This window comes from Styela clava, chromosome 8, assembly GCF_964204865.1.
Source record: "Styela clava chromosome 8, kaStyClav1.hap1.2, whole genome shotgun sequence".
In the NCBI taxonomy this organism is placed as follows: domain Eukaryota; kingdom Metazoa; phylum Chordata; class Ascidiacea; order Stolidobranchia; family Styelidae; genus Styela; species Styela clava.
Genome location: NC_135257.1, coordinates 6,083,105 through 6,155,193, shown reverse-complemented (window position 1 = coordinate 6,155,193; position 72,089 = coordinate 6,083,105). Strand labels below are relative to the sequence as shown.

The window sequence follows — 72,089 nt, the reverse complement described above, 5'->3', positions numbered from 1 at the left end:
AAGTAAAACTGACTATGCTCACTCATGCATAAAGTTACAAATTAAACTGACTACGCTCACTCATGCATGAAGTTACAAAGTAAAACTGACTACGCTCGCCCATGCAAGAAGTTACAAAGTAAAACTCCATGCATGAAGTTACAAAGTAAAACTGACTTGCTCACTTATGCATGAAGTTACAAAGTAAAACTGATTGAACCTAATACGCTTACTTACTCATGCATGACGTTACAAAGTAAAACTGACTACGCTGACTCGCGCATGACGCTATAAAGCAAAACTGACTACGCTCACTCATGCATGAAGTTACAAAGAAGAACCGGCTACGCTCACCCATGAATGACATAACATTGTAAAACTGACTACGCTCAGCTATTCATGACGTTACAAAGTAAAAATGACTATGCTCACCCATGCACTCATGCATGACGTTACAAAGTAAAACTGACTACGCTCACTATATGCTACAAAGTAAAATTGACGGAATCTGACTACATTCATCTATGCATGAAGTGATGTCCACTCATGCATGAAGTTACATAGTAAAACTCTCACCCATTCATGAAGTTGCAAAACTGCTATGCATGAAGTTGCAAAGTAAAACTAACTATGCTCACCCACGTTTCAAAGTAACACTGACTATGCTCACCACCCATGCATGAAGTTGCAAAGTAAAATTCACCCATTTTCTTGGAGACCTTTCAATGCATTTCTTTTTGTAGTCTTTCGGGAACCCTCATCAATTGCGAACTTATAATATTTGTCTAATACAGACAATTGCTGGTTAGATTTATATAATTCAATAGCCCGACTAGATCTGCCATTTCGATACGGAATAGAACAAAACAGTCAAAATCGTTATTTTATTAAACAGATCTATTTTTTCATTTATTATATATATGCAAAATACAACTAAAACATATTGCAAAGTAAGTGCAGTAGTCACATATTTAATGAAATAATAAGTAATATATATTCATTGCAAATAGAAACATTGTATTTTTTAATAATTAAAATAAAAAAGTATTTTCTAAATTGTCAAAATAAAATACCGATCTTCCATGTGGACCCAAGAGGTGTCGGTTTTTCCACTCGTTAGGACTTGTTGATGGGGTCCTATCGCGCTCCAGAAAAATCTGAAACGCCCTATGCCCATATTTAAATTCCAAACGAATTAACTAATTTGGGAAACAAGACTTTACCAATATTATAAAAACCCAGTCATTAATGCATTATATTATACCTTATCGTGATTGTCTTCACGGATATTGTTCGGCTTCTTCTATTTCTTGGTAAGTAATCTTCTGAAATGAAAAAAACATTATTTAATAAAATATTCAATAAAATCGAACTTATTAATAAAATTCACCTGATTGAACTTCTTATCATAAAAAATATCTAAGCCTAATAAATTTGGTTAAAATATTTACATGTAATTTGTAGATTTTCCTTGTATCCGTCTTTTCTTAATTTTTCCAGTCCCTTCATAGTTCTGTGCCTGAGAAGCTAGAATAACATTAAAAATATCTAAGCCTAATAAAAACCCTATTTTTCCTAATGGCGGGAATGGGTCTAAATCTATCTATAACAAATAAAATGTTAATAGTGAAAAAGCCATGGCGATCCCTGTTAATACTTTTCTTCTTTTGTCGGTGTCACAATATCTTGTTTCCTGTTGAAAATATCTCTAAAATAGAAGAGAAAATAATGATTATGACAAATAAGATAGGCAAATATGGATACAGCATATTATCAAAAAAAGCTTTATTAATAAATATTCAATAATAATAATAACATATTTACCGGTATTTTAGATTTGTCTCTGGTTCCGTCTTTTTTCAATTTCTTCAGTGCCTTCAAAATTCTGTGCCTGAGAAGCTAAGATAATATTAACAATATCTAAGCCTAATGAAATTAGTAAAAATATTTACATGTAATTTGTAGATTTTCCTTGTATCCGTCTTCTCTTAGTTTTTCCAGTCCCTTTATAGTTCTGAGCCTGAGAAGCTAGAATAACATTAAAAATATCTAAGCCTAATAAAAACTCTATTATTCCTAATGGCGGGAATGGGTCTAAATCTATCTATACCGAATAAAATATTGAAAACAAAACAAAAAACATGGCAAGCCCTGTTAATACTTTTCTTCTTCTGTCGGTGTCACAATATCTTGTTTCCTGTTGAAAATATCTCTAAAATAGAAGAGAAAATAATGATTATGACAAATAAGATAGGCAAATATGGATACAGCATATTACTAAAAAAGCTTTAATAATAAATATTCAATAATAATAATAATAATAACATATTTACCGGTATTTTAGATTTGTCTCAGATTCCGTCTTTTTTCAATTTCTTCAGTGCCTTCAAAATTCTGTGCCTGAGAAGCTAAGATAATATTAACAATATCTAAGCCTAATAAAATTGGTAAAAAATATTTACATGTAATTTGTAGATTTTCCTTGTATCCGTCTTTTCTTAATTTTTCCAGTCCCTTCATAGTTCTGTGCCTGAGAAGCTAGAATAACATTAAAAATATCTAAGCCTAAAAAAACCCTATTTTTCCTAATGGCGGGAATGGGTCTAAATCTATCTATAACAAATAAAATGTTAATAGTGAAAAAGCCATGGCGATCCCTGTTAATACTTTTCTTCTTTTGTCGGTGTCACAATATCTTGTTTCCTGTTGAAAATATCTCTAAAATAGAAGAGAAAATAATGATTATGATAAATAAGATAGGCAAATATGGATACAGCATATTATCAAAAAAAGCTTTATTAATAAATATTCAATAATAATAATAACATATTTACCGGTATTTTAGATTTGTCTCTGGTTCCGTCTTTTTTCAATTTCTTCAGTGCCTTCAAAATTCTGTGCCTGAGAAGCTAAGATATTATTAACAATATCTAAGCCTAATAAAATTGGTAAAAAATATTTACATGTAATTTGTAGATTTTCCTTGTATCCGTCTTTTCTTAATTTTTCCATTTCTTTCATAGTTCTGTGCCTGAGAAGCTAGAATAACATTAAAAATATCTAAGCCTAATAAAAACCCTATTTTTCCTAATGGCGGGAATGGGTCTAAATCTATCTATAACAAATAAAAAATGTTAACAGTGAAAAAGCCATGGCGATCCCTGTTAATACTTTTCTTCTTTTGTCGGTGTCATAATATCTTGTTTCCTGTTGAAAATATCTCTAAAATAGAAGAGAAAATAATGATTATGACAAATAAGATAGGCAAATATGGATACAGCATATTATCAAAAAAAGCTTTATTAATAAATATTCAATAATAATAATAACATATTTACCGGTAATTTAGATTTGTATCAGGTTCCGTCTTTTTTCAATTTCTTCAGTGCCTTCAAAATTCTGTGCCTGAGAAGCTAAGATAATATTAACAATATCTAAGCCTAATAAAATTAGTAAAAATATTTACATGTAATTTGTAGATTTTCCTTGTATCCGTCTTTTCTTAATTTTTCCAGTCCCTTCATAGTTCTGTGCCTGAGAAGCTAGAATAACATTAAAAATATCTAAACCTAATAAAAACTCTATTATTTCTAATGGCGGGAATGGGTCTGTTAATACTTTTCTTCTTCTGTCGGTGTCACAATACCTTGTTTCCTGTTGAAAATATATCTAAAATAGAAGAGAAAATAATGATTATGACAAATAAGATAGGCAAATATGGATACAGCATATTATCAAAAAAAGCTTTATTAATAAATATTCAATAATAATAATAACATATTTACCGGTATTTTAGATTTGTCTCTGGTTCCGTCTTTTTTCAATTTCTTCAGTGCCTTCAAAATTCTGTGCCTGAGAAGCTAAGATAATATTAACAATATCTAAGCCTAATAAAATTAGTAAAAATAATTACATGTAATTTGTAGATTTTCCTTGTATCCGTCTTTTCTTAATTTTTCCAGTCCTTTCATAGTTCTGTGCCTGAGAAGCTTGAATAACATTAAAAATATCTAAGCCTAATAAAAAACCTATTTTTCCTAATGGCGGGAATGGGTCTAAATCTATCTATAACAAATAAAATGTTAATAGTGAAAAAGCCATGGCGATCCCTGTTAATACTTTTCTTCTTTTGTCGGTGTCACAATATCTTGTTTCCTGTTGAAAATATCTCTAAAATAGACGAGAAAATAATGATTATGACAAATAAGATAGGCAAATATGGATACAGCATATTATCAAAAAAAGCTTTATTAATAAATATTCAATAATAATAATAACATATTTACCGGTATTTTAGATTTGTCTCTGGTTCCGTCTTTTTTCAATTTTTTCAGTGCCTTCAAAATTCTGTGCCTGAGAAGCTAAGATAATAATAACAATATCTAAGCCTAATAAAATTGGTAAAAATATTTACATGTAATTTGTAGATTTTTCTTGTATCCGTCTTTTCTTGATTTTTCCAGTCCCTTCATAGTTCTGTGCCTGAGAAGCTAGAATAACATTAAAAATATCTAAGCCTAATAAAAACTCTATTATTCCTAATGGCGGGAATGGGTCTAAATCTATCTATACCAAATAAAATATTGAAAACAAAACAAAAAACATGGCAAGCCCTGTTAATACTTTTCTTCTTCTGTCGGTGTCACAATATCTTGTTTCCTGTTGAAAATATCTCTAAAATAGAAGAGAAAATAATGATTATAACAAATAAGATAGGCAAATATGGATACAGCATATTATCAAGGAAAGCTTTATTAATAAATATTCAATAATAATAATAACATATTTACCGGTATTTTAGATTTGTCTCAGGTTCCGTCTTTTTTCAATTTCTTCAGTGCCTTCAAAATTCTGTGCCTGAGAAGCTAAGATAATATTTACAATATCTAAGCCTAATAAAATTGGTAAAAATATTTACATGTGATTTGTAGATTTTCCTTGTATCAGTCTTTTCTTAATTTTTCCAGTCCCTTCATAGTTCTGTGCTTGAGAAGCTAGAATAACATTAAAAATATCTAAGCCGAATAAAAACCCTATTTTTCCTAATGGCGGGAATGGGTCTAAATCTATCTATAACAAATAAAATGTTAATAGTGAAAAAGCCATGGCGATCCCTGTTAATACTTTTCTTCTTTTGTTGGTGTCACAATATCTTGTTTCCTGTTGAAAATATCTCTAAAATAGAAGAGAAAATAATGAATATGACAAATAAGATAGGCAAATATGGATACAGCATATTATCAAAAAAAGCTTTATTTATAAATATTCAATAATAATAATAACATATTTACCGGTAATTTAGATTTGTCTCAGATTCCGTCTTTTTCAATTTTTTCAGTGCCTTCAAAATTCTGTGCCTGAGAAGCTAAGATAATATTAACAATATCTAAGCCTAATAAAATTAGTAAAAATATTTACATGTAATTTGTAGATTTTCCTTGTATCCGTCTTTTCCTAATTTTTCCAGTCCCTTCATAGTTCTGTGCCTGAGAAGCTAGAATAACATTAAAAATATCTAAACCTAATAAAAACCCTATTTTTCCTAATGGCGGGAATGGGTCTAAATCTATCTATAACAAATAAAATGTTTATAGTAAAAAAGCCATGGCGATCCCTGGTAATACTTTTCTTCTTTTGTCGGTGTCACAATATCTTGTTTCCTGTTGAAAATATCTCTAAAATAGAAGAGAAAATAATGATTATGACAAATTAGATAGGCAAATATGGATACAGCATATTACTAAAAAAGCTTTAATAATAAATATTCAATAATAATAATAACATATTTACCGGTATTTTAGATTTGTCTCAGGTTCCGTCTTTTTTCAATTTCTTCAGTGCCTTCAAAATTCTGTGCCTGAGAAGCTAAGATAATATTAACAATATCTAAGCCTACTAAAATTGGTAAAAAATATTTACATGTAATTTGTAGATTTTCCTTGTACCCGTCTTTTCTTAATTTTTCCAGTCCCTTCATAGTCTCTGCCTGAGAAGCAACAATAACATTAAAAATATCTAAGCCTAATAAAAACCCTATTTTTCCTAATGGCGGGAATGGGTCTAAATCTATCTATAACAAATAAAATGTTAATAGTGAAAAAGCCATGGCGATCCCTGTTAATACTTTTCTTCTTTTGTCGGTGTCACAATATCTTGTTTCCTGTTGAAAATATCTCTAAAATAGAAGAGAAAATAATGATTATGATAAATAAGATAGGCAAATATGGATACAGCATATTATCAAAATAAGCTTTATTAATAAATATTCAATAATAATAATAACATATTTACCGGTATTTTAGATTTGTCTCTGGTTCCGTCTTTTTTCAATTTCTTCAGTGCCTTCAAAATTCTGTGCCTGAGAAGCTAAGATAATATTAACAATATCTAAGCCTAATAAAATTGGTAAAAAATATTTACATGTAATTTGTAGATTTTCCTTGTATCCGTCTTTTCTTAATTTTTTCAGTCCCTTCATAGTTCTGTGCCTGAGAAGCTAGAATAACATTAAAAATATCTAAGCCTAATAAAAACCCTATTTTTCCTAATGGCGGGAATGGGTCTAAATCTATCTATAACAAATAAAATGTTAACAGTGAAAAAGCCATGGCGATCCCTGTTAATACTTTTCTTCTTTTGTCGGTGTCACAATATCTTGTTTCCTGTTGAAAATATTTTTAAAATAGAAGAGAAAATAATGATTATGACAAATAAGATAGGCAAATATGGATACAGCATATTATCAAAAAAAGCTTTATTAATAAATATTCAATAATAATAATAACATATTTACCGGTATTTTAGATTTGTCTCTGGTTCCGTCTTTTTTCAATTTCTTCAGTGCCTTCAAAATTCTGTGCCTGAGAAGCTAAGATAATATTAACAATATCTAAGCCTAATAAAATTAGTAAAAATAATTACATGTAATTTGTAGATTTTCCTTGTATCCGTCTTTTCTTAATTTTTCCAGTCCCTTCATAGTTCTGTGCCTGAGAAGCTAGAATAACATTAAAAATATCTAAGCCTAATAAAAACCCTATTTTTCCTAATGGCGGGAATGGGTCTAAATCTATCTATAACAAATAAAATGTTTATAGTAAAAAAGCCATGGCGATCCCTGTTAATGCTTTTCTTCTTTTGTCGGTGTCACAATATCTTGTTTCCTGTTGAAAATATCTCTAAAATAGAAGAGAAAATAATGATTATGACAAATAAGATAGGCAAATATGGATACAGCATATTACTAAAAAAGCTTTAATAATAAATATTCAATAATAATAATAATAATAACATATCTACCGGTATTTTAGATTTGTTTCAGGTTCCGTCTTTTTTCAATTTCTTCAAGGCCTTCAAAATTCTGTGCCTGAGAAGCTAAGATAATATTAACAATATCTAAGCCTAATAAAATTGGTAAAAATATTTACATGTAATTTGTAGATTTTCCTTGTATCCGTCTTTTCTTAATTTTTCCAGTCCCTTCATAGTTCTGTGCCTGAGAAGCTAGAATAACATTAACAATATCTAAGCCTAATAGAAACCCTATTTTCCCTAATGGCGGGAATGGGTCTAAATCTATCTATAACAAATAAAATGTTAATAGTGAAAAAGCCATGACGATCCCTGTTAATACTTTTCTTCTTTTGTCGGTGTCACAATATCTTGTTTCCTGTTGAAAATATCTCTAAAATAGGAGAGAAAATAATGATTATAACAAATAAGATAGGCAAATATGGATACAGCATATTATCGAAAAAAGCTTTATTAATAAATATTCAATAATAATAATAACATATTTACCGGTATGTTAGATTTGTCTCTGGTTCCGTCTTTTTTCAATTTCTTCAGTGCCCTCAAAATTCTGTGCCTGAGAAGCTAAGATAATATTAACAATATCTAAGCCTAATAAAATTAGTAAAAATATTTACATTTAATTTGTAGATTTTCCTTGGATCCGTCTTCTCTTAGTTTTTCCAGTCCCTTTATAGTTCTGAGCCTGAGCCTTTATAGCCTGAGAAGCTAGAATAACATTAAAAATATCTAAGCCTAAAAAAAACCTATTTTTCCTAATGGCGGGAATGGGTCTAAATCTATCTATAACGAAACAAATATTTAAAACAAAGCCCTGGCAATCCCTGTCAATACTTTTCCTTTGTCTTCACGATATCTTGTTTTCCTGTTAAAAAATATCTAAAAATACTATAGAAAATAATGATTATAACAAATAAGATAGCCAAACATGGAAGTAGCATATTTTCAAAAAAAGCTTAAAACAATAATATAAATAATAAATCAGTAATATACAATAACAGTAATAAAAATATAAGTATAACGTAAAACGAAAGAAATATTTTAATTTTTTCATACCAGGACGTCAAATAAACGATTGCATTACATGGTGTTAAAATACAAATAACAATTGTATTCAGTTTTCTGAGCTATAATTCAATTTATAAATGAATATATAATCAGGAATTTGTTTGCAATTATTCAAATTACATAAATAGTTCTTCACGGGTCGAGCCATGTTGAACTTCCGCTTATAATCCTTTTACAGTGTGTATGGCATTTTTGTATAGTTTTAAACAACAGTCTTATTTGATATAAATACATTCGTGTGTACAGCCCAGTGCATTTGTTTGCGACCACATATTGGTAATCAGTGCACATGCATACGATCTCAAAGTACGTATGACAATGGGATACAGTTTCAAACCAACATTCAATTTTTCTATATCAAAGTCTTGTGTGTGGACTCAACGCATTTGTTGGCTAGCACATCTTAGTTATCTTCAATAAAACTCTTCTTCCTATTTGAATAATTGAGTTTCATTTTCTTTTGAAAAACAGAAAGAGTCGTCAAGTTTCATAATTGAGTAATCCTGAAAAAATATATATACATTTAGTTATTATGCCTTTTTATAGTAGAGGAAGTAAATTATGAGAAACTTATTACGTATGATGAGGCTCTACAAGGCGCCTATAACGTGTTGGGCGGTGACGCTGCGCGTCATCAACTCCCTCAGACTTATAACCTTCTAGTTTCACAATATTAACAACTCCACAACTTTGAATATGATTGTAGTCCATTACTGGCAATGAAATATCCAATCTACATGAACAATGTACGAGAGACGAATAATATGTGATGAAATACGACAAATAGTGTGGTGATAAAAATGATTATTGTAGAGGTCGAAACGCATATTGTAGATATATAGGGTTGCTAAAGTTTACGTCCAACCTAAGTATGTCGACAACATACTTAATTTCAAAAGATGCAAACAATAGCAACATTAATAATTTATGTAATATGAATGAACCTATTTAACCAAAATATAAAACAAGGAAACAATCCGTTTATTACGGCAATTAAATTAACACTACTTAAACGACAAACTTCTAATGTGAGCATTAACTCTTAAATAGCCGACTTGCAATGATCCGAAATACCGAAATAATAATAAACAAACAAGAATATGAGAAGACAAGACGATACAAGATTTTGTTTACGTCAACATGCTTATTTTCGTCCCACGAACAGGAGATTAAATTGCCTTAAAGGGAGTAGTCTATGAACGGTCATTCACCAAAAGTACAATGGCCGATAACTTTCAAAATAACCTCGGATCAAACATATATATACGGAATAAAACAATTAAAAATTTGTCTGTAGCTGAGGAAATGAATCTTACTATTAGTATGTGTAACCAATTACATGCTATTGTGGCATAATAAGGGATGCTATTCGATATCATACGAGTTTTTAATGTTTGCAGTAAAAGAGTACATTGTTTTACAACATATCATTTGATACAATAACGCATGGGATGGATGTCTATTTTAAACATAACATTAACGTCCATTACATTATACTAGAGATTCCAACAAGAGAGATGTACCGATACCACTTGTCGCCGATACCGATCCGACAACAACGATAAAACGCCGATATCAATATTTTAAAGCAGAAATTGCCGACATTTACATGCTATGTAATTATTATTTCAAGTGTGCAGTCCAAACTAGTTGAAGTAACAGTTTACAAGCATTATTCATGCCACACAATTTTTCAGATTGAAAGAGACATATTTCAGATAATAAGAAATTAATATTTGAATCCTGATACGTTTTTTGGTTTAAATACATTGCACACTGACGCTAATAATATCGGTGTTCGGTTAGAAAACTCATCGGGTTTGGCTACTGTGGGGGGTAAAATAAATAAATGTTTACTCACTCTATCTAACTGATACATCGAGTTGCGTGCGCAGAATTTTATGCCATTATAACGTCGTATTTTGTATTTTACAAATCTAAAAATTCCCATTTGATATATTTCCTCATAATTTCCATGTAATGTTAAAAATGTCAATATAAAAAATGGGCTGCAAAAATAGCCAAATTAGTTGGGCTGATAAATGGCTAAAATCAGGTCATAATCCTATTCCCGTTTCTATTCGCGCGGTTGGGAAACAGCATTGCTCATACTTAACTAATAACTAGGCTAATACCGTGAAAAGCAAAAAATAATTTTCATATCAGTATTTCGAGCTACTTTTTAAAAACATTCTGGAATTGATCAAAAAGTTACTTATCGTGGAAATATCAGTCTACATTTAGCCGATATCAATACGAATACCGATACCAAATATTATCACCGATGCCCGATACCTTTTACCGAAAGCCTTTTAATTTAGTTTTGACCAGCACTGACTGTATAACGACATTGATGTTTGTTTTAAGCAGAAGGTAGAACACTCATTTAACCACTCCAACCCGAAATTGAAATTAATGAAAAGCCAATATACCTCAATTAATAATGAAATAAAACAAGTAAACAATACACGATAGTATTATGAACATTCGTTAAAAAATTAATATTCAAGCCAGACGATATTATTGCAAAATGAACCTAGCAATTTTTAGCTGCCCTCAGTTAATATTTGGACGTGTTTCAACTTAAAATTATTCTAATTTGAATCGAGCATTAAAATTGGAACCAAGTTGAAGTAATAAAAACGAGACTATCAGAAGACGACCCGTAAGTTACAATTACATTATATTTTCATGGCATCGTGATTCCAGGACAAGTTCATAGATGACCTCTTATTAGGGGGAAAAGGAGAACAAACGATAAGCAAGAGACTCAAGTAGAAAATGTGTGTAAACATTCACAATAAATGGTTTTTTAAAACCAAGAGAAAAAAAACTGTAAAATCAAAAACGATCTTGACAACAACAAAAAATGAATAAGTCTGAAACGTAAGGAGCTACAGAAAAAAATGTGGAATGGACAGACATTTTTCTTCTTTACATGTATTCCATATTTTCCTCTGCATGAAAGCAAGTAGAATCCGCATTTTTATTTTTTCAAATGCTCAAAGTAGTATAATTTTGTCACAATTACAACCAACAAGGCTCATTTACGCAACGAGCGTATTTTTATTTATTTTTTGGCGCTTCAAATTTCATTAATTTGATACGAAATGAATAAAAGCAAAGCATTTCCGTCGGCGAAATTTAAAACTATCCAACGCCAAAACTTTGTCTTTCCAAACACAGTTTAGCGCCCGAGCACATTCTGTTCATAATCATTATTTTATCTCGGCTTTAAATTATGAATTAGTTTCCTTTTGTGTATATTTTTCAGTGCACGCACAAGTTTAACCAGTGCTAGGCATTTGTAGCAGAGGCATTATCCAGCATATTGGGTGAATATAAGCGCCTTCAGTTAACAGTTAGTTGGACGTGTTTTAACCTAAAATTAATCTAACACTATCCAACATTGAAATTAGAAACAAGTTAAAGTAATGAAAACGCGGCTATTTGAAGAACTGTATGGTAATACGACATTATAGTGGCATGCCCTTGGTATACCCAAACAAGTTTTTAAATGTCCACTTATTAGCAGAGGATCAGCTAAAATAGAAGAACAAACGATTAAGCGAGGGCTTAATTAATATGACTCGGCATGTGTGCAGTCTAAATTGGATATTTTCTGGCCTGCCAGCCTGTTTGGAACTGTTTTCTATGCGCTCAAAAATATGAATATCCAGTGTAAGCGTCAAATATGCAACATTGCAGCCTTCAACAGATTTAGCAACCAATCACAAGAAATCACATTTCTTTGCTACATTAGATACCCGACAGACGGACTGCACCTTTTGAAAAGGAGTCAGAAACATCAACCGTTGGAATATCAAGCGCACAAACCCAGGATAAACAGATCGAGTAATAATCAAACAACAATTTGATAACAATCAAAAACTATATGAATGTATGTATTATTATTCCTGTATTATAATTTGTACACCCCAGCTGTTTGATTTATATTTTTTACCACCAAAACTATGTCGTGTCTGACATTAAAACTTAACGGTTCTAATGAATTTACTAATGGAGACAAAATCCGAAAAACTTTCGCTTTCAATTAATATGTTTTCAGTCAAATATTTGCACCAATAAATTGGTCTTTTTTATGAATCTGTTGTTGTGCATGGCTTTCAAACATCTGATCAAGCTTTTTGTTATGGCGGAGATATAGTGTGGGGAATCTTGTATAAATAAAACATGGTATTAGGAACAAGAATTATGCAGTTCATTTTCATCTCTTCACCACGTAGCTTAAGATTTTCGCAAAATACCATTGTGTAATAAAGCATTGTTCTGCAAAAGTACTCGCAAGCTCTAACGAAAAACAAACTGATCAGTATCAATACGACAAAATCAGAAAATTCTAGAAAAATAAAGAAAAGTCCTCATGTTGCGTGTTTTTAAATCTACCAATTTATTACGCTTTATCAGAGAATTAGAAGTGACCATTTCATTTCTTTCTTAAATTCGTGGAAACGTTCAGCGCTTTTTTGTTGATACGTTTGCTTGCATTTCTCCAATATTTAGCTTAACATTATTACTTTCCATCTTTACTGTTTTACTTAAGTAAGAACAATAAACATCATTAGGCATTTTCCAATGTATTTTTGTACGGCTAAGACATCCATGCGACAATGACTTAGAAATAAATTATTATTTATCAGAATTTTTTTTTATTTAAATAAAAATTCAAATTCACCAAACACAAATCTGAGTCGGGCATTTAAGTTACGACAGATTTAAATTCAATTCAATGGAAGAATTAATTTCAGAAAAAAAAAACACATCCCTGAATAAGATTTTAAATTTTTGAATCATTCCTAACCCGAACCCAAGCTGAACAACTACTAATTTGTCATGCCGGGAAAGCACTTAGGTGCTCATAAAAATGTGACCCTAATATGTTTGTTGAGTAAGAGTTAATATCCTTTACGTATACGTCTCATCGTGCACTAAGTCAAAAGAGTAAATCAAAACAAAAGCAATAAGAAACTTTTGCGTCGTTTTCAAGCATGATATATGCTTGTCCGATTGTTTGTGGCCACGGTAGCACGTAATTTCTCTTTATCATATTTTCAATTCTCCGAGTTTTATGTCTGTAAGTATTTCAAAGTTAGAAATATACAGAGGAATATGTTATTACTTGAAAGAAAGTAATTTGAGCTAGCGAGCAATCGTTTTTAGCGCGTATATAAGCTAGTAATCATTACCCGCACAATAATAAACAAACATTAAATGCGCTCGCTCGAAATTACTCGCGAAAACATGCGCCCTTTGGTAATTGAATATTCACTTTGCTTCAAAAGCAAGGTTTGGGCTTGCCAGAACGGTGACGTAATTTTTTCTTCCGTGAGAGACTTTGTTGTCGAGTCGATTTCGCTTGTATTTATCAGAGCGGTACCAAAACAAAACTTTCAAAAAAAAAATAAATAAAAAATTTCTCTCATTTTCAACGCGACACGACTGAGCGAAAGGCACACGCGTATCGGGAAGCGTCTGGCACAAAGCGCCCTAATCAAGTTTTCCGATGAGATTTGGCTCAAATGGAGGGCGGGTAGATTGAGTTAAGTTAATGACAGATTTAAAGTCAATCCAATGAAGCATCAACTTCAAAAAAAAACACCCGAATGCAGATTTCAAATTTTCAAATCATTCCTAACCCGAACCAAGCTGAACAACTATTAATTTGTTATTTTAAAGCGAGCGGGGGTGTTTTCCGAAATCTCATTTTCCCAAAGAAACATTTTCAACTGTGGTAATATACTTAAATATTTAATATACAGTGCAAACGAAATTGAGAATGAAACACAATAGCGGGGGGAAATTTGAATATTTCATTAAATCGAGATCTAATATAAAAAACTTGATTCAACAAAAAGTTGTGGTGGCTCAATGTGATTTAATTTTAAAAAAATATTTAATTAATTTGATCTAATTTCGGCTGGGGGGTAAAAATTTGAATGTACCAATAATTTTTCAAACTATGTCATTATGTGAACTATATGAACTATTTCAAGTTTTGGGTTTATGAATGACAGAAAATGTAATTTGATAAATTAGATATGAATTGGATATATTGGAATTGGATATATTAACAAAGCAGAAAAATTTATTGCATACCGGCTAAAACTGCACACCTGCCCGTGAACGCAGTGGCGTAGCCCGGGGTGGTTTTGCGGGTCGACCCCCTCCCCTCTTTTAAAAAGAAAAAAAAAGATTTTTCTGTATCATAGATGGCAATCTTCCGTACCTTGAAACGCTTTTTAGACTCCAAAGACTGCTGAAACACGCGTATTCTAGCGTTCGATCGGACTCGCTAGCTGTTTCGATATAACTTGGCGAAAAAAAATCAGCGCTATCCCTGCGCTATCCTGAAAGCTCTGACCAAACCCCATTGTATCGAACAGTTGATATTAGGAGCCCAATCCAAACTTCATAAAAGCCCAATTTCGCGCAAGGGTATAAAACATGAAAAGTTTCATCTTGAAAATCCTAGGTTTTCGATAACAACCCAAGATGTTTCAAAGTCATAGGCAGAAAGCATCTAAGGGCACTATCATATAAGCACAAACACCAAAGCGCGCGACATCCCTGGAGATGACGGGTTCACTAAAACTTACAACTGCGCAACGCTATACAAACAGCAACGCTAATTTATTACACACTAACACAAATATATTTCTGTAACGTTTCGTCTGACCAAAATCAGACTTCCTCAGACAAGCAGTTTACAACAATGACAAGAAAAGAGCAATCATGCAGTTTAAATATGCCGATAAATAAATTTGTTTGAAATTAATTGTGACCAAACAATGAAAAAACAGTTATTGATATTCAGAAACAGATTGCGAAATAAAAAATGCGATCGGTTCTCAGCATGGAATAATTGTTCCGCGGCGTGCTTGATTTCACAATAAGTTTTACTAGAACATTTATCAATGTGTTCTAGGCTCAGACCTTTCCTATCAAGATCTATCAAGATCAAGATCCTATCAAGATCGGAGCCTAGAACACATTGATAAATGTTCTAGTAAAACTTATTGTGAAATCAAGCACGCCGCGGAACAATTATTCCATGTCGCAATCTGTTTCTGTATCTTATCTTATCTTATCAGTATAAACCGTATGGTTACTTGGACTACCAAGGAATGCCAGCTTCGAACACCTATCAATATGAATCGTATGGTTACTTGGACTACCAAGGATTGTCAGCTTCGAACACTTATCAATATGAATTGTATGGTTACTGGTAGTACCGAGGATTGCCAGCTTCGAACACATATCAACATGAAACGTATGGGTATTGGCTACTAGGACTACCAAGGGAAGTATAAGTCGGGTGTGTAGGATTTACGGCTACATTTGTGCAATTGGCCTAATTTATATATTATCCTTATTGTAAATTTCAGTTTGGGACACAAATTACATGGTTAACCAGTAACAGTTAGTAATATTCACGGTTATATTAATGTACTTGATTAAACTCACTCCAATATTACCAGTATTGAAAATTTATTGCGATTCTGGATTGGAACATGAATGGCATGGTTATTAACTGTTTACTACCAGGTGGTATAAACCAGTGATTCCCAGAGTGGGCGGTTATAATTATATTATAACTTGATAATTTAGTGAACAGTTAATCGTTTAACGATCCTACAATTTAAATATAATTAGACGAATGGGAACACGCTGCACAGGGCAGGGTTCCAACAGCGCAGAAAATATTTAATTCAAATGGAGCTCCATGAAATGCAATGAAATGAGGAAATAAAATCCATATGTTATATTTGAGAAATGCATCGATACGTGATTTTTATAAAGATGTATCTTTTTAATGAAAATCTCTCATAATTTGACAAACCATGCAAAAAAGGCAGAAGTCAGAAACCTGGATACTTTCATTTACGAACTCGTTTGTAACAATGATACAAGTGCTATCAAAAAAAAATTGCCATTCAATTAGTAAACGGGTTGAGTTGAGATTGTGGCTGACGAAAATGTCACCAAAAATTAAAGAAAAAAATACTCTCTGGAACAGTGATTTTTCAACCTTTTTTTGTACCGCGGAACACTTTTTTCAATTTAAAATTGTGGCGGAACTCCAAACGAGATTTTTGAAAATAAACTATATTATGCACTTAACTGACGTCGATCATTTCGGCATGAAAATAAAATACCGAAATCAATAATATAGCTTGTCAACTTTAGCTGGGAAAGACGTGACACATTCCGATTCAGAGCTACAAATAAATGTTTTTGCAAGTTTGCTCATGAATACTATGATTACGGTAGCTAGAAACAGAAATGGTATTTTATTGTGATATTTAGGTCTGTTTCGATGATTTTCAAATATTTTATTCTGTAATTGTGGAGAGACAAACACGCAGCTCTTTCTCAACAGCTCTCAATGCGTTCACATCGGCGACAGATGTCAATGACATTAAGGAGCGCTTTTAAATTCCAATTTTATTCTAACTTTTATCTTTTGCGTTGGCTTGGATCTAACTCATCGCCGTTGGCAAATTAAACGTCCCAGTTTTAAGCGAATAATATTTTCGCACACATTTATTGAGACGGTAATTGAGTTTCTTATGGTACATACTGGTGTCAGTGTTATTTCCGGAATAAATCAATTAGATACTGTGATAAGATAAATCTGTGATTACGTGAATCCTGAATGTTGATTTAAAAGCTGAAATAAAGGCATTTCTACGTGGTCATTAGGCGAGATGACGATGAAGAGCACTTCTTTAACGATAACTTACATGCGCGACCTGATGCCAAAAAAATTGCTTGGTGCTGAATTGCCCAATTGCTTTTGTGCTGATTAGAATTAATCACCTCGAGTTTTAAAGTTTTCTTTTCCAACAAAACAATACCGCGACCATTATCATAGGTAAAATCGTTACCGAGAAATTCACAATTTTATTTACGGAATTTGCTAATTCAACACTTCACTTGACGATTTTGATGATGCCACGCCCTAATTATTACAGCAAGAAAAGCTTCAAAATGCAACGAATGTAATCTACTCCGATGATGACTCCATCCATAGTCGAGTATAATGGTCACATTTTTGAAACATTATTTGGTCAAGAATGGAATGGATCACTAAAAAAAGGGAAGAAGATAAAGTCCATTAAAAGGGAATATGGCCTGTCATTTCTTATCTGGTTACAAGTTTTTTATACCGACTTTCCAAAACTCTGACTCCCCGTTTTCAAATCGACGCTATTTATATTATTCAAATGACGTCATAATACCTCGAAAGAGCAATTTTTCGCGGAACACCTGGATGTCTCTCGCGGAACACCAGTTGAAAATCACTGCTCTGGAAGACCAATAAGCTAAAATATCTCGTTGAAAAAAACACTATAAACTATGTTTTACCTTGTTTATTTGTTATCTGACCTCAAATGTTTTTGTAAACTGGGTGGGTATATATTACTGCGAATAAAAAGTTTAGGAACCACTGATATAGACTATGATAATTTACAAATACATTTCTGCGCTTAGTCGGATTCTTTTTTTAGTATGATACTATTTTGTGGAAAAAAACAAGTGAATTCTACGCAGAATAATCAGAACCATGTTATCAATAACGTAATACCCGTATAAATAAAACGTAAGAAATATAGACAAACCCGTGTATTTATTCTATTGCATCATTTATATAGATGTATACACATAATAACCTAACATATTAGTACCTGCAATCAACGATATAGCAATAGGAAATATATTTCTAGATTCAGACAGTTATGAACATGAACGAAGTATTACCAATAGGATTTACGGCTATATTGATACGTTACAGCAGTGGTTTTCAAAGTGGGCGTCGTAATTTTTTTGTTTTTGCGGAATCTCATTTGCGGCGCGTAGAAAAAGTAATAATACAAGCGTGAAAATGATACTAAACAAGAAAAGGCTAAAAACGCAAGTATGACGTAGGCTACATTGACTTTGGATCGTTCAAGAAGTAAAGCTCGGTGATTTTTGTTGCAACTGGGAATGCGATGATACTAAATGCCGTTTGGGCTTATTAGATAACATGTTTCACTGGCCAAAATCTTGCTTCAACAATACATTGCTGCTTTTCTTCGCCGTTTTTGAACGGAATCGATGTAAAAATAAATTTGGATTTTCTTCAATAAGGATTATCCTTCATTGGTAAAAAAAAAGCGTTGCGCACTCTGATCCCTTTTGCGACTTCGTATTCATGCGAATCAGGTTTTGCGACCATGGTCGTAATACGCACAAAATATCGATCTCGAGTGAGAGAGAAATGCGTGCGGCTCTCACAAATCTTACCAAGTAACAGTTGTAAAAAGACGCAAGTATTCCCATCCCATTAAATGCAATTTCACTGACTTTGGTTTAGTTTTCTTTGATCGTTTAAAAAAAACTCATTGCAAAAAAGGTCCTTTATTGGAAGGTATTAATACGGTTTCCACGAAGAGTCGCAACTTGAGCATATTTTTTGGAGGGTGTCACAATACGAAGAAGTTTGAGAACCACTGCGTTACAGTATCGCCACTGGAAACGATATTTTAGTTCGGGGCTTGCATGGCGTGGTTACCCGGTGGCAAATGGTATAGAATTCACATTGATACACTCGGTTGGAATTACTTATATAACATCGTTATTGGAAAGCTAAAGTAATTCTAGCTTGGAACACGAATGGCACGGTTAACTAGTTACTACCATGGTCATAGACCATTATACTTTCAAATTACATATATAAGATTAGCCAGATTGACCCATAAAATTAAATCAATAATTCTATGCAAGATAATAATGACTATGCTATCAATAAAAGAAGGCAATATACATATAAATATGACACAGGATATATAGACATCCTTGTATCCGCAAAACTCAGTGTGTACTCAATTTAATTCATTATAAATAGAAATGAGTTTCAATGTTTTAGAATTAATGATTTCCTCTCTATATTATTATTGATACAATGCTGTTCTAGCAGTTAGGTAGACGTTTTCGAGGGAGGATTCAAGGAGAAATCGATAAAGAAGTACTGGTACTTATATCTTGAGTAGAATTTTTTTTTCATAAGTATAGTTTAGCTATGGAAATATTTTTACGAATTGTGGTAATTACAATGTAACTCTTGTTATGAAAATGCTCGCCACACCTCAAAAATACCTAGCTAGCAATAAGCTACATATAACAAATATTATGTTTCATTCAAAAATACCTTGAAAATACGGGGATGGAATGTAAATATCCAAAAATGCACGAATAAGTCCAACAAACAAAAAATAGATTTAATTAGCTACATGCCCCCTCAAAATTGTCTACGCCCCTTTTGCAAAACGCGCCCCACCCCTTGAGAACCGTTGCCCCAGTGAATAATTGCTGATACCATTAAATTTCATGCCAACGATACTAAGAAATGAACACCGGTCCGGTTCTAAAGACTTTGCCATATAAAATTATTAGCGCGCATTGGTGCCTAAACTAACAGTATTACTGCAAACACAAGGGAAAAAGTTCCTTCTCAACAATGACGAAAATTTGACAAAATTTGGAACAAAGTAATGCAAGTTTTATTCCGAATATTAGGCGGTAATATGACCAAAACACGGTTTTTTATTGCTAAAATTCATTCTTGTCTTATTCGCTTATTAGCCAAAAAAAAACGATAGTTGTCCGAATCATGATATTATAAAGTATTTGGGGGGTTTTCCAAAAAAAAATTCCATTTGACAGACAATTTCCATTTACGTATCCATATTAAGTTTTTGGCCATTCGGAAGCGTTGCCACAAAATCTTAATATGGTGAGCTGGAGTGAATATTTAATTATTAGATGCAAACAGCTAATTTTCAATATGAATTGTATGGTTACTGGTAGTACCGAGGATTGCCAGCTTCGAACACATATCAACATGAAACGTATGGGTATTGGCTACTAGGACTACCAAGGGAAGTATAAGTCGGGTGTGTAGGATTTACGGCTACATTTGTGCAATTGGCCTAATTTATATATTATCCTTATTGTAAATTTCAGTTTGGGACACAAATTACATGGTTAACCAGTAACAGTTAGTAATATTCACGGTTATATTAATGTACTTGATTAAACTCACTCCAATATTACCAGTATTGAAAATTTATTGCGATTCTGGATTGGAACATGAATGGCATGGTTATTAACTGTTTACTACCAGGTGGTATAAACCAGTGATTCCCAGAGTGGGCGGTTATAATTATATTATAACTTGATAATTTAGTGAACAGTTAATCGTTTAACGATCCTACAATTTAAATATAATTAGACGAATGGGAACACGCTGCACAGGGCAGGGTTCCAACAGCGCAGAAAATATTTAATTCAAATGGAGCTCCATGAAATGCAATGAAATGAGGAAATAAAATCCATATGTTATATTTGAGAAATGCATCGATACGTGATTTTTATAAAGATGTATCTTTTTAATGAAAATCTCTCATAATTTGACAAACCATGCAAAAAAGGCAGAAGTCAGAAACCTGGATACTTTCATTTACGAACTCGTTTGTAACAATGATACAAGTGCTATCAAAAAAAAATTGCCATTCAATTAGTAAACGGGTTGAGTTGAGATTGTGGCTGACGAAAATGTCACCAAAAATTAAAGAAAAAAATACTCTCTGGAACAGTGATTTTTCAACCTTTTTTTGTACCGCGGAACACTTTTTTCAATTTAAAATTGTGGCGGAACTCCAAACGAGATTTTTGAAAATAAACTATATTATGCACTTAACTGACGTCGATCATTTCGGCATGAAAATAAAATACCGAAATCAATAATATAGCTTGTCAACTTTAGCTGGGAAAGACGTGACACATTCCGATTCAGAGCTACAAATAAATGTTTTTGCAAGTTTGCTCATGAATACTATGATTACGGTAGCTAGAAACAGAAATGGTATTTTATTGTGATATTTAGGTCTGTTTCGATGATTTTCAAATATTTTATTCTGTAATTGTGGAGAGACAAACACGCAGCTCTTTCTCAACAGCTCTCAATCTCTCGCGTTTTTTTTTTTATACGCAACAGGAGTTCAGAAAGAAGGTCAGAGGTCGATTTGGAAATTATTAGAAACAATGAAAATTGGCAGCAAAGCGATTTTTACTGTTTAATTTCGTCATTATCGCTACTTTTTTTTGCCCCCTGAACGTTTTCATATTACCACCTTTGTTGTTCTTGTGCGCACGTATTAATTCTTGCCGATCGGCGGAGATCGAAGTTTCAAATTTTTGTAGAATTATATGCGTTCACATCGGCGACAGATGTCAATGACATTAAGGAGCGCTTTTAAATTCCAATTTTATTCTAACTTTTATCTTTTGCGTTGGCTTGGATCTAACTCATCGCCGTTGGCAAATTAAACGTCCCAGTTTTAAGCGAATAATATTATCGCACACATTTATTGAGACGGTAATTGAGTTTCTTATGGTACATACTGGTGTCAGTGTTATTTCCGGAATAAATCAATTAGATACTGTGATAAGATAAATCTGTGATTACGTGAATCCTGAATGTTGATTTAAAAGCTGAAATAAAGGCATTTCTACGTGGTCATTAGGCGAGATGACGATGAAGAGCACTTCTTTAACGATAACTTACATGCGCGACCTGATGCCAAAAAAATTGCTTGGTGCTGAATTGCCCAATTGCTTTTGTGCTGATTAGAATTAATCACCTCGAGTTTTAAAGTTTTCTTTTCCAACAAAACAATACCGCGACCATTATCATAGGTAAAATCGTTACCGAGAAATTCACAATTTTATTTACGGAATTTGCTAATTCAACACTTCACTTGACGATTTTGATGATGCCACGCCCTAATTATTACAGCAAGAAAAGCTTCAAAATGCAACGAATGTAATCTACTCCGATGATGACTCCATCCATAGTCGAGTATAATGGTCACATTTTTGAAACATTATTTGGTCAAGAATGGAATGGATCACTAAAAAAAGGGAAGAAGATAAAATCCATTAAAAGGGAATATGGCCTGTCATTTCTTATCTGGTTACAAGTTTTTTATACCGACTTTCCAAAACTCTGACTCCCCGTTTTCAAATCGACGCTATTTATATTATTCAAATGACGTCATACTACCTCGAAAGAGCAATTTTTCGCGGAACACCTGGATGTCTCTCGCGGAACACCAGTTGAAAATCACTGCTCTGGAAGACCAATAAGCTAAAATATCTCGTTGAAAAAAACACTATAAACTATGTTTTACCTTGTTTATTTGTTATCTGACCTCAAATGTTTTTGTAAACTGGGTGGGTATATATTACTGCGAATAAAAAGTTTAGGAACCACTGATATAGACTATGATAATTTACAAATACATTTCTGCGCTTAGTCGGATTCTTTTTTTAGTATGATACTATTTTGTGGAAAAAAACAAGTGAATTCTACGCAGAATAATCAGAACCATGTTATCAATAACGTAATACCCGTATAAATAAAACGTAAGAAATATAGACAAACCCGTGTATTTATTCTATTGCATCATTTATATAGATGTATACACATAATAACCTAACATATTAGTACCTGCAATCAACGATATAGCAATAGGAAATATATTTCTAGATTCAGACAGTTATGAACATGAACGAAGTATTACCAATAGGATTTACGGCTATATTGATACGTTACAGCAGTGGTTTTCAAAGTGGGCGTCGTAATTTTTTTGTTTTTGCGGAATCTCATTTGCGGCGCGTAGAAAAAGTAATAATACAAGCGTGAAAATGATACTAAACAAGAAAAGGCTAAAAACGCAAGTATGACGTAGGCTACATTGACTTTGGATCGTTCAAGAAGTAAAGCTCGGTGATTTTTGTTGCAACTGGGAATGCGATGATACTAAATGCCGTTTGGGCTTATTAGATAACATGTTTCACTGGCCAAAATCTTGCTTCAACAATACATTGCTGCTTTTCTTCGCCGTTTTTGAACGGAATCGATGTAAAAATAAATTTGGATTTTCTTCAATAAGGATTATCCTTCATTGGTAAAAAAAAAGCGTTGCGCACTCTGATCCCTTTTGCGACTTCGTATTCATGCGAATCAGGTTTTGCGACCATGGTCGTAATACGCACAAAATATCGATCTCGAGTGAGAGAGAAATGCGTGCGGCTCTCACAAATCTTACCAAGTAACAGTTGTAAAAAGACGCAAGTATTCCCATCCCATTAAATGCAATTTCACTGACTTTGGTTTAGTTTTCTTTGATCGTTTAAAAAAAACTCATTGCAAAAAAGGTCCTTTATTGGAAGGTATTAATACGGTTTCCACGAAGAGTCGCAACTTGAGCATATTTTTTGGAGGGTGTCACAATACGAAGAAGTTTGAGAACCACTGCGTTACAGTATCGCCACTGGAAACGATATTTTAGTTCGGGGCTTGCATGGCGTGGTTAACCAGTGGCAAATGGTATAGAATTCACATTGATACACTCGGTTGGAATTACTTATATAACATCGTTATTGGAAAGCTAAAGTAATTCTAGCTTGGAACACGAATGGCACGGTTAACTAGTTACTACCATGGTCATAGACCATTATACTTTCAAATTACATATATAAGATTAGCCAGATTGGCCCATAAAATTAAATCAATAATTCTATGCAAGATAATAATGACTATGCTATCAATAAAAGAAGGCAATATACATATAAATATGACACAGGATATATAGACATCCTTGTATCCGCAAAACTCAGTGTGTACTCAATTTAATTCATTATAAATAGAAATGAGTTTCAATGTTTTAGAATTAATGATTTCCTCTCTATATTATTATTGATACAATGCTGTTCTAGCAGTTAGGTAGACGTTTTCGAGGGAGGATTCAAGGAGAAATCGATAAAGAAGTACTGGTACTTATATCTTGAGTAGAATTTTTTTTTCATAAGTATAGTTTAGCTATGGAAATATTTTTACGAATTGTGGTAATTACAATGTAACTCTTGTTATGAAAATGCTCGCCACACCTCAAAAATACCTAGCTAGCAATAAGCTACATATAACAAATATTATGTTTCATTCAAAAATACCTTGAAAATACGGGGATGGAATGTAAATATCCAAAAAATGCACGAATAAGTCCAAAAACAAAAAATAGATTTAATTAGCTACATGCCCCCTCAAAATTGTCTACGCCCCTTTTGCAAAGCGCGCCCCACCCCTTGAGAACCATTGCCCCAGTGAATAATTGCTGATACCATTAAATTTCATGCCAACGATACTAAGAAATGAACACCGGTCCGGTTCTAAAGACTTTGCCATATAAAATTATTAGCGCGCATTGGTGCCTAAACTAACAGTATTACTGCAAACACAAGGGAAAAAGTTCCTTCTCAACAATGACGAAAATTTGACAAAATTTGGAACAAAGTAATGCAAGTTTTATTTCGAATATTAGGCGGTAATATGACAAAAACACGGTTTTTTATTGCTAAAATTCATTCTTGTCTTATTCGCTTATTAGCCAAAAAAAAAACGATAGTTGTCCGAATCATGATATTATAAAGTATTTGGGGGGTTTTCCAAAAAAAAATTCCATTTGACAGACAATTTCCATTTACGTATCCATATTAAGTTTTTGGCCTTTCGGAAGCGTTGCCACAAAATCTTAATATGGTGAGCTGGAGTGAATATTTAATTATTAGATGCAAACAGCTAATTTTCAAAGAGATGCTAAAATTGTACAATATTCCGCCTAAAACTCAGCTAATAAACATGTACAACGATACTTCAAACACTTTTACGAAAATTTCTTCCCTGGTCTATTAAGGCATAGGTTCTCAAAGTGCTCCGTGGGAGAAACTTAGGCGCTCCGATTACTTAATAAAATACTGACTTGTCCAATTTTGTGACTGTCCAAAGAAGTAATAACACTAATAAAATTTGACATCAGTAGTGTCGAAATATGACAACGAGCGCAAATTCAAATGTGACATTATATATAAGTAAGATCGCAGAGGATAAAAAGTTGTCTCTCGAGTAAAATATTCAATTCATAGCCGGTGCGAGCATTCAAAATATCTTGTCATAGTAATTTATTTGTGTTCTTCGTTACACGATTTTTAGTCGGGAAAACTTTTACGATTATTTAATAAATGAAAAATCACTATTTGAAAATTGCACGAAATACGTCCCAAACTGCCAACTATAAGTAGACCGGAATCGTATTTTGAAGTTAATCAAATTTGATTTGTTTTTTCGGCACTCAAAATTATTTTAAAGATATCGACAAAATACGAACGATTGTAATTTAAAATATTGCAAAAAAAAAATGTTCGATATATTTTGCATTAATTATCTTATATATCGGCACATACAGAGAAAAAGTCGTATTGGGCGCCATCGGTAGTTTCAAAATAGACAAAAGGTACATCGCGCGAACAATTTACTGTGTTTCCATTTCAGTTCCTATATGGTATACATTTTAAAGAAATCCTAACATAACACAAATTTACAATGTCTGAAAAGCGTTTTCAATCTGCTGTGAGACTGCTAGAACAAAACTTATGGTGATATCTTCCGTTTTAGATTTTAGTTTTAATATTTTATAATGCCGGTTTTCAATTAAGAAATTGGGTTGCAAATTCACCTGGTATTAAGCCCATTAAAATGTTTAGCATTTAAATTAAGTAAAGTAATTTTAACTTATTTAGGAATAGTAATAGATACCAATTTGAAAATTGATTGTGGGGATCCGTGAATAGTGGTGATGAATGTAAATTAGAAAGATTAAAAAGATTTTAATAACATACTTGCTCTTTAGACTCGAGGCAGCCACCTCTCTCAGTGATGCATAATCGGACGAATAACCCCGCATGTCTTTAGATATAATGATGAATTGTCTTTCCCTCTTTCAAGAAGTGTTTCAGAAAGCTGAAATTTATATGAGATAATGAAATGTAGGTAAATTTTGTATGATATTGATTTGAATTATATATAGATGTTCGAACTACGTCATTATTAAGTTTGAGGTTTATAAGTTACAGAAAATGTAATTTGACAGGAGCACAGAGAAACTATGCTTATACTTTAGAGTTTAGATACATAAAAATGAAAATATTAATTGTCAGTTCATTGACAAATTATTCACAGATTTCCCCCTAAATTACAAATATTACTTTGGAATGATTTGTCAGCGTATAATATTGCAACACATCATATAAAATATATTTATATTCATGAAGAGCACGTTTAAAATACGGCTACATATTCAAGAAAGGAAAATATCGAAAATAAGGCGGGAAAGATAAAATCTAACATATTTTTCCTTTACGCCCCTCAATAAATTGTCCACGCCCTTGTGATAAGCTATGCTTATTCTAAAGATACAAAGACGACAACTTGTAGCATACTGATATCCATTTACATTCATTCTATATTATTTGCAGATTTTCAACTTATTTTGAATGATCTGTCAGTGTGCTATGTTGTATCTCATTATCTAAATCTTAAATAGTTAATAGTTTATTAGTGTGTTATATTTTACCTTCAAGTTCTCTATAGTCTTTCCCTCCCAGCAACTTCCTGAAAATATACTCAATAAATAACTACAGCCACAGACATTGTAGACATATATTTATATATATATATAAATAAGAACAGGACAGATTATTACTACGGAATAAACGATAAGGAAATAAGAATTATATTTCCAGATTCGAAAACTTATGAACATGGGACGGTATGATTACTGAGACTACTAGCAACGGATATATAGGCTGACTATAGTAGATTTACAATTTGGTGGGATCTCATGTATATAGTGATCTTTAAACTGGTTATCGAGCAGCGACACCCAAGTTTCTAATATCTAATTAAAAAAGTAAGAATTCCAAAGATTTGAAACTACTATATCTTATATTGACGGTGTGTGCCGTATAAACGATTAAACTAACACCATTCAGTAGAGATTATAAACGAGAGTTTATATGAATTAAGCTCTTCACACGTGATTAGGCATAACACGACGTGACCTGCACCAACAATAGGGAAAATATGACATATATTTCCATGTCTCTAAATTTAAACAGTCATGAACATATGAATACTTAGCACTTTTACCAAGGGGATATGGACCAAAAAAAGTTTACACTTGGTTGAATATAATTTACACAGTATTGTTTTTGAAAATTTTAGTTGGGACACGAGTTCTTTAAGGTGTAAGATTAACGGCTATCTTAATACACTTAGTATGACTCACTCTTATAATATCATTATTGGAAATTTGGGGCGATTTCAGTTTGAAGTATAGCTGGGAACATCAATGACATGGTTATCAACTGTTTACTACCAGAGCGTTTACTACCACGATGAGCTTCAGTTAAATTTAAGACATTAGTCTGATTACCATTATCATTTGTGGCGAAAACGCTCATCAGATTAATAGAAAAGGCCAGGACTACGATTTCAGGGAAATTAGGCGTATTAGTGTGTATATAGGCACCCCATGGTAAACAACAAGGTAAACAATAAGTTTTAATATTTGCAAGGTTATTAAGTTGGGGTTGTGTTTTAACCGAATTGCACTTAACGAGGCATAGTCCAAATCCTTTCAGTATCTCTGCAGATATACACTGCTGGATTAACTTATAGTATCACTTTAAAAAAATTCACTGTTTGTAGTAATCACAACGTGACGCCCTATTGCGATGAAACGCCTTTTATTTATGCTGACCCAATGAACTTTACCTAAACTGACATTACAAGATAGTAATTGGTCTTTCGGTTTAGACGATTAAACGAAACAACAGCAGATAGGACAACACAGCAGTTAGCCCCTGAACGTGCAGCGCTATACTGACTACGCCATTATTCACCGGATATTGCTACAGTTAATTTGTAGTACAGAATAGTTAATTTCGCGATTATACTCAAAATATTAAATATAATAATTTGTCTGTCGATTTCCTGAAAAAAAATACAACATATTATTTATTTATAGACATGTAAATTGAAAGATTTCAAATGATATGATTACATACTTGCTCTTCAGACTTGATAGGCCTCCATCTCACTCAGTGATGAAAATCTGACACTTGACGAATTTCTTTTGGTGCAATGATAAATTGTTCTGTCGACTTTCAAGCAGTGTTTTAAAACGCTGAAAATCAATATATAGATCGTGATTTTGTGTAAGTCAATTCTAAATTTGAATTAAACTAAATTTCATGAAGCCAACTATGCCATTTTCAGGTAGTTAATTCACACAAATGTTATTTGACAGAGACACTACAAAGCTATGCTTATGCTAAAGATACAAAAAACCAACTATGTAATTCAATTGAGGTCATTTTCAACTATGTCGCTGATTTCACCAAATTTACATCCTTTAGTTAAAATGATATGTTAGTGTATCATATTGTACCTCATTTTGTATTGTTAAAGTGAGACTCTTTTCTGAATATTTTCTTCTAAAAATATACGTAAGTTTTAATAAAATACGTAACGGGTAAATTTCGATATTTAATTTCATAAAATTTAAAATTTAGAAAGTTTAGACGAATAGACGAATAAAATTGATTCAGCGATTGACATTAAATTTCAAATATAAACTCTATAACATATCAGGTGTAGTCTTCAAACTGCACAAATTGCAAATATTACAATAACAATAAAATACTCAATGAATTTATTTAACTCTTTCATGGAGTATATGACTAATTAATTACCTATGATCAGTAATTTGTAGCATTATCACATTGTACACGGTAGAGATCGCAAACTGGGGATCGCTATCCAGCAGGGGAAGCGCGCAACGAATTTTAGGGGTCGCAAAGAGTACACCAATTTGATACAAGATACTATATTTATAGTACTTTTTTGGACTTCTGCTTTGAAACACAATTATTAAAGCTTGTGCAAAATCTAAATCTTACAATTTCGATAGAATGCACAGGATCAAAGAAGCGGCATAACAATGTTCGGACCTCCTGAAGTATGCGCACCAAGATGGCGCACAACCTGAACTCGGGTTGTGTACCTGGTTAGGATTCAGGTTATGCGACATTTTGATTCGCATACATCAGGAGCACCCAATGTTGGCTTGCATCGAAACTAAACGTGGGTCTGACTTTTTTATATGAATCTTACAATTTCGAGAGAAAACACATGATCAGATAAGTGCTGATAAGTACAATGCTGACTCTAATCGCAAGACCAGAGACGCGGTGCGCTCGCATCGAATTTTTTAGAATTTTAAACAAAAACAGTGGTATACAGGAATCAATAGGCGTCAAATAAAATGTTCAAATAATATTTACTTGTAATATTCCTCGTTCGTTAGTTCGTGTCTTTGAATCTTTAACCTCCAATATTTCTTCATCTGAAAAAAGTTAAGATATTGGTAAATAAATTGTCGCAGAACTGTAGCTAGCATAATCAATGGACAGTGGGACTGAATTTATCGGATCTTTTGCACAAAGCTCCCGCCACGTTTTAAAATGACATATTAGTAATTATCCATTTGGGGTTAGGAATGATTTAAAAATTTGAATTTCCAGTGCAATCTGCATTCCTAACTTAAACTGGATAATTACTAATTCTCTTATTTTGAACGTTGGTAGGGTCTTTGTACAAAGATCCAATCCATACACAATAATATATTAAAGTAAAAAAGGTTTGGCGAATCTCTATTAAACCATGGATTTTGCGCTACATTTGCGAAAGTTTTGAAAGTAAGTGTATTACGTTTAAGTTTCTTCATGATAAGCTTATGTATTGTCATATAGGTTTTAAGTTTGGCTTATTTGTGAGAAAACGATAGAACCCGCTGTTAGTGAGTTGGGTGCAAAAGAGAATCATCCATCAATCTAGACTTCTGTATTAGTTAATAAGTCCAAGTCGTATAGGCCCGAAAACCTCTAATTTACCACTTATACAATAGTAGAATGAAAGCAATATAATAGCAATGAAAACAATGGGTATAAAGAACATTTAACTCACCTGAATATTGTTTCGAACTCGCTGTCCTAACCCAACAGGCAGCCTATCCATACATCCTACACAAAATCAAATCTTATCCTATCACGAACATTTGTGACTGACTGAAAGCGATGTCGCTTGTGGCTTCCCGCGCAAAAATATCTGACGAAAAAAGCTATCTGATTGTTGGTAATCAAATGTTTTTACCTGATTACTTTAATTACTCCAGGTTGTCGTTACGAGCCGATTCTGACGCGTGATCTCAAAGTTGCAGAATGCAAATGGCGGTTGGATTTGCTTTATTCATAGTATAATACCTAGTTCACAGTAATATTCTCAGGATCTTTTGTAACAAGCCCCGCCCCAAAACAACACCCCGCCAACGCTCGAATTAAATAAAAATAGTACTTATTCAGTTAGGGTGAGGGATGCAGATTCAGCCGAAATTCAAATTTTCGAATCGTTCTAACCCAAAAACCTAACTGCATAATTACTCATTTTTTATTTTAAAACTTGACAGGGGTGTTTAGCTCAGATCACACATTTTTGCATCAGTGACGGGAGCTTAGTACAAAGAATCCAGCAATTCCATTATATTTGTCTGTTTACATTTGTAGAGTAAACGCGCACGTGAATGCCATCAAAAATGTAACCGTCCTACAACTCAATGAAAGAATAACGGCGTGTACAGGTTCAGCGTTATATCAATGCATTCTCTGCATTGGCGTACAAATCTTAGCTCATTAACTGGCGCATAGCCAAGAATACTTTTAAGTTTTCTTACTATAACGTGCGGGCGATGTCGTTGAAAGAGAGGTCATATTGTGACGTTGTTTCGATGCCTACTATATAGTAATTTCTTCGCCCAAACCAAACGGCGGAGACATAACATCAGCAACGAGATTAATCACGGTTCTATGTGAAGTAAATAATTGACTGCTCAAGACAAGAGCATACCGACGACAACAACTGATGATATATAGATCAACTATTCGAGACCATTCAAATATTTGGTGTTATGGAGCTCGTGAAGAGGTGGACCGTTATTGACGTAGCCCCACAATAAGAACGTAACAAAAACAAATTGTTACTTAGCGATCAATATTGATGGGTGAATTGAAATTACCCTATTTAATACCTCAGATGTATTTGCTGCTGCTTAAATTTTATTAATGCCATTTTGAGTAGACGAATAGATCGCGGAGACCTTAGGTCCGTTTGAAGCACTTTGAGTCTGTCTCTAGATTATACCTCTTGGTAAAGAACGATCATGATACAGGTATGTAAAGCCGTAAAGAACATTCCTGAGATTTCAACACCCAGGGGAAGGGTTTACACGTATTTTAATGTATTTAGTATCTATGTCAGCCAGTGCACTGCAGCTGACTACGTTTGCGTTGAGTGGCGCATCGTGCTAAGCCCTAGGAATGCGCTTAATTTCTAACCTAAGACTACCCCGCTTAGATTCGCAGGTTCAAATCCCGTAGGGGATAATTTAGTACCAGAGGATTGCTGGCGGCTTCCTCCCGCCACCCCTACCCCAAGCCACAGAAAACTTGCACTTTTTAGGTCGGTTCGCGGAACACCAAAAATGGAATTGATAAAGAAAAATGATGCAATGCAGCGAGTTGCTGCTAAATGCGCCGCGAATACCTAAAATATGATTGGATATTTTTGTTTTGTTTTTTAATTTAAATGCTGGGTATATGGATTAATAAATTATTTTCACCTTTCTATGTCGATTACTTTAATTACGTAGTGTGTGCCTTTAATGTTACGTAACAATGAAGTACTTTTATTTATCTGCTCAATCTATTATTATTTATCCACTGAATCGAGTTTAGCAAACATAAGTAATTTTTTCCGCATTTTAAAGTGTAACCAGGCAGAGGTGGAGGAAGAAAAGTTGACCTTTTGCCATTATCCTTTAGGCATACATGTTTACCTACAGCAAAACCAAAAGCTGTAAATTTGATATTGAACTTGACAATCAAAAAGCTAGGCCGACGGTTAACGAAACTGCCACCACCCGCAAAAAGTTTGTCAGCTTTAGGCCGACGGTGACGCGTTATTCAACAGTCTTTAGTTGGGCGACAACTTTACGATGACGTGATTGGACATGGCGACCAATTTAGCCCTAAGCGAACGCCATATAAAAAAGATGTTTTCTTGTAGGCTTTCCCACTACCGGAGGAAAAAATCTCATTATGTATAATTTTTGCAGCCATAGATTAAACATTTACATAAAGTCATCAGCTCCACGAAACTAGGGCTCAACGTCTCAACTTCTTAACTTTGGCCGCGAGTAGGGCTAGCCTAAATTTTACTGGTTGGCAAAATTGGCCCGACTTCGCTCAGTTGGATGATTCGTGTCAACCATAACATCGACTGATGGATTTCATTAATCATCTTGCACAATTTCATTGATCATTTGAAGGCTCTCTCCTAACTTTCCAAGCTAAGGAAGAACGCAAGAGAATCGATTCCGGCCCATTACAAGTTGAAGCAGTGAGGAAAGCTTACTTGTGCCTGTATGGGTTTCGCTTTGGGTAGGATCTTCATATAAGCGCGACTGGACTGAGGTCTGAACTCTGGATCTCCAGTTGGATAATGTATATTTAATACACTGACTTGTAAAGATCCATTTGTACACTCAGTGTCCAATGAGAGGATGAGCTGAAAAAGCCTAACTTGGTAACATCACGCGCACTCACTCAGAAATACAGGAGACCGATATCTGAGCAAAGTTACAGGCCAACACACTAAACTGCCAAGAAAGACTATAAAAAGACATGATATACTCGACCACATGTTGGAAGTACAGTAAGTTGGTCTCGCGCAATCCAACTCGTAATCCATTTAGATTCGCCAATATTATAAAACTTACGACACTTGCATAAATATAATTTTGTGTCTCCAGTATTAGATTTTCTATATGTAGCCTACTATTCAAACAACTGAACTATCGCACTATTGGATTCCTCGGGCCCCTTAAATGTTCCACTGGAATTATGCTTCACCAAAAAAAAAAAAAAAATTCAAAACCACTGGGTTGCATCAATAAATGATTCCATGTTTGATAACTTGACTAACTGGACAGCATAACTTATTTTTAATCGCATAACCCACACGGACTGGTAACCTGGCAAAAGGGCGTGGTACTCAGGTTTGATTACGCAGTCATTTCGGCTTTCATCACCCCCACCGGATTGTGTGTGGAAATGCTTCTTATTAAATTTCATTTTTTTTTTTTTTGAAACTTCATCGCTTTTGGCAGAATCCAAAAATCGAAAATACCTTAGAAGAGTGAGTAATTTGTTACATAACATTATCACATTGCACCAAAACTTGTAGGGTCACATTTTTGCCAGAACAGCCATAGACCACTCACAACACTATCACCCTTGTGTGGTGCATACCATATATGTACACACCCTTTAAACTTGACCATTTCCCCGTTTTATAGTATATATGTGGTATCATCACTCAATGGTATTGTACTTACATCCAAATTCTTAATCTTATTACTATATTTACATGCAGTGTGTTTCATGTTGTGTTGTGTCTGTATTTATATATATAGATGTTGTTTTGTTATACAAACTCCTTTGTACACACAGTTTTGGATACTCCACTCTTACCTCTGTTACCAAACCCACCCACCCTCTTTGCACAACTGTCTGTATAAAGGACCATATTATAAGTATTTGATGTACCGTAATATAATTTATATTTGCTTATACAAACGCACACACTTTGCTCTGATTGAATATAGAAGGAATGCACAAACTTCATGTGCGGCGAGCACCCTAATCATCATACACGAGTAGCAGACGTAAATTAACTCTTCGCTATATTTATCTCGGGAACTGAATGCCAAGCCCTGTATTATCCCCAAGATTAACAACTGAATAAAAAAAAAACATGGCTATGTACTGATTTATATTCTTCGAGTAAAGTTGTAAATTGATGATGTTTTAGCCTTTTTTGATATAATTCGTACACTTTACCACAATTTTCACATTACTTGAATTTCGAATACAATTTATTGGAATGGTCGTGATCACAAATGTACTGATTGACTCGACATGGTTTGCAATACGCTAATCATTGTTATCAGATTTCCCATATCAAAAGGAATGTATGACGCATATTCGTGTTTTAGGTCAGTATGAACTTGTGCATACATACCGTATTCAGTATTTATAATTACTAATTCTTTTATATTGCTTTTACGAGACGAATAAACATACATACATACACCGGACCAATATGTAAATCCTATCCCTTTCTTACAAACTTTTAGTAATAATATACAATAAACATATATAACCGCACGAACAAACGCAGCATGTTAATTACCGAATTTGCCTCGAGGAAAATCTGCCTATAAGTAATATTTTGCGGCGGTGTCCTCGTCAGTCACCGTAGCGCAGGGGTAGCGACTAGGTGCCGCTGAGCGTAAGTCTTTGGAGGATGAACTGATAGTAAGCCCCAAAACGGCCAAATATCAGTGAATAGCTCTAGAATAGAGCAAAATAGTATTGAAAAAGACGTTCTTACCACTTTGTGTCTAACTTTAAATGCCATGAAATCGTTTGTTTCAAAATTTCGGATCTTAGGGCAAAAAATAAACACACTCGCTACCACTCAAAATTAAAAAAAAAAAAAAAAGATTGCGCAAGAAATTCCAATTTTCAAATCATTCCTAACACTAACTAGATAAATACCAATTTTTAAACGATGCGGACCGTTTGCGTGTAAAGCGAACGTGATGACCACTACACTACAGAAACGCATACGCCGGTGGGTCATATTAAAATGAACAATACTCTTGGGAGACTTCTATATAAGGAAACATATACACCCGTGGTTCGTGAAATCGGCTTGAAACCGACCCTGATGTCTTTCCGTAGTGTAGTGGTCATCGCGTTTGCAAACGGTCCTTCCAAAGTGAGAAACATGTTTTCCTGTTAACATTTCGCTCTAGCCTAAAATCTTTGACGAATCTCGTTCATCGCCGTAAGAAATGGTGCATATTATGAACTTAGGTATCCTTTTTAAGTATAAATTAACCCTTCGTGGTAGATTTTTACTTCCTCCTAATATCTCGAAATACTTTTAAGATGAAATGAATATTTGCTGGAACAATCGATTATAACCAAATGTATTTTTATCATAATTATCACACATTTAAGAAAAATGGGTGGAAATGCTGAAATTAATCAGTTGTTAAAAACATCTCAAATACAATAAGTAATTAAAGTTTAACTTTAGTGGGAAGTATTGCGGTAAACTTATAAATGAAAATAGTTGTCAAATCACCGACTTTTTTTTTAATTCTAGATAAGTAATTTTATCCGTTGCTAAAACGTGGAGATAATGAAGATAGACATTTCAAATGTCAAGTTGCTCAATTTAAAGCGTAAAAGTGTGGAATCGAGTAATATATGAACCGATTAAAATGAACAGGAGACGGATTAAAATATGCAGTGGATCTTGAGAAGACTTCGAGGTTTTTTAAAAACCCAAATAACACGCATATGTAGTTACCACACACCCTGCCTCTATACACGGCGGTTGTGAATTAAGTATTTTAGGTTCGAAACCCTTATTGGTCTAGCAGTATATTCCTACCAAGCCGCAAGTTTCAGATTTTTACGTAAGAGTTACAGTTTCCGTGAAGCCTCGTTCTAAGTGGAAATACGAAACACCGTGAGAAAATGACCGCGGAGACTTATCATAACTACATTCTCATTCGTCACATATACAAATCGTTACGTTGTAAACGATCCATCCAACGTGAATCTAGACCGCTAGGGTTGATATCTAACTTTTAAGTGTTCCCTCTTTCATGTCATTTATTTTGCCGTCATATCCATTGTGCAAGGCTGGCTGCATTCTGCGTTATTGGACACGTTAGTGGACATAACGATCGTTTTGTTATTATGTTGTTGTTGTACTTGTTCTTTGTAGCAGAAAAAAACTCTTTGATTACTGGACTAATCAATTTGAAACTAAACTTTTCGCTAGAACGCTATTACTTTTATTTATTTCAAGTATCCCGGTGTGCTGTATGGGATTCGTTTCTTCGTGTGATATGACGTCATCACAATTTTGCCACTATGTTGCGCTATGTGCTCATAAATTTGAGCATAACTCTCTTGTTTATCGCCATTTGATTGTTCACAGCGTACTCAATTATAAATTTTTACCCACTGTCTAATGAACACAATTGCTACGACACCGTCACTCCCACCACTTCAAGGCATACCATATGCTTATTTTGTCTCATATTCTTTTGAATGATGTATAGGACTGAAACAAGTGCAGAAACGAAACATTTAGTGAACTTGCAAACAGCTGTGAAGATTATATCTCATATTCGGTAAACAAAGGTTTAGAATTCGAAGTTTTATAAGATTTTCATATTCAGCAAACGAATAATTCAAATTTTACAATTGCGGTAAATTTTGAATTCGACAAACAAACATTTCAAAATCTAAGTTTTGTGATGAAGTTTTTATTTTGTGTTGCAGTCCTAACCAATTACAATTCTTATTCCTACGCCGTGATTATCTTGTTAAAACGTGTAAAAACAATAAAAAACCGTCAAAAAGCACTAAAAACCTTGCTAAAAAGTGCAAAAATGTATCAGAAGTTCGCTCAACTCCATTTGTCTCTTGTAATTTTGCTCAGAGATCATTGTTCTATATTTTTGAGTGATGCGCGTAACTTTGCTTTCAGTAAATTTGCTTATACAAACACACACACTTTGCTCTGATTGAATATAGAAGGAATGCACAAACTTCATGTGCGGCGAGCACCCTAATCATCATACACGAGTAGCAGACGTAAATTAACTCTTCGCTATATTTATCTCGGGAACTGAATGCCAAGCCCTGTATTATCCCCAAGATTAACAACTGAATAAAAAAAAAAACATGGCTATGTACTGATTTATATTCTTCGAGTAAAGTTGTAAATTGATGATGTTTTAGCCTTTTTTGATATAATTCGTACACTTTACCACAATTTTCACATTACTTGAATTTCGAATACAATTTATTGGAATGGTCGTGATCACAAATGTACTGATTGACTCGACATGGTTTGCAATACGCTAATCATTGTTATCAGATTTCCTATTTCCAGAGGTAAATAGTATCTTGTGCTACTATAATAGAAACCAGTCGAACTTTACATATATTATTGCGATTTTGAGGAAAATCCATAACATGCACTGCGATTAATACTTCAGCCTTCTCCTCTTATGGAATTAGTTTGAAACGAGCACTCCAAAACCTGACAAAAATAGCACGTGGTGACTCAGTATTCTAAATTACCAAAATTATGTTGAAACTAATGCACCCATCGAAAATATTCATAACGGTCGGTTGTAAAATAGCAAATATGCAATTTATATATATGTATTCCTATTTTATCGATTTGATCGACAACACGGGGTTATTTTCGCTGTACTTGGGCGACGGTAATATTTGGGCCACATTTTGCTGTCGCACAAATAGTTTGGACTTTATTTTCTTTAGGAGCAAAAAGTGTGAAACTTTTTGTGATTCTGGTTCTTGTCGACAGTTTCTAGGCCCAGCTATCTATCTTGTAGTTGTTTTTGCTAAGTTGGGGCTACAAATATATATCATGATTTCTCTTTTTAGACCCGGTTATCTTTTGACAAGATTTTGAGGATTAACAGGAAATTTTTTTCGCTATCGTATTGTATTCCAATAATTCGCTGGAAACATATCTGGAACTTGGAGTACTGTTATGGTAAATTTCACCCTAAATGTGCAAACTTGCAGACTGGACCTATTACGTCATATATAGTATGTATCTGCTTAGTCAGGAGCGATGAGAAGTCGGTTTTAGTTATCGATTCAAATAAAGGATAAATTCAGTCGGATCTTGCTCGCCTTACCGTACTTGGTAAGGATTTCCCATAATTAATCGAATTGGTGGGGATATCACTTCAAGTGTGCAAAGTATCTCACTATCTAATTATGGCAGCCATGAGAATATATGGAGCAAACATAATAATCCTCTTCAGAGTGACAGAATAGAGTCTTTTCGTGATATTATTAGGAGTGTTTATAGAGTTTCTTTTCATGGTTTTGCTGATATATCAATTCAATGGACCATATATAAAAACTTTATTATGTTGTTTTGTTCTGCCAGCTAATATTTAGTAAGTTGCATATTAATAGTTTTATTTGAACTCCTGGATATGAATCACTGTTTGCCACAACTTGTGAATGAAGTTGCCAAAGTTCAATTCGTTACTTGAAGGTGAATATAATTTATTGAACAACTATCATAATATCAAATATTCATTAGTTTCATAGACACCCGATTAGTTTTTGTTTTGAGCATTAAAGATTAAGTTTTTCAAACCAATCAATTCTGTACATTCTAGCATTGCTCAATCAGAAAATTAACTAATAATACATATTACATATGATAACAATTTTTGATTTGGCAACATATTCCATATTCTTAACAACATGCTTGACTATTGCCGACTTTATTTATATTTTGCTTGAAAGCTAACAAAAAAGCGGCGACGTCGTCCCATAAACTGGTACCTATCTATATCGATAAATGAATATGAAACATTCAGTACTCCAGAAGTATGTGAACCAAGATGGCGGACACCGGAACATTGTATGTGTACAACGTTAGGGTTAGGCCATAATTTCAGGAACAAATACTACGGGACTCACTTGGGTATTCCCCGACCTTGTAATAGAACTAAGGAAAATTAGAATACAATTATGGCCTAATCCTAACCTGGTACACATACTACGTACCGGTGTCCGCCATCTTGGTTCACATATTTCTGGAGCGCCAAACATCCATACCCGTACATTATTATATTTTCCCAAACCAAATCAACAAAATCATTTTTTTGCTGAAGATGCATTTTAGATCAAATAACGTTACCGTGGTTTTCCTAATCGCAGATGTGGTGAATTACGATGCTAACAAGAAAACAGACAAAAAACAAAGCGCTTTGCTTCCATTTTGAGGGTTTAATAAATGAAAGACGTTAAAGCGGTTCAATAAATGATTGAAGTATTATGTGCTTCATTGTACAGTATATAAGATAATTCGGAGTCATTCAAAAACATGTGGAAGGAAAGATGGTATTTGGAGAATGAAGAATTCGGTGAGGATAAAACTAGTAAATATCGCAAGAAAAATCATATGGTTGATCTGAAAAAAGAAGTTGTTCAGCAAATATCGGAAAAAAGACATATTGGCCGAATATCCACAAACCGTTGGTATGATTGGAAAGTTATTTATCAGCCAAACCCCTCTTGTGCACTATAAAAGTTTATCTATTACCATTCATGAATATAAGTGATATAGCATTGTAAGCTGGCCTCTAAGTGAGTGTTGATTCTGAGTATGCCAACAAAACTACAATCGAAATCGGTGCGAGCCTGGTAAAATATGTTGGTGATCGACAAGGAATGTCTTTTTTTAACATCTGTATCTAATTCTCAAACTCAAAATTTATGTACCTATACATGTACCTTATGCTTTATGAGGAAGTGAATAAGCGATTGGTGTGAAACTAAAAGTAAATGAGAAATAAATTTACTCTTACATTCTCTCTTATTAAAGATACTCAGGTTATTTTCTAATTTGTAAAATCGCCCCTCTTTTCTAAGTTTCTGATAATGCATCTTTCAATTGGTTTTTAAATTCTTTAAAATTTCGGCACGAAACACGCGCACCAATTTTTGATCTACATATTGATTTTCCTTTTTCTTAAAAATGAAACTGGATTCTGAAACCATGCCCATTTTGGCAAATGAATATAGGTTATTTTTATTCATTTTGTAAAAATTGTTCGAAATACCTTCATAACGTTTCTGGACTTTGAATCGCTGACAACGAAATACTAGAAAAAGTGTGGTGCGTGATATATAGCGGTCATCGTGATATTTATTCTTGATTACTGTGTACTTTTACTAGGATTTTTCCGCATTGTTGTAAACACATAATATTAATTACATTAACTGGCGTAACTATTTTCCGACTATTAAATAAGCAAATCAGTTAATGGCCTATACACTGTGGACTAATTTGGACGCATCCCACTCAGATATATATATTGCCTGAAATTGAAATTCAGATTAAAAAGATCTACTTAGCTCTTGAAATTTTTCTAACGAACTGGAACTCTGGCATATTTAAAAGCTCATGTTATTCTTTTAGCGACAGAATTCCTAATTAAACTAATGGGGTACAATTTGTTGCTGAGACTTGTGGCAACGCAGGAATTAGGACACGTCTATGTACGGAAAGTCTGAATTGCTCCTGAAGATGCCGAGTTATTTCGTTTTCCACCCCCATTCTCTCTGTTCTCCCGTTTTAAATATATAATTATGCAACTTACGGTCATCAGAACACGAAATATTGCATTTATTAGGAAAAGTTTCTGGTAATGGTAAAAGTTTTCTGGAAATGGTAACTATATTTGAAAGAATATATTTTATTTCAAAGAACGGGTAATTATTCAGGTGATGGTTCGATTTAATGGTGGGAGGTACCAAAATACAACGTGTAGTTTTAACTTGCTCATATAAATACTTTCAATTGTTAATACAATAAATTATCGCAAAACAACTTAATAATTATGGCGATTTCAAGACCCTCAACATCATGAATCGATATTTTCTAGTTCTTTTGCCTAAAAGTGATGTAAAGCACGTGTAATGCACTTATTATAGACAAATACATTTGAATACAACAAAAAACGACATCGAACGCACAAAATTGAGATAATCGATGAAACCCTATAGTAACTTCGATATGCGATAATTAGTTTTCTAACCCCATTTATTTGCGAATTTAATGCGTCTCTGAAATACCAAGTGATTGGTATTGACATCATTGGTTTTCATCAAATATATCAAAAGTGATGGCCGAAAAAAACGATAAAAAAATAAATTTAAAATCCAATTTTTTCGAATTTTATTGATGATAACATTTTTAGCTTTCTTATGTTGAAATATATCCGAATATACTAAAAATTTTAATCCAAATGCACTAGAACAAATTTTCCATTTTGGGGTCCGAGGTCATATAGGTAATTGAAACCACTCCCTTAAAATATAATTATAAAATTCTCACATCGACTAATGCAAAAAAAAATTAAGTTTGACTGAAAATTCGCTCATTTATATGTGTTTGAAGTTTAACTCACGACTTCGTAACTTTCAGCAATAAGTCATTTAACAGATAATCCAATTTATGAAATTATGGAAATTTTGTCATGTGGTATTCAAAACTCCACTATGAACAACTTTCAAAATATCGCTATTAGATCTCTTTTCAGGTTACACTTTGACCTCAATAAAAAAATCTATTCCATTTTTGAAATTGCAATTACTTCGCAAAATATAATTTTGTAGACGATGAGATTTTAGTTCTGAACAATTCCTGAACAATACTTTTCAGTATGTATACTGTCAATTTATTATTTTTCCATGTGTGCCATCTATTACGAGTATAAAAATAATTAAATGAGTAGTCTCATATTTTCATGTGCATGGTCTAATATCGTCTGTTACACGAGAAACTCATCTGTGATTAGGCAACCGAGAGCACTTCAGTTCGAAAGCGCAGTCGGAGTCAGATGTCGTTACGCACGACGAAACTTGATACGAAAGTATATTCGGGGTTTCGGGAACAAACGAACATTTTACAGGGAACTAATCCGTGCCAAACTTGGCAAGAAGGTCTGTCACGATGTCTACAAAACCCACAAAAGTGATCAGGCCAAAGGAAGAGGTTTATTTTTTGCAAAACCGGGTTTTTGGGTCTCGGATGCGAGTACCCGTCAATCTAGTCACACTCAAGTGATTTCAATGTTTACAGGTCATTGAGCTCTGTTTCCGGGCAGAGCGTTTTACAGACTATATTTTTACAAATATATTCAACAGGTGGGCAGTGGCTTACAAGCAAAGCATTTAGGGGAAGCGTGAACGTTTTTAATGATGGACTATGATTAAATAGCCAGCTCGCGGTGTCAACCATATCCAATGATGTTCCTCATTCCCGCAAATAGGCTAAATAACGTAGTCCCTCGGAATTGGGCGACGACGATTGGGCACCAACTCCAATATATTTAAAACGAACTGTATCACTTGCGTGAAATTTTGTCATACCATTTTTTATTGAAAACCGCTAAAAATAACGCTGTGAGTGGCTCACCATATGCCACAGAAAACGAGTAGCCCAACTGCAGCAAAAAATAACATGTGACCGAAATGCAGCAAATAGATGTATATATATATATATACTACATAACAGGGCGTCATCAATTATATTTGTGAATTATATATATTTGTGAAGTCTGGTCAATAGTTAACCAGTTGCCCACCTGAATGAAATCCTCCAAAAGCACACAAAGTAGCCCACGCCACGATAAGTATATTATCACAAGATATTTCCAGCTCTTAAAATGACGAACTGGACAGTGCGTGAAACATGTGTATATATGCATAATACGTCGCGGTTCTCTGAGGGCATAGTGTCCGCTGTGAATTACGTCTCTCACTACTTTTATGGTATATATATATATATATCACTGAAGCGTGATAAAGGTCTGCCTTTTATTGCAAAATTTATGTTTTATGTCTTCACCAAGGTTTTTTGTACTAAATTATTGAAACGGTGCTAGGAAGACTGTTATTTTATTCTTTCTTATGTGTAGATTTTTAAATGATCAATTGTTAGTTTTATTCTACTGCATTCGAATAGATTCCGCAAGCTGGAAGGAAAATCACTTGGAATGATCTTTGAGAAAAACAGCATACGCACTAAAGTATCAACAGAAATTGGAACGCACTTGTTAGGAGGACATTCTTGCGTTATAACGTTATGAAGACGTTCAGGGCAGCAATAAAGCAGGGTCGGTAATTAATTAGAAGCAAGCTTTTAATTAGATTTTCTAGAGCAGGGTGGTCCAAAGTTGTCCGCTTCCGGGGCCACAAAATTATTTTTGCATTCTTCGGGGACCACAATAGTGCCAAGAATAGATAAACAGCGCGATACAGAACAAACACTTCTAGTGTGCAAACACAGTGATCAATATTTGTCATTTAACTCATTTATCAAGCTAAAACATGCGGAAATCACAAAAAAACGCACTAAAACGTGCCAAAGTCTTTCTCTATACCTACATTTAGTGTAAGATTTAAAACTCTTCATAACTGAGAAAGTGCCTCCGCACATGTTTTTAAAAACATTGCTTCCTAAAAGCAGTATGCCAGGAAGTCGCAATTAGTTTGGTTGTCGCGCCTGTTTTCCCTCAGGTTTGCTATCGATTTTGCTTCAAACTTGGAGTATGGTATAGTTATCCATTAATGCCGAAACCGGAAAGATATGGCAGAAATTGTCATTTAAATTTGTAACGAAATTTATATAAGCCTATCCTTTGAGAATCTCAATATTAGAATGAGTAAACATTGTTTGAATATGAATTGTCATTTCTGTTGAAAGCTACAATTTTAGGCATTTACCACGAATGACTAACTTTTAATTCATTTGTAATTGATACCTACATTTTAAGTAATTTACGTCAATGCGGTGAACTGCCCAGTAGTTCATTATTTCTTCACCATACTTAAAATACGCTAAACAATCTTGTAGCTTTGGCAACGTAGGCCCGGATATGAGATAGCAAAATATGTGAGTGTTATCGGAAGAAGTAAACGACTAGTTTGAAGAGAAAGGTGTGAGAAAAGTGAGTGCACACGATGCACCTACCGTTGAATGGTTACGTCCTTTATTATCGGCTTATAAAATGTAGAAATACTGTCTATATTAGTATTTATATATATATATATATATACAAATATAACTTTCTCATTCCTTACGCAATTGGATAAAGTACAGAAATAATATTCATATATATGAGAAACTTGGTAAAAACATACTACATAGAATGTGGATTCATCGAACACTGCCTCGATGTAATACACTCAGATGTGTTACTCATATTCGAAAACAATCTACATCACCAAAAATGTAGGAAATACATATTTAAATCAACCCAAACTACTTTTTTTTACAAAAAAAAAAACAGAGTTAGTTTATTGTTTACCTTTTCATGACCACAGTGTTGCATCTACAAATCATGCTCAGATATGTCGACAGCAGGACATCTCGATGAAAGGAAGTAGTTTGCTTTCACTAGCAGACTATACTAGAGAAGATCTTCTTCATTTATTAAGCAGTGCTGCTGACCTAAAGTTAAGGATGAAGCAACTGAACGAAAGGTATTACAAATCTTTCCCAATGTCTTCCTTTGTCGTGGAAGATTGAGAAGGGTAGGAATAGGGTAGGGTTTCTGTGTTTATCCTGGGAATCGAAAAGATGATAAGACAGCTCAGTCATATATATATGATGAACTCGCCTTTTTGAATCCCTCTCGATCATACTCTAGGTCGATTTCATTGTAGCATATAGTTCTAGAATCTAGATGATGAAGGAAGCAATAACCGACCAGCTGTTACGTGATCCAGGAAAACTTTCATAAGTACACTTAAGCATCGACATCGCCTTTATAAATGTTATAAATAGCGGGGCCACAATTTATGCATGGTTTTTATAAATCTATTCAATTTGGTATACGCTAAATTTATTCAAAGTGCAATAAATCGCCATTAATAATCTAATTTGTCTGTTAATTCATAAGTTACGCTTCAAAATAGTTGAGGAAATTGTTTTAAATCAGTTTGTAAGCTATGGTGTAATGATGGAGACGTACCATCAAATTTAAATATCCTTCTAATGATCATTGCGCCGATAAGTTGATGTTAATGATCATTTTAGGTTAAGATCAATTGTTTGTTTTATCCTACTGCATTCGAATAGATTCCGCAAGCTGGAAGGAAAATCACTTGGAATGATCTTTGAGAAAACCAGCACACGCACTAAAATATCAACAGAAATTGGAATGAATTTGTTAGGAGGACATTCTTGCGTCATACCATATGAAGACGTTCAGAGCAACGCTAATGGAGGGTCGGTAATTAATTAGAAGCAAGCTTTCGGATCTTCCGGGAACTCGTTTATGAATATTGATAAATCAATGAATTAAGACAATCGTTAATGTATCTGCTAACACTCTCGCTATAGTTCATATATATACAATGGAAATGAGCAGTGAAAAAAAATACTTTACTCTGTCGATATATATATATATGTAGGGGGATAAAAAAAATTAGATAGAGGTAAATGGATAACCCGGTTGCTATTTGAATGGCCTCATCTATAAAAGACTGTCGGGGCTGTCATATATACATCAGTTTGATTATTAGGGTAACTACATAAGATGTAGTAAACTGTCAAGTGCAATGCTTTATATGAAGACATTTATATAATTTCGAAATGTAGAAAATGGTGGTAAATATGCCAAGATCTGTGTTTGAGTTTGCTGAAAACAAACGGTAATCTGTGATGATGGTGTAATAAGTATAAGAATGGAAATATGAATGGGATTGCACAACTCACGATTTGGCCCGCGGGTCGCAGGTTGTCCATGTCAGAACTATACCCACACCCCACTTATTAAAAGAGAAATGGAACTAAGCGGCTGTTATCCCGCCTCTTCAACACAAATAGGTTTTGAAAAAATCCTCAAATTCGTTTTGAGATTAAACTTGTTGAACCCGGAAAAGTTTGGAATTGGAGCGTCTAAATGCCCGCAATCGAGTCTTCAACTCGGCTCCGTTAATACATGCCGTAAATATTTACGACAAACGGGCTCTACTCTGTTCGTTCTATTCTAGCTGTCTTTAAACTAACTCCAAGTCTGGAGGACAACGTCAAATTAAAATAGCATGAAATGACAAAATACAAATGTCTACAGCTGGATTTATTATTATGGAAATGTTAGTACTAACATAGCCGTCTTAGACCAAACTTGATATTCATTTATAAAAATTCCATTTCGTTCACAAGCAATTAATTATAAAATGAACAAATTGTTCGATCACAAACCTGACGAATGATTGTTGTAAAATTGATTAGAATTTAAAAGAAAAGAATATAAACCTATAATATTTTTTGTCATAAATTTTATAATATACACACACAATGAAATACCAACAATACATTCATTTTATCAACACTACAGGATACACAGCATTTAAAATAAAAAAGTAGTCAATAGCAGTGAAACACTTGATTGGCTTCGGAGTTACGTACACACATGAAATGTAAGTCTTTGACTGAGGGGTTTAGTGATCGTGGTGGTACTTAATCATATAGTGATGTTAGAAAACGGTGTAATGGTGCCATGCATTTAGTCATCTTCTCCCTCGTCAAATTCATTGTCTTCTGGGGAAGAGTCCTGATGGATTTGATATTCAGTTATCAGGTCATTCATGTTACTCTCCGCTTCTATAAACTCCATTTCATCCATACCTTCTCCAGTATACCAATGCATGAACGCCTTTCTCTTGAACATTGCCGAGAATTGATCTGATATGCGTTGGAAGAGATCCTATATTGATATGTATAAATGTAGCAAGAAATTAGAAATACATTGTTAGCTATTCCTTTGGAAATGTTTGAATCAGTCAATTTTGTAAACTCATACTGGAACTAAAGCTATGTCAATCTGGACAAATTCAAGCATCCTGTGTTATACGAAATGAATAAAAACGCTAAGAAGATGAATAGAAGTTTTGCATGAGGCATTATACAATAAAAACTAACCCAACGACGTGATAAGTCACTTAAGAAAAAAAAAACACAACAAGGAAGTACATAAAAGCGGAGGCATTGTTCTGTGATATATAAGCATCACCGTTTGATCTTGAGTCTACATACTATCAAAGTACCTGAATTGCAGTTGTGTTGGCAATAAATGTCGCCGACATTTTGAGTCCTCTTGGAGGGATGTCACATACAGCTGTCATAATGTTATCAGGAATCCATTCCACGAAATACGGACTGTACTTGTTTTTAGCACTGATGATGTGCATGTCGATTTCGTGGGTGGACACCTTTCCACGGAAAATTGCAGCGACAGTCAAGAATCGACCTCGGCGGGGATCGCAAGCAGCCATCATGTTTTTCGCATCAAACATTTGTCTCGTTAATTCTGGAACCGTTATTGCCCGATAATATTGATCTCCTCTACTGGTTAGAGGCGCAAATCCAGGCATAAAAAAATGAAGCCTAGGAAACGGAACCATATTAACAGCAAGTTTTCGTAAATCAGAATTCAGTTGCCCCGGAAAGCGGAGACATGTTGTAACACCACTCATGGTTGTTGAAACAAGGTGATTCAAATCACCGTAAGTTGGAGTAGTGAGTTTCAGAGTACGAAAGCAAATGTCGTACAACGCTTCATTGTCTATGCAGTAGGTTTCATCAGTACTTTCCAAAAGTTGATGAATAGAAAGTGTAGCGTTATAAGGCTCAACAACGGCATCTGAGACTTTTGGAGAAGGAACGACGCTGTAGCTTACTACCATTCTATCTGGATACTCTTCGCGTATTTTTGATAGAAGAAGCGTTCCCATGCCTGATCCTGTTCCACCACCAAGAGAATGTGAAAGCTGGAAACCCTGAACGCAGTCACAACTTTCTGTTTCTCTCCTTGCGACATCCATCACCTCATCGACCAATTCTGCACCTTCGGTGTAGTGCCCTTTGGCCCAGTTGTTTCCGGCGCCACTTTGACCTGGAAAATTGTACAAATGAAATCAACGAATGGCCACTCTTATTTACTCAAAATATGCTAAAGATAAAATTACATACCGAAGATGAAGTTGTCTGGGCGGAAAAGTCGGCCGTACGGTCCCGACCTAACGGCATCCATGGTACCCGGCTCCAAATCTACCAAAATTGTACGAGGTACATATCTTCCGCCTGTCGTGGAATGCAATTTTTACCAATATTTTGCAACTAAAATGCGCATCTTGTGCATAATAAGAAGGAATGGACTTATTTCATCGAATCGAATACAGTGGATAGTTGAAGTCTATGTATTTTTCTATTGATATAAGTTTATGTTCCAAGAAATGTGTTGCAAAAATGTAAGAATATTTCTTTATGTGGAAGAGAAAGTTTTATATCGTTTTTTTTGTTTTATTTTACATATAAATCAACAGCAAATCATTTAACCTGCCGACTCATTATAATACACGTCTATCCGTTTCAGCTGAAGATCATTATCTCCAATGTAATATCCATCGGCGTCAATACCATGTTCGTCTGAAATGACTTCCCAGAACTAAACGTTGCAAATGATTGTTAGATGAATGGTTGTCAATTTACAATTCTCAGCACTGGTTTTAATTCGGTAAATTCAATTTTATCATTGTATATATTTAGAGCATCATATTATATACCAGTGATTTTCACCTTTTTGGTGGAGCGGAAACCCAATGAAACATTCCGGAGCTGGAGGAACCGCTGTCGAATAATTTTATTGTCTGAATTGTATAAACTATAAATAATTAAGCGAAGATAAATGTATAAGCGAAGTTAATATTATACTGGCAAAACAACATGATCATTAACGTGTAGAAAGTTTAATAATAGTGGCAAACCTACAAAGTATTTGATTACATTTGAACATGCAAATCCCGGAGTTAAATCGAAACCTGTGAAAACCTTCGACTGTACACTACTGGCGAAACCCTGGGGTGACGCGGCCGCGGAATTCCGATTCTAAACCCCTGATACAAACATATAATAAATATCCCATACATACACCGATCACATTCATACATCGGGAACAACTAACTGATAAACTATTTAAAGTCTCCGCCGTCAGGCAGGCAGATGGCCTTGGCTCGCGATATGTCTCACCGCCTTTTCATTCCCGCAGCAACGTTTCATTTGACAAACGCTAGTATAAACTGCAAAATAAAATCTTACCTTTGTCCCTATCTGATTTCCACATTGACCTGTTTGTACACTAACTATTTCTCGCATTGTTATAAATAATATCCTTACGCAGTTAATTGCCCTACCTCTTTTGTTACCAGACCGTAATTTCACTTCTAAAATGTCCGAATGTGGTACCCAATACTACGTAATACATTCCTACCCTAATACTATCTATCTAGTCGTAACGTTAACTAACTAACGAATAAAAGTCTTCATTTTAAAGTTATGCCACAACATTGTGACCTCATAATCGAACAAAAATTTGTTCTGAAAATTTCTGATCTCAGCAGCACAAAAAGCCAAGGGCCTACATCCGAACTGTGAAAAACACACAAAGTGTATGTAATTTCTAACCATTGTCTACTCACTTCGAGCTCATGTATATAGATAAATGTGTGGATATCATATTATGAAGTCAATGTACAGGCCTATCATTCGGCATGCTAACTGACGACAAAATAAGTTGGTTGAAAATTGAGAACAGACAAATTCCCAATAGCATCTCCAGATAAACGAAACACGGTGAGCCCACTGTCGGCATCAGTATAACACACCAACGTATTATGGCAGGTAATTAATGCAGGTCGGTTGGTATCACGAAATAGCCATTGGAACTGGCTCGGCGGTGTGGCGCATCGTGCTAAGCGTTAGGAATACGCTCGCCACCGCATCTCTGATTACCCTCAGTGGGTTCGCAGGTTCGAATCCAATGCGGGGATGATCATGTGCGAGAGGATTGCTGGACTCCTCGCCGCCATAGGGTGGCTTCCTCAATCATCAAGTCCATACTTCCGAAAACAAATAACTGGCTAACTAATCCCATACCCGACCTAGACTGGCAACCGGACGAGAGGCCGTGTTTCGCCATATGATTAGGCCGTCTTATCGGCTTTCCTCTCCCCCGGGATCAATATGTAGAATCCTATCCTAACTTGTACAGTGATTGCGTTGAAAAGTGCATAAGGCAATATAGGCAACTAGAGTAACTTTTTTTTCTGACCAAGAATTTCTTTTATAATTTGCGCATCTTCACTGACAAGTTGTTTGATCGTATCTAACTCCGCTGGAAGGTCATAGATGAAAACAAAGATGGATGATTTCATTATTAATCCAATTTTACATTTTTAAGTTACTACCCAAAAGTTACTTACATGAAACTTGGTTTTTGTCGTCTTTCACTTTGTATTTTTCCATGTTGAGACAGCCGCGGTTATTATTATTGAGTCTCTTGCAAATTCAAATGCACTAACTCTTAATTCGAATGACAGCTTAGCGTCTCAAATCCGAAAAGAGCTGTACCGCATACGAAATAACCTGCATTAAAATTGGTACATCATTCCCTAGCCACCCACCGACCGTCGTGGCCACTGCTGATGAATCCACATTCAAACAACCTGTCGAGTACCCTATACTCAACAGTGACGCCATTGGCTGGTGGACGCGGGTCTCCAAATAAATAAGGATATCGAGTCCGCAGGTAAGATTGCGAATGTATGCAGGTGAAATGCAACGCAATTTGAGCGCGGTTTTCAAATGTAAGGTTTTAGAATGCATGAGTTTTATACTCATGATCAAGCTTTCTATTTTTATTCATGCTGTGTTATACCCAATCTTGGGTGTCGCTGCTCGATAACCAGTACTGTTTTTGACGTCTCCCTCCACCCTGTAACTGCTATTCTTATTTTATTCTACACTTATATATGTAAGTTACGTATTTTCAGCATTGGTGGAAAAATAAATTATATACTGATAAATAAATCCATCATGTTTTAAGTTATGATCAGGCAAGCGAAACAGATACTCTGAAATCATTCGCCTTCTCGTGACATTATAATACCAGGTTTCATTGTATAACTTGGTTGTTAATTTTGTTTAAAATATATATTTTCCATGCATAACGATAATTATAATAATTTAAACTGATACATTAATAACGTATTGGTTCCAATGGCCATCGGATTATATGGTCCTCCATTTCAAAAACATTGACATGAATGTAAATAAAATTGGAGAAATAGGTAAATTTAACTTGATTATCAAATATTTGTCATTGTGTTTTTTTATATTAACTAAATTTCTTGGGAATTTGAAAATGTTTCTTTCTGTGTAGTGTAACATAACTGAAAAAAATTATTTGGCAATATCGAAAATATCATGTTATAAGTCCGAAATGGCAACGGACTAATTTGACAAATAAATATGCTGATGAGTTCGCGGACCCTAAAAAGAAATATCAAACAAGATTCTGTCAACGGGATAAGGTGTTGAGAATAAAATTAGCGCTGGCGTGAGTTCATCCGTCAATGACACACAAAACTGTTTAATTGTTCATGGCCTCAGCTATTCAGGTTGTACCATGCCAAAACACGAATTTGGGGTCATTTCTATTGTTTAAAATAGCGGGCAGAGCCATTGCCAACGCTTTTAAACATTTATTCGAGGACATGTCAATGTTTCTGGTTTGTTATGTGTATCCGTCGATTCTAGTAAAATTACATTAGCATGTAAGGAAAAAAATAGGAAATCTGAACTACCTGTACTCTTGACTAATTTTTCTAACGACCAAGTCCAGTTGACAATTACTCTTTACTCGCATTTTTGTATATTGTATTTAAAGATTGTTCAAACAAGATAGAGAAATACATATTCGTTTAATACAACAGAAATTCATAGATGTAAACAATCATTACCAGGGATTTGTTAGAGAGGAGTTTGAACTTGAATAAGCCCCACACTTTTCCAGATTTTCCTAACATTTGGTGAAGTCACGAGCATTTACCGAAAGAAATGATACTTGAAAGCTACGAAGCCACTGAAAAGAGGTTATTAAACATTGAACAACTTATGAATGATAGAAAGCGATGTTCGCAGTAGAGAAAATCATTTTTCAAGAACAATTTATGGAAGTAATCAATAAGTTAATTTTGTGCCAATGGACCGTCCGATCACTATAAAATAAGTATAAGCACAGCAATACTGAAGGCAGTTCAAATTATATACGGAGATGTTAGGATAACTCCGGCAATTGCACAGTGCAAGATAAGTTTTGTGGATTAACTCAATTCAGTGATGTGTATTTATTACCAATGTTTTCCATATGACAACCAAGCCAAACAAGCATGAAATTGTGTTCCTTATGAAATAGACTGGTTTAATGTAAGCTGTGTGTGCTACCCAAAGAAATCTTGCTTTTTCATGGGAATACATACACCAAGGCATGTGAATGTTGTTTTGAATATAGTCTCATGGCGCTGAAATTATATCTGCTTCACTCTTTCAAGCAATCATTTGGACTTGAAACCACAGCACAAGTTCAAAGAATTCTACAATCAAAAACTCCTTCAAGTTGCTGGTTTAGACAAGAATGGCATTGGAAATGAAGCAATTTCATTACAACGATTAGCGTAATGTCCTTTCTTCCCGCACTTGAAACAAGTGACTCTTGATAAATCCCTCATGGGTCTCATACGAGGAACAGACGTTGGTGACAAGCCAGTTAGAGATGTGTTCGGCATCGCACCTAGTATTCCTGCACCAAGATTCGATGATGGCATGGGTATGGATGGAGTCATGTTTGGTCGAGTTATGTGAAGCACAAGCCCACCAAACTGTGGTGTGGTGGCATGGATTCCATTAGGCATGCTTTTGTTAGTATCAGCTTCAGAGGTTCGATATGGATTTTGTGGACAAGTTGCCACTTTATGCCCAAATTCTCCACATATGTGACATTTTGCACCTTTCGGTTCCACAGTGGGAAGATCCCATGTTGGATGGGTATATTTACATTTTTTCCCATCAGGGCAGAATCCAATAAGATAGTTTATACACATAACCCTTCTTTTATGCCTCTTGCTGCAGTGAGGGCCATGTTTACAAAAGCCCCTATCATACCAAGGGCAATCCTTTATTTTACTAGCAGGGTCAATATGCTGATATTGACAATCCTTGTTGTCACATCGGCCAAATTTTGAGTAGAAATAGCACTCAGGCATTTTGCTCATATCATACTCATGTAAAAACTCACATTGATCTCCCTTTTTGCATAACCCACGAAGCCAATGTTTGCAAACAACTGCTTTGTCACCCAAAACATGACGAAATGGGCAGTTTACACCTCTCGCACAGACATTTTGCTTGAAAAAATGACACACAGATGCCCCAGACTTATCCATTCCAGGAAAAGGCAGGGGCTGAACTCCCAGTTGTTGTTCCATTGCAACTTCCATATCAAATACAACATTATTAACATCAGCAACTATTGCCTGCATAATATTACTGATCAAGAGCTTTCAGAGTAACAGTTTATGTAAAAATAAAACATGTTATCAATATGACCATCTAAACTAGCCTGCACATACATCAAATACAAATTATCCAAGGGTCTGTAAATATTTTACAAACATACACAATATATATTTGAAAATTTTGATAATGGTTGATTTTAGCAAAGCTATAGACCTGGTTTAAATAAACAAAAATAATTCAAATTCTTTGCTATTAGGATGCACCCAAAAATAATACAATTATTAAGCAAAATAGGAATATGAAACCTCCTGGTCAGCCTTACCAGCAAGTCTCGAAGAAATCAATACAGTCACATCAGTGAAATGACAAGGTATATTAATTTCCAAGCGTTATTGGTCAGTTAATTTTAAATTATGCCCAACACAGAAACAACAATTTTCACTCCAAAGATGTCCAACTAATATGTAAGCTACTATGTTCATATAGAATCTTTTTCTTTCAGCATTGCTTACCCACTTTCTTACACAGTTGGTGAGGTGGTGGGTATGGAAAATGGGCCAGAGATTAACTAGCAATGCCAACAGACTCAAGTCGAGCACTATTAGTCCATAGTGACCAAAAATATACGAATTTCAAATAATCTTTATTGTAATTACTGTTTGCAAAGTTGCCATGGAGTAGAGCAACATTTATTCACTTTAGATTTGTAAATAATCATTATAGTAGACCAATTTTGAATATCAAAATTGATCATTAAAAGGTATTTAGATTTATAGTATATAATACATAACAAACTATATATTTAGTCAAGATTCCACAGTGCATTAAAAGTTTAATATTACATGTCTATTTTGTAAATTTTATCATAATTAAAAATGATATTTAACACAAAACAATTGAACAAGGTAGAAAATGAAAGAGTCTAAAAGTCTGTCACTCTTCCTCTCCTCTCCCAATCACCATATCTTGTTGGCTCGGGCCCTGCCGGTCCACCAATTTCCCCAGTGTATGGATTTATATTATCTGTGGAAAAATCTCAAATTGAGAAAATGCATAGGATGTTTACAACTAAATAGACATAGTTGACTAAGCTTTGTTTATAGAATAGATTAACTGCAAATGACATGAATTTGGATTCTAGAATGCCATTATGCTACAGTGTTGGGAGCTTTGTAGCGACAGACTAACAGCAAAAACCCAAAATGCTGAAATGAGGTTTAAACATAGGCCTATGGCACAGGCAATCTCACCTTGTGAGTTGAGATATAGCAGTCTATAGGACTGAAAAGCAAGACGAGATACAGCGGTACAAAATTAAGGTATAAACTTGTAAGCATCCTGATACCATGATAGGCTAGTACATTACAGTGATTACACCTAAGTAATTTAATGTTTTAGGTCATGCATCGTTCAGTCATTGTTAAAAACAAACTATCAAGCGACATGGCTAGGATACGGAACAAGACTGCAAGATGGCTGGATGGTGTTTCAATAAACACTGAAACAAGAAGGTTAAATGAGGAATGCATAGGCATAATAAAAACAGTAAAACTATTCTGTTAGTCTTGCCTACCCTTGGGGATTTGAGAATTATTTAGATTTTCTTGGGTCTTTTCGTGTTTCACACCTTTCTGTACGTCGTCCAGACGTCCTTTTGGTGTGTTGGGATGGTTTTCTTGACTTTCTGAAGAAAACAAACATTTTCCAAAATTTTTATAACAACGCGATATTTTGCTACCAATTCCCGTTGTCCGTGGCATTAAACTCATGTTGATATTCTTTACCTACTGGACCGATCTGTCACCGCGTAACCATGAACTTTATAAACTCGAATGGGGGAAAAGTGCAATCTATCTGCAAGAATACCGTAGCTATTACACCACCGCAGTGACCTAAAAACACGCGCTGCGAATGTACGTGCACGGAGTCAATATAAAATACTCGGGTGAAAATGCTACCCCATTTACGTTTACCAGTACCATTCGTGCCGTTGTCAAATTTTATTAATTAATGGCGTAATTGCTTTGACAGTAACAAAACCAGCCAAGTCCGTATTTCAATAAGTAAAGAGATAGTTCAAGAAGGTTTCTCTCTCGGAGCCCTGGGAATCTCTATGGAGCACTTTGTAAACCTAATAACTAAACTGCATTTTTGGGTAGGATGATGTATTCGTATTATAAGGTTTCTCTCTTGGAGCCCTGGGGATCTCTATGGAGCACTTTGAGAACCTATGAACTAAACTACATTTTTGGGTAAGATGATGTATCCGTATTATTTTATTTATCTAATTGTTAAAGGGTCGTCGCAAATGTTGTTCGTATATTTTAATGAGTATGAATTTCGGGTGATACAAAAATGTGTGTATCGTGTTATATCAGGGTACAAAATCTTTGATTACAAGCGCACATAACGCTACGTTTGATTGCTAGTGTAAGACTTGGGTATCTGCTTAGTTAGGGCAATGAATTTTTGACAACAAACTATACACTAGGTTCACCACCCTGAATGTTGGCTGGTTAGACAAAATAGTTGGTAAAATCTCCAACACATAGGTGAATTTTAATCAGTGTTGTTTTTTGAGTTTTAAAAATCAATATATACGAACCTCTGTTGTCCAAAGATTTTTGTATGTAGTCAGTGTGATTCTGGTTCGAAGGCGTACGGGAACAGCCGTAATATAAATTATCCCAGTGGAAAGACTCTAGATAGAAATCAGTTCGCCATGTTGAACGAGCCCGCTGCATGTTTGAAAGCGAATTCTAAACTAAATTTAAATTGCTGCCAATTTGAACAGTTATTCAGATGGAGCAACTGATAAAACAATGACAAGATTTAAACTCTTTGGTATAGCTTGGTATATATATATATATACTTGTATATCTTCCAATATATTATTTGTCTAACGTTTACTTAAGAGTTTAGTTTAGACGATCTGCTAATTTCTAAGACATACTTTATTTATAAATTCTCCTTTGTCTTTTTACCATTCTCCAAACTGCTGGTCAACACTATTACAGCGTTTTGGACACTCCAATTGATGCGTCGACCATCCACGTAATAAGCAAAAAACAATAACGTTACTTACACTACACGTTATTAACTGAAGCTGCTTATTTCAAATAAATATCATCTTAGCAAGTATGCAACATTGCAACACTAAATATATTCATATCATGTTTCCTTCCGATCCTGCCTTGATTGAAAATACTAAAATAGGATGAACCTCGCTACTTTTTTAATAATGATACTAGGAGATTAAGTGGCGATTCTTCATCAAATAAGAAAATATCGATTGTTTTATTGATTTAGCTTGATAGGAAAATGAATAGAGTATTGATGAAACATTTTATATTCACTTAAATATTTATTGAATTTCCCATGTCAGATATATCGATTTAGTTGACATCGAGTAATAATCGTTGGCAAAATAATTTTCAATGCTGTATCTTGTCAATGAATTTTGTATATATATATACATCAGAAATAAAATATGAGGAAATATTTTTCCCAAACGACTTCATTTCCGAGCCATGATATTATTACAAAAAAGAAAACATAGAAATGACAAAACAAAGAAAATTTGGTGCTCCAGAAGTATGCGCACCAAGATGTCGCACAACCTGACTTCTAACCGGTACACACACACTATGTTCAATTGTGCGCCATCTTGAAGCGCATACTTCTGGAGGCGTGAAAATTTTATTTATAAAGCTATATATATATATATATATATATATATAACAAATATCTCAAGGTATATTAATCCATCGTGATCAGGCATTTTGGTAACCTCTATTGTATATATATATATATATATATATATATATAGTAGCTTTGGCAATTTTTGAGATTTCTTTATGGCTTGAAGTACGACGCAGGTTATGTTTACTTTCAACGATGCCGATTTGACTTGAATTGAAAAAAATACAATTTCGTATTATTTTACTTATACAAGTTATACAACCAAAAAAATCAACTTCCTTTCAATATAGCCTCAGGCCGAAAATTTACTAACACTGGTCCGAGTCAAGTACAATTTATTTTAATACAATAATTTGACGCCTCCTGTTAATAATTAACGAAATATTCGGTACATTTTAGTTTTCATACGATTGGCACAAAACTGTGATGATGGGTTGGGATTGTCCAAATAAAATGAGACATATATTTATAATCATCAGCTTGATTTCTGAACAATTATATTCTTATATTTTAATTCTGCTGATTTTACTATTTGGTTATATCTAAGGATTTGTTCCAAAAGAATTGTTTTAAAACAATTGTTTTAAATCGAGTTTTTTTTGCCTGCTTTGTTTAAAATGGCTGTACTATTTTATTTTTTCGTATTAAATAGGTTGAAGAAAAATGAATGTAAAAACTTGCCAAGCGCCTCTTATTTGCAAAAAATTCTTCAAAACGCCACAAATAACGATAGAGGATCATGCACACCTTCTCATGTTGTAACTCAGTGGTTGGCGCAGTAAGACGCAACCGATAACGTAACACCGTTACGTAGTCGTAAACGACCCTGCGACAAAACCACCTTGCGAAAATTGAAATGCGATCGAATAAATGAGTTTGTATAATCTTGAAAAACTCTATCACTTCAACCTTAAAAACAAAGCTTGCTAAGCATAAATTAACCGGACAGTGTTAAATATAATAATGCCTTCATTTTATGAGAAAAAATGTCAATACATGAACTCGAAATCCACATCATAACAGATTACTTGAGTCGCCTTGCATCAGAGGACTCTTACGATTAACATAGGCCAGACTAGCGTGTCTCATCCGCCGTCGATGTAATCATATTATTCATTATCGCAACCCACTCGTTTTGCCGAAGGCTGCGATTCCTCTAATTGATTTTGTAGTAGGCTTGTGAGCTAATTTTCATGATTTTTCTTACTCAAAACGTCTCTTTGATATCTCGGATAAACATTCCGGTTAAAATCTTATGACTTTTTTGGAGATACGAAAGTCGCGATAAATGTACGCAATAGAAGTAAAAGTCAAAATAGGAATTTTTACTTACATTTTTAAAATTATAATTCCGGCCGCGTGTACAGCTGCCCGAACGCAACGTTTTGGCGTAGTTTCGGGGCGATGCAAGGGGTATTTCAATAAAAAATACAGAAAAAATTTGATTTAAAACAAGCCCTTGTTTTAAAACACGATGTTTCTTTTTAGAATTGATAAAAAACAAAACCCTATATCACATGTTTTTTTGCAAACATTCTTTCCTTGTTGTATGGTTCGAGGTATTTTTAATAGTCAAATCTAATTATAATCATTCAGTTAATTAACATTCAACATCGAATACATCTATATTATTTAAAGAAAATTCAAGAATTGAAAAAATGACAAATGGAGTTTAGCCAATGATGCCTCGGGCAGGAAATTTTCTGATATTTCTGTCTATTGTCGGAGCCATCGCGAAATGTCGCACAAACCTGTCGTGACGAAAAAGGACGAAATTTTTGTATTGCGAACATGTTTTTAAAATTAACGGTATTTATTATTGATCCCTCTATAGTGTGATTGGGTTAACTTTATCATCATCTATCAAACCTAGGTAGTTTCCACGAGCTTAATCTTGTTTATTTTATAATAATAATAATAAATATTATTATATATTCAATATTATATTAAGTATAGTCATTTTTTATCCATATTGTTTCTGAGCGGGCAAATTCAAACTGTATTTATTTATTTTCATATCTAATGACATCTATATTTTTTTTTGATATGCTTTGATTCCATGGAATTTTTATACATTCATACGAATCGTTTCAACTATGGCTTATTTTCTAAAAATATTGGCCACATTTGTACTTGAGCTATGTTCCAATCGCCATGTCTTTTTAAAATAAAAATCGAAATCTCGACATTGAAGGATTGATTATCTTCTTTTATGATTTTGCAGATGAGGTTGAATATTCTACTGGCTGTTAACTTTGATCCTCCTTAGTAATCATGATAAGGCTACGTAATACTTTTTTGCAGAATTTCAATTTTCAAAAGAGCTCAAAAATTAAAGTAATATCAATTTTAAAACTTTTGGAAAATTTTTTTGCTAAAAGTTGTTGATTATAGAACATAAATGTTTTTATTTAATACTGTATATTTATATTTTACTTTTTTGTATAAACAGCTGAGTTGTCGAAACTTATTTACGATCCCAGTTCACCAATGAGAGAAAACGGTATAAATAAACGATAAATCAAAAATAATAGATATCTGTATGATGTTTTTGGAATAACAAGTATATATTTCAAGTAATTTTCAAACGTTGTACGTTGATCTTTACGTAATTCGAGTTAAATTATGATGGGGAACTTTTCCAAGATTAGGATCAGGAACTCTTCCAAAACATGGCACGTATTATTTTTTTCGTTTAATTCTTAGTATCATAGAAAGCCATTTTTGCATCTGCTACAGGACCACAGTTGGAGGTTCATATCCATGGTAAATTTATCATGCTTGGTTATGTTTAAAAATGATTTGTACGGACTCAATTTAATGTGGTAATTTGTAAAATGGTTATCTTTTAAATTACAGTAATGAAAATATGTTTAGAAATTTCGACCAATAGACGATGGTATCACAGTTTCGAGAGTAAAACTCTCCTATTCAAAAACCTATAAATACCACGAGACTTGTTCAGTTGTCAAGTCTCTTCTACACTGACACAAGTTGACGTTCTACATCTACAACTACGGCCTATGATCGACGTCATTGATTGGCAGCAAAAATGGAAACATCATACGCACTCTGCCTTATCATTGCGGCTTTAATCTGCAAAACGTTCGCACAAATCCCCGATGTTGCCCAACAGCACTTGGTAAGCTTACATTTTATCATCTAAACAAATTATTAATTTATTTAAAATCAGAGAAAATTAAACCTATTGTGACAAGTACTTACTTATTTGCTGGATCGTTGTCAAATGTTTGTTTGAGTTTCTTTACCACAACCTCGAGGAATCCCACACAAATTATCAAATTAATAATATGAAGTAATATTAATTATATGAAAAACATGAATTTGAGCATCGATCTATCTGTCTGTCTCTATCTAAAACTTCAAAAAGTCGTTGTGTTCTTTTCATGCTTTTACCGTTTTAACCTTCATTTCAGCCATGTCCATCGCCAGATCCATATCCACCAATATGCGATTATGATCAATACTCGTGAGTACATTTTAGCATATATGTGTAATAAACTACAGAATCAAGAATTGGTTTTGATGACAGCACTTTCATAGCTTGATTTTATTCTCGATATATTTTTATATTAGTGAATATTTATTATATTTTTCAGGCTATTTGACAGAGAGGTTCGCTGTGACATGTTGCATGTTAGTCTCTCTCCTCCATCCTCCTGTACATATGAAAAATGTTACGTTCCTATCCCGATACCCGATCAGCCATGCCCCTACATTGTCTATGGGTACAATTGCAGGTCAGTATGAATGCATATCAACTATATGGCTATATAGTTGACAAAATATACCTTTGCTTATTTTTCATACTGATACACAAAATATTGTGACTACATAAATTCCCACAAAGTTGTGGCGACATCAACGCAATCGCATGAAAAAACCTTATTATGAGAATGAACTATGCATAATTATATTAAATTAAAATAAGCCGCCCACGTTGAAACATACTTATAATTATACATATTTCATTAATGTTATAACAGTTGTGAAAATCCAGCTGAATATAAAGCTAATATGAATCAACATTATAGAGTAGATCTAAATCTTAACCTCTTATATTTTAAATCAAAGATCCGGAAATTACCCTAACGGATGCACCAACACAAACACTTGCCAAAGTACATACAAATGTGTACAAGTTCCGTATTCCCTGTTTGTCTACACGGTAAGTAGTTTTATTTACTTTTTATGATGTTCTTTCGCGTCTAGTATCTTGGCAACATCTCAAGTCATTTATCTTTAACGCCTGTATTAAAGCAAAAATTATCATTTTGTAATATAGTTACGAACTCGATATACACCGTTAAATTCTAATAAAACAGAAAAGTCGACAAGAAGTCATCCCAAAATGATGTGCAGCGTGTTAATCCAAAACCAATTTAAATATTTATCCAAGTTCGATTCAATTTAGATCTACAGCCTAAGAATTTTTTCTCATTTCTCACTTTCAGATTCCATATTGTGAATGCGGACCCGAACTCGGAATACCGCTTGGGTGAATGAAGTGCTTTCACCAAATCTTCGTTATGATATATAATATATATATATATCGTATATTTCAGAATACATTTTGAAGCACTTAATGTATGTAATCACAAGATTTCACGATTAATATATATCTTTTGAAATGCATATTTTTGCTTTCTTTCATAGCACGAGATGGAGAATTAGATAAAATTAATACAGCTTGACTTGAACAACTTGAATATTTTCTGACCAAACGGCAACCACTTTAAATAAGTGGAACATTTATTAGGGTTTATTAGGTAACATTTCTGTTACTTGTTATCCACAATAACATTGTTACGTTAGCTTTAGAAATGACATAAATAAAACAATACAGCATTTTAACTGAATTACACCGATTTTAAATATTCATTCGAGGTTTGAAAGCAATGCATGTACCTACCACCTTTTAGTTTCGACATTCTTTTCAATAATCAGGAAATTGCTGATGTTATATATACTTGTGCTTCACAATATGCTTTTCATTTCATCAGTCAGTTCAAATGCTTGAAAATTTGAATAACCATCGGATCCGAATACATGGAAGATCGATATTACTGATTGTAATATATAGATATTGCTCTGACTTACAGTTTGGAATTCATTTGTTTTGAACTAACTTGATGAATGACATTCGCATAAATCGACTATAGGTGTATTCATTGCTTGTCATAAAAGTTAGGACATTGGTGATGGCTCATCTAGAATTGTAGACTAAGAATTATACCTGCTTCCATATTAAGGAGGGAAAAAATTCGAAATTATCGAGCTTTCTCCTTGATGGAGTGGGGGATAAACGATTCGTTGACAACTGAGAAGCTGCTCTACCCTCATAATTATTAAGTGACATATCTAGACTACGCTGTCGGTATTGCTGTCGTCATTATGGCACCTCCATATACAGTTCGTATGTGGTTCAGTGGAACTATGATCAATAGATAAAAAGAAACTTTCTTAGAACCTTCATCGTATGAAATGATCACTCAAAGTTGTCAAGCTGGTGAATATACAGTCATGTATGTACTTAGATTTAGAATATATGCCATAGGCGATCAAATTCTTTTACAAAATAGCTTGAAAGGCTTGCAAAACAAGAATATAATATAATAAATTTTGGTAGTTTTTAAAACATTTCAAACTTCAAGAACGGGTTTTATGTGTGGAAATATAACTGGTTCATTGTCACATAAAGCATACTTTCAAACAGAATTGATCAAGTCAATAATGTATCGTAACCACCTAAGAAATACTATGGTATTGAACCAGACTCTTATTATTAAATGTTAAGACTAGTTTATAAAAATATGGTTGAATAATAATTCGCCTTCAGTGTCTTTCAATTCTGCGATTTCATTATTACTTAGTGATTACTTATCGATTTTAATCAGTAAGTATGTTGATAGGTTTTTGTCTGTTTGTCTGTCTGTCTGCCTGTCTGTTAGATGCACGCGATATCTCACGGAAGCGAGATTGAATCTGCTCCAGATTTTGTGGGCATTCATCATATGTCGGACCAGAAGCCTATTGATTTTGGATGAATTATGTCGTATAATTAGCGACTTATTAATTAATTGGTGATGGAACACAAGGTGTCACTATGGAGTAAATCCGCTGTTTTGTGGGATCCCCTAACTTTCGATCGATAAGTTTTTGGTCTCTGACCGATATTCTCGTTTATTCGTTACTACATGCCTGGGTCAGTATAAGTAATCGCAATTCTGTTCTATTTTGTATAGAATAGATCAATTACCATTTTATACCTCTAAACTATGAAATTCTAACCCGTTTTGTACATGTTTCGGAATGCGGTTGGAAAGCTTCAAAAAATCCTAAAGACATTTTTGTCACTTTTATCTTATTTTTTAAACTTTTTTCTAGTAATCATAAATCTATTATTGCCACTTTTTTTCGTATTGATTATGAAACTCACGGCAGTCAAAGTCACTGAAACTAAAGATGACGTAGGCTACCAGGTTTCTGAAGCTATTATTGGACACGTAGTGGACATAGCGATCGTTTCAATATTATGTTGTTGTTCTTGTTCTTGTTCTCTTTCTTTGACACGTTTTTAAAAAGTCGCTTTTCTCTTTGATTACTGGACCAATTGCTTTGAAATTTTTAGTGGTTAAAGATAAAAATTTTCTTCAGAAGGCTATTACTTTTTTTTGCTATGACGCCATCAAAATTATTACCATTAGGTGGCGCTACGTGTCCATATATTTGAGCATAGCTCTCTTGTTGGACACGTAATGGACATAGCGATCGTTTCAATATTATGTTGTTGTTTTTGTTCTTGTTCTCTTTCTTTGACACGTTTTTAAAAAGTCGCTTTTCTCTTTGATTACTGGACCAATTGCTTTGAAATTTTTAGTGGTTAAAGATAAGAATTTTCTTCAGAAGGCTATTACTTTTTTTTGCTATGACGCCATCAAAATTATTACCATTAGGTAGCGCTACGTGTCCATATATTTGAGCATAGCTCTCTTGTTGGACACGTAACGGACATAGCGATCGTTTCAATATTATGTTGTTGTTCTTGTTCTTTGACACGTTTTTAAAAGTCGCTTTTCTCTTTGATTACTGGACCAATTGCTTTGAAATTTTCAGTGGTTTAAGATGAAAATTTTCTTCAGAAGGCTATTACTTTTTTTTTGCTATGGCGTCATCAAAATTATTGCCATTAGGTAGCGCTACATGTCCATATATTTGAGCATAGCTCTTTTGTTTTTTTACAATGAAATGATAAAATTTTCCGACTACTAAAGAGTCAAGCTTATATAGTCATTATTAAAATTTTGAAGGTAGATATAGAAAAATCAACAATAAGAGACCAATGCTAAAATATTTGAACACGAAAGTTCGACTACTAACCCTAGTAGACTATGTGCCCTAAACAAAAATCTGTTTGCTGATCATTCAAATGCTTCAAATCAAGTATCAGAATAGCATCAATCCGCATTAACACACTAAGGGTTGATAAATATATATAGCATTCCACCGTTTTTTTTTAAGTAGTGAATATTTGAAATAAATAAATTGCCTACCAGCGACAACAACAGGATTTATCCACTAAAAATTTTGCAGCTATTATTCCTGTAGTTGAAAAAAAGCGAATATTTGACAACAACAACAACAACAACATATTAACAAAACGAACCATATGTACACTCCGCGTCCAATAAAAAAATTGGGAAAGAATTCAAATGAACACTTCCATCCTGGCAGCAGCGCACTTTCACATGAAGTCAAGATTATTCAATGTTTCCGCATGGTGGCCGTAGAACGCTGTTTATCAAAGCAAATAACAAAACACAGTGCCCAAATTAATTAGTTTCTGTTCTAATTATTGGTACATATGTCGCAAAATTTTCTCCTTTTAACTTTCAAACGCGATTTGCTACGATGAAATCAGGAAATCTCAATGGACAACAGTAACTACTGCTTGCCACAAGTCAACTTATGCCTTTTTTACGTTCCCACGGAACCAATTAGAGAAATTAAAACATTCGATCAAAAAGAAAACATTTTGGGCGACAATACACGGAAAAATTCTATCAAACAAACACGAATTTTTCTTTTTGTGCATCGTACATCTTGAAGTCACTGGCATAGGCAATATGAACCGACGATGAATATGCCAATCCGTGAAAGAAATATATTGACCATACTGGTAAATACAGGATCCAATAACATGTATTGAGCGGACCCGTCGAATGTTTCCCGGCTCATCAACTGGTGATCTCCTGCGCAATTCAAATATTATTTCCAAGTAAGAGATTTTCACGTCTTCTTCGGGAAGTAATATAATTTCGGGCTGCTGCAATGGTATGTCTATTCTTGTAGTTACGATACGACTGGCTATGTATAAATTGTCGGAATCTCTATTTAGTATATACACGACTCTCGAGTAGATTATAAAATGTATTTTTTACCTCTTCCGCTATATATTAAAACCAACAAACACATATAAGCGAAGTTTACAAGATGGTAAAAAAAGATATCGTTTGATATGCTCTTCAATTTTGAAGATCACCAGGTGTTGTAAACTTTCGCTGTACGAAATATGAATATGTTCGTTCAATATATATTATTTTTCTATCTTTTGATACACGTAACTTAGCAAAATGCCAATGACGAGTCACAGTAAAAAATAATGCAAAGAATAGTTTAACCTTTAAAAAAATATTTTGCGAAAATTCTGGGCTACAAGAACGTTGTTTGGCATACTGCTTTGCCACTGTTATGACAACCATTTACTTGGTGACAATCTCGAGAGAAAATAATATTCTCCTGCATTTGTTTTTTCAACACATGGAAGTATTTGAATTTTTATTTATGCAATAATTGAAACTGCTTTTTTGGGTAAAGTACATTTGTTAAACAAAAAACGGTAGAGAGTGGACCATGCTGTAGATGGAGCAGAAGGAAAAAGATAAACAAGATCACAAAAAAGATTGAAAAAATTCAGAAAGGATGAAAGATGAGAATGATTCACTTGAATGAGGCTCATGGATTGGAATCACGGAATTCAGGGAATCATTGAGAACAGCCAAATTTAACCTTAAAATCCCTTCAAAATAACTTGAAGTTAGCTTGCTTTCATTTATGATGCGTGTATGTTTATGTTCAAAACAAATTGTTTTATTCTTTTGCCTGGCGGCCATTAATTAGACGCGGTCAAAATAGAATTTTGAGACCTAAATTTCATGTCCGCAATCGTGTAAATATGTTTATAATTTGTCAATACAGTGGACCACCAGAAAATATTCTGTTGCGAAATCCTTAATCGAAAAATTGAATGACAAGATCCTACATTTAATTTTGTATTATACAACTTCGCTGCTACTGAGGCGCATCTTGTGGGACTATCATCATTCCGATTAAACGGATACTACAATTTTGGGTACTCCCGAAGTATGTGAACCAAGATGGCGGACACCAGAACGTAGTATGTGTACCAGGTTAGGGTTAGGCCATAATTTTATTCCAATTTCCCCTATTTTAGTTTCATTACGAGTTCGGGGACTAGTCATGTGACTCCCGTAGTATTTGTACCTGAAATTATGGCCTAACCCTAACCTGACACACATACTACGTTCCGGTGTTCGCAATTTTGGTTCACATACTTGAGGAGTACACAATTTTGACCCTTTAAAAAGGTGGGTGCCATCGCCCCTGATCATTGCATACATTGTTGGCGACAATATATTACAATAAACTCACTCAGAACTTTATAAATGAGTACGCAGAAACGAACAAAAACATTCTAAATTATTTTTGCAAGCTGCAATCTACAGAAAATAAAATATCATTTGTGGCTTTTCTGCTGCAAGTCATAAACATAAAAATCGCTTAGCATAATGTTTTTCCATTTTCAGTAACAATGAGTTTGAATAGAGGCATGCTGATGGAATCTATATAAATAGATACAAGTTCATATGGAGTCCATATAATTACAACATCAAATATTACCAGGTATATTCAGTATGAGATAAATAAAAACACAATCTGATCATTATCACTTGTTTAAATTATAAACAGTAATTCTCGTACTAGTTGAAGGTAAGACGCCAAACTTTGTAAATTATGTTTTCATTCTTGACTTTAAAGGTCGGTTTCATTTCGTTTTTTTAGAGTTGCTCGAAACTGTAGAAGTACCCGTTTCTTTTCTTTCCACTGATGTGGAATCTGGTTATATTCGCATATAAAAAGTTTCAATTGGGATGGTATGTATAGCAAACGATATATGAAGTACAAAAATATTTTACTTCTAAATATTTTGTGCATGTCTAATTAACATTTGAATTTGGTAATCCAATGTTATTACGAAACTCAAATCGATAAAACGTCTTGAGAGTTTTTTTTCATGTAATCATCGACTGTCAATAAATAGATATTGTGCGTAAATACCTCAATAAATGTTTCTCATTTTACATAGACAAATGATTCAGGTCTCGGTTTCCTGCATTTGTAAAGTTTTTTTCGAGAACTGCACTATCAAATCTGCATGAATAGTACAAGACAGTCACTAGCAACAAACATATTTGAGGTCATGAAGTTATGATGCTACTGTGCTTGTTACCGTACAAGAAAATTCGTGTTAATTGTTGACGATTCAAAACTGTCAGGTTCGTCTTATCAAACCACACACAATGGATGAAGACAAGACATGTGGACGATAATCACGATATTACATTTTCTACATTCCGATAAACACGAGATAAAAATAGGTAGGATTTTAGAAAAAAGTAAATCTCCGCTAGAGAAAATACACGGTATCTAAGCAACGGATTCTAAACAGTAATGAAAATAACGAACCAAAGGACCTCATTTACCCTCCCGTGGCACGATGAATGGAGTTCATCTTTAAAAATGACCATGGCTTATGTTATGTATATTATACAATTAGCAGCAATCAATTTTTAAATGTATATAATCATGACCTAACAGAAGCGCTTTTTGAAAAAAATCCTTTGTGAAATTTATAGTTGTATCGTGAATAATCTAAAAAAAGACCAAACTTGGGATAGAATATAACTAACTGTCATTGAGTCATATTTTCCCCCCTCTTTGAATACATTTGTGGAGAGTACATTTGCATCCACTAATGACTAAGCCATCACAGTTATTGCCAAACTTTTGATGTCTGTTTGTAAATATATAAAACAAACTTACAGAGTATATGAGTTCCGGCTATATTCCAGACATATATTTCTTGTCGCGTCAGATTGGATGAGTCAGTCGTACATTAGATTTGCTCACTAATCAATGTACACAAACAGAAATTTATATTTGCAAAATATGATTGACGTGGGATTCGAATTTCAAGTTTTTAATATTTAAAATTAAAACATCTATTTCGCCTGTCTTAAAAGTCTAGAGAATAGATCTTGGTATTCAGAGTACTCGTTCTCAAATATTTTTAGAGATTTCCTATTTTCAAACACTAGAGCGATGCTTAAATATACGGACACGGAAGTCAAAACGAAATTTTATATCAACATTCCCTCGAAAATCATATCATGGACGGAGCTGGAACTATGTAACAGGGACGGTAGAGAAACGTATCAGTACCTATATCAGGATATTTGTGCTTACAGGTCGCGTGACGTAGATTCATACTCTCAGACAATTGATTCGTGTCACAACTATATCATCAGATCTTTCACAGTACGGGTACCGTAGGTTACCTAGCCCCATAACAACTTCCGACTACCACTAAGCACGAGATCCGATGACAAAACCGATACAAGTAATTTTTTTGTTAAAGTCACCATACAAAACGTCGAAGTGAAAAACGAATCCCATAAAACCCCCAGAATTTTTCAAAATAATTAAAATAGCCTTCTGGAGACAACAACAATTTGTAACCACTGAAAATATCAATAACAACAACAACAACATAACAAGAACGATGATCCATAGGTCAACTCCATGTCCAACCAGACTACAGGTTCGTAGTTCTTCTATACAGTATTGTGGATTTTCTACAAAATAAGGACAACTTGTACATATTTATGCAACTTAATTCGTAAATTTAAAGCATCATGAAAGCAAGTTCTATTCTGGTTTATAACGTTTGATTGAGTACAAATCAAATATTAATGTTTCGACAATATTTTGATATTTTCGAAACACCAAAACACGTAAAATGATTGTCTGAAGCAACCCAATTAACATCCATCGGAGACAACGCGGTTTTGTCGAGATTACGTGTAATCCGATGGGCAAACATTATCAACGTGAAAGCCAAATTTCACCCTCTGCGTCATAGGCACATAAATTGGTTCCCACGAGGATCTGTGCACTATCAAAATCATTCAAGACTCGCAGGAATTATTTGTGGTTGCAAATGAGTAGTTCTGTTGTATAATTTGAAAGCCGCCGCGTATGATTGTTGAATCCAGAACTAAAAACGGATCGCAACTAAACTTGTTTAATAAGACCATGGTATGAAGTTCGATATACTAGCTATATATTTGATTAACAAATGTACGATAGGTTTAATAAAAATATTCAAAAGTCCAAGATTCAAATTTACGGTCATGAATGTGAAACAAGAGAGCATTGCTCAAATATATGGACACGAAATGAAGTAGCATGAAATCTTTTACTGTACCTGTAGTTCGACCATGAGACCGCAGAAATGCGATCGCGGAACCATGGCATGGTGCGCATTTTTTAATTTGATGACGTCATCACACCAAAATTCAAAGTGACAACGAACCCTGAGCCCACAAAAATATTTGAAATAAATAGAAGAGTACTAAATAAAAAGCCTTTCTAGCGACAACAACAATCTTTAACCACAGAAATTTTGAAGCAATTGATCCTGAGGTTGAAGAGAAAGGCGATTTTTCACAACAAAAAGATGAAAGTTACAAAATGACAAAACGATTCATTTCGTGTCCAATGAGCATATTCGAATTAAGTGAACGCTATATATTATGAGTACTGCGTTATCAACGATCGATTCAATAAATATGAAAAATTTGAAAAACATACCTGGTTTTGGTTTGAATAGCTCTATAAAATGGTAATGAATTTTTGGAAAGATTAATGAAAAGCTTACATTCTTTTCACCACTTCACCTCGTTCGACCTTGTTATGAAAGTATTATATCGGCATGTACAGACTATTTATCGTATTTATTTTAACAACTGGTATGTGATCTGATTTGGTAAATTTTTCTCAGCGACGGTGCTACAGACGACACTATCTGGAATGAATAAGCCACAGAAAAAATCTTCTTGAATGGCTAACTCTTTAAGCAGAATAGAACCAAATTTGAGGCATTTTGTTTGGTATTTTTATGAACAATTCGAAGTTTATAATTTCAAGAATAAATGGTACCCAAACATGCTTGGTGGTTGTTGCTTGGAATATAATTTCAGGACAACATTCACAATGAAGAAACTCTCCTTGAATATAATCTTGAATTTGTTATTGCTGTATATATAATATCGCACGAAAGAATGAAATAAACGTGATGAAAATAACATTCTGTGTTGGATTAGTCTCAATTTATCGGCCATGAATGAGGCATTTTATGCTTAACAAGCTATTTTTCCTACCAAAATCCTAATAAATTTACAAATACAATCAGGTATATTTGTATTGACTAATAGACTAAGACCGCCAGAAGTTATTTTTTTCGCAGCTAAAACCATTGTAAGTAACGTTAAAGAATTTCAAATATTTTCATTATTGTTCTTTTATCATGGACATTTTTTTCACGGTTTCAGAAACATTCTCGAAGTGGAGAATATTATCCAAGATGTGAGGAAGAAAATGGCTATACTATTGTTAAAAGTATTCGCGCAGTGGGGTGTGATTTTTGCGTTTAGTCACGCCTCTTCATCAATCAGTCGACAATTATCAATAACCCATTCCATATTCTGATACTGCGGCGTGCTACATATTCATTCAAACAATTATCTGTATTGGAGTAAATAGACGGTTTCCAATGATATTACTTAGAAGTTGTCATTAAATGTGAAGAACTTTTATTTACAAGATTTAAATAAAAAGTGAAATTCAAGCATTTTATAGTTTCAAAAGCGTGCCGTGGATTATGTCGCTAGCCCGTGACGACATTCCTTTGCGGCAATATTATAAGCTATATTTGGTATAGAAACATAACCACAAAAACCAAAACAAAACGACAGGTCATCAACTGACAAGAATACTTTTTCAGCAAAGCACTGACGGTGGTTTGTCCATACTCAGTATTAAGCAAAACATGGTCAGTGTATGGGTTCTATGTGTGAACGAAATATTATACCTACATTCCAGGCTTACTTAAAAAGCATTTAAATGAGTTGAAATTATTTTACTCGTCAAAATGTACGGTCATTTTAACGATAAAATGCACCCGTCAAAAATGATGTCAAGAGCACGGAATGCTAATATTATGAAATTTAATTTGGTGTAGTTGGGTAACAAACGGTTGGAAGTTTTTATTTAGATTTTTATCATTATTTTTCTAAAACAATTGCCATCATGCACATGTCCTGTCGCACAATGATGTAATACCGTTACGAAAAAGATAAAGTTAAAGATATTATTGATCCAAACCAGTCCTATCACACAAAAAAGCGTATGTTTCATTTTACTTGCGTTCTGTAGAGGTTTCTGAAAATTGTAAAAAAAAAACTAATTTTTGATTTCCCCACAACACAAGACAGTTAAGCAATGTGAATGTAGATCGTAATATACCGGAAATGTGAAGAACAATTGATGGAAATAAACAGCGTGTCCTTATTTGATATCCCATGGGGTTTAATATGCAAATTTGTGAACTTGCGGTAAGAATCCACAAGAGATCAAAATGAAT

The 72,089-nt window shown here is 33.9% G+C and overlaps 3 protein-coding genes across 5 annotated transcripts; 1 reads left to right on the top strand and 2 right to left on the bottom strand.

The window, feature by feature from the left end:
- Positions 1-46,227: 46,227 nt before the first annotated feature.
- Positions 46,228-49,450, bottom strand: LOC144425823 (tubulin beta-4 chain-like). The gene is made up of 5 exons (XM_078115536.1): positions 49,265-49,450; positions 48,506-48,614; positions 48,140-48,250; positions 47,215-48,062; positions 46,228-46,874 (listed from the first exon to the last, which is right to left on the bottom strand). The coding sequence occupies exons 1-5, from the start codon at positions 49,319-49,321 to the stop codon at positions 46,674-46,676; spliced, it is 1,326 nt and encodes a 441-aa protein (XP_077971662.1). The 5' UTR covers positions 49,322-49,450; the 3' UTR covers positions 46,228-46,673.
- A 2,389-nt stretch (positions 49,451-51,839) lies between these two features.
- On the bottom strand, positions 51,840-56,683 carry LOC120345862 (cleavage and polyadenylation specificity factor subunit 4-like). Of its 3 annotated transcripts, XM_078115317.1 has the most exons (4): positions 56,506-56,683; positions 56,127-56,222; positions 55,095-55,205; positions 51,840-54,544 (listed from the first exon to the last, which is right to left on the bottom strand). In XM_078115317.1, the coding sequence occupies exon 4, from the start codon at positions 53,542-53,544 to the stop codon at positions 52,618-52,620; it is 927 nt and encodes a 308-aa protein (XP_077971443.1). In that variant the 5' UTR covers positions 53,545-54,544; positions 55,095-55,205; positions 56,127-56,222; positions 56,506-56,683; the 3' UTR covers positions 51,840-52,617. The 3 variants fall into 3 exon arrangements, with proteins under 3 accessions (XP_077971443.1, XP_039271375.2, XP_039271374.2); XM_039415441.2 differs by lacking the exon at positions 56,506-56,683 and having other exon boundaries at positions 56,127-56,332; XM_039415440.2 differs by lacking the exons at positions 56,127-56,222; positions 56,506-56,683 and having other exon boundaries at positions 55,095-55,527.
- A 3,306-nt stretch (positions 56,684-59,989) lies between these two features.
- LOC120346153 (uncharacterized) lies at positions 59,990-62,319 on the top strand. Its single transcript, XM_039415821.2, has 5 exons — positions 59,990-60,365; positions 60,661-60,713; positions 60,844-60,984; positions 61,319-61,412; positions 61,699-62,319. Exons 1-5 carry the CDS (start codon positions 60,276-60,278, stop codon positions 61,744-61,746), a joined length of 426 nt encoding a protein of 141 aa, XP_039271755.1. The 5' UTR covers positions 59,990-60,275; the 3' UTR covers positions 61,747-62,319.
- Positions 62,320-72,089: the final 9,770 nt, after the last annotated feature.

Excerpts from the sequence above, each read along its gene's own strand:
- LOC120345862 (XM_078115317.1), bottom strand. The coding sequence starts at position 53,544 with ATGCAGGCAATAGTTGCTGATGTTAATAATGTTGTATTTGATATGGAA.
- LOC120346153 (XM_039415821.2), top strand. The coding sequence starts at position 60,276 with ATGGAAACATCATACGCACTCTGCCTTATCATTGCGGCTTTAATCTGC. Across the intron at positions 60,366-60,660 it reads ATGTTGCCCAACAGCACTTG|CCATGTCCATCGCCAGATCC; the intron begins GTAAGCTTACAT and ends CCTTCATTTCAG. Across the intron at positions 60,985-61,318 it reads GTCTATGGGTACAATTGCAG|ATCCGGAAATTACCCTAACG; the intron begins GTCAGTATGAAT and ends TTTAAATCAAAG.
- LOC144425823 (XM_078115536.1), bottom strand. The coding sequence starts at position 49,321 with ATGCGAGAAATAGTTAGTGTACAAACAGGTCAATGTGGAAATCAGATA. Across the intron at positions 48,251-48,505 it reads GTATTATAATGAGTCGGCAG|GCGGAAGATATGTACCTCGT; the intron begins GTTAAATGATTT and ends ATTCCACGACAG. Across the intron at positions 46,875-47,214 it reads CCAACACAACTGCAATTCAG|GATCTCTTCCAACGCATATC; the intron begins GTACTTTGATAG and ends ATATCAATATAG.